Genomic DNA, 53,255 nt, shown 5'->3' with positions numbered 1-53,255 from the left:
GCTAATAGGAGTTCAGACTCATTAGAAATAATTCATACTGATATATGTTGTCCAGACATGGACATACATGGTCAGAAATACTTCATCTCCTTTATAGATGATTACTCACGATATATGTATATATATTTGCTTCATAATAAAAATGAAGCATTGGATGCCTTCAAAGTCTTTAAGATTAAAGTTGAGAACCAATGTGGTAAGCAAATTAAAATTGTGAGATCAAATAGGGGTGGAGAATATTATGGTAGATATACTGAAAATGGACAAGCACCTGGTCCTTTTGCTAAGTTTCTTCAAGAACATGGGATTATTGCCCAATACACTATGCCTGGTTCTCCAGACCAGAATGGTGTTGCAGAAAGAAGAAACCGAACATTATTGGACATGGTGCGGAGTATGCTTAGTAACTCCAATCTTCCTAAGTTCTTGTGGACTGAAGCATTAAAAACGGCTGTGTATATATTAAACCGAGTTCCAACCAAGGCTGTCCAAAAGACACCATTTGAACTATGGAAAGGTTGGAAACCGAGTTTGCGACATATGCGCGTTTGGGGATGTCCGTCTGAAGTTAGAATATATAATCCACAAGAGAAGAAACTGGACCCGAGGACTATTAGTGGGTATTTCATTGGATATGCCGAAAAGTCCGAAGGTTACAGGTTCTATTGTCCATCTCACACAACTAGGATTGTGGAATCAAGAAACGCTAAATTTCTTGAGGATGATGTGATTAGTGGGAGCGATCATTTCAGGAACATAGTTTCCGCACATGATCATATAGAATCTCAACCTTCCACATCAAATGATAGATTGATTATAGTTCATAGCACTCCTCAAGTACAAACTAGTGCTGAACAACCAATCATTGAAATTCCATAAGTTGTTGATAGTATTCTAATAGATCAAGCAGTTCAGGAATTACAACAAGCTCCTGAACAACTAGTTGAACCACAAGTTCCTCAAGGAACCATTGGTACAACATTAAGAAGATCTACTAGAAATAAAAGATCAGCAATTCCTAGTGATTATGTTGTATATCTACAAGAATTTGACTATAATATTGGAGCCAAAAATGATCCTGAAACATTTTCACAAGCCATGAGTTGCAAAAAGTCAAATTTGTGGCATGATGCTATGAAAGAAGAGATGAATTCCATGATGAGCAATGGAGTCTGGAATCTTGTAGAGTTGCCTAATGAAGCAAAGGCCATTGGTTGCAAATGGGTCTTTAAAACTAAGAAAGATTCGTTAGGCAACATTGAGAGATACAAGGCAAGACTTGTTGCAAAGGGATTTACTCAAAAAGAGGGAATCGATTATACGGAGATATTTTCTCCTGTATCTAAGAAAGATTCTCTACGTATTATTTTAGCATTAGTTGCTCATTTTGACTTTGAGTTGCAACAAATGGATATGAAAACAACATTTCTTAATGGAGATCTAGAGGAAGAGGTTTATATGAAACAACCTGAAGGTTTCTCCTCTAGTGTTGGTGAGCACTTGGTTTGCAAGCTTAGGAAGTCTATATACGGCTTAAAACAAGCCTCCCGCCAATGGTATTTTAAATTTCATGAAGTGATTTCTTCATTCGGATTTGTTGAAAATCTCATGGATCAATGCATATACCAGAAGGTTAGTGGGAGTAAAATATGTTTCCTTGTTTTATACGTAGATGATATTTTGCTTGCAACCAATGATAAGGATTTGCTGCATGAGGTGAAACAATTTCTTTCTAAAAATTTTGACATGAAGGATATGGGTGAAGCATCTTATGTCATTGGCATTAAGATCTATAGAGATAGACCTCGAGGCATTTTAGGTATATCACAAGAAACCTATATTGATAAACTTTTAGAAAGATTTCGGATGAAGGATTGTTCACCAAGTGTTGCTCCCATTGTGAAAGGTGATAGGTTCAATTTGAACCAATGCCCAAAGAACAATTTTGAAAGGGAATCAATGAAAAACATCCCATATGCTTCTATCGTAGGAAGCCTTATGTATGCTCAGGTCTGTACTAGACCTGATATTGCATTTATTGTGGGGATGCTAGGTCGATATCAGAGTAATCCAGGTATGGACCACTGGAGAGCTGCAAAGAAAGTGATGAGGTATCTACAAGGAACCAAAGATTACATGCTTATGTATAGACATACAGACAATCTGGATGTGATTGGTTACTCAGATTCAGACTTCGCCGGTTGTGTTAATTCTCGTAAATCAACATCAAGATATATTTTTATGATGGCCGGTGGAGCTATTTCTTGGAGAAGCGCTAAGCAGACCTTGACTGCTACTTCTACCATGGAAGCTGAGTTTGTCTCCTGCTTTGAGGCTACTTCACATGGTGTATGGCTTAAGAGTTTCATTTCTGGGCTTAGAATCATGGATTCTATTTCTAGGCCATTAAGAATTTTCTGTGACAATTCAGTTGCTGTCTTTATGGCTAAAAACAATAAAAGTGGAAGTCGAAGTAAACACATCGACATTAAGTATTTAGCCATAAGAGAACGTGTAAAAGAAAAGAAAGTGGTCATTGAGCACATTAGCACTGAATTGATGATTGTTGATCCTTTGACTAAAGGCATGCCACCTCTAAAATTCGAGGATCATGTAAAGAAAATGGGACTTAGTTCCACTTTGTAATGATATTGAAACTCTTATATATTGTGAAATTTTCTCATTTATGTGCACATTATTTTGAGAAAATAAATTGTTGTTGGACCAAGAATAAACATAAGGTTTATTCATAAAGTAATATTACCACATTAAGATTAAGAAACTAAATACATCGTGATACATGGATGATAATACTTGCTCTTAGAGGACTTATCGCTATGATTCATGTATTTATTTCTTAAGAAAGTTGTTCGAGAAAGATTAATTCAAATTATTAAGATAAACGTATGGACCAAGTTGGAGAATGTAACGGTTATTATTAAATATCTTATTTAATAATAACGTAACAGTTCTTATTAAGATTCATAATTCATTATCATGAATTTCTTCATTTATTATGGTTTAAATGATTTCAGTTTCTTATTCTTTATGCATGAAACCGTTATTATTAAATTAAATATTTAATATCATTAAGTTCTTCATTATGGTCCAAACGTTACAAATTTGAATTAATTCTTGAACGTTATGAGTTGGTGATGATAAATGTTTTTGATGGGAGAACATCTATATATACATGAGGATTTTGGTCCCTTGGCTCAATCATCTCTTTGAAGCGAAAGGCTTTCTTACACCATCTAAAGCAAGAGTTCTGAGCCGAGAAGAACCAAAGTTCAAGAAGAAACCTCTGCAGAAATTCTTGGCGACAATGGCTGGAGGTACGCTATTTCGTTTCCGCATTAGTTTTATTGTGTTTCTATTACAATGATTTAGAAACACAAGTTGGCTTTATTAAAATTTCTTACATGTCAACCATGAGCACGGTGATGCCTGTGGATGGGAGCACAAAAGAAGGTGAAGAGAAAGAAGAGTTGTGGAAGAGAGTAAGTGAGCGTCGGAAGAGAGGAAGAGGAAGGTGACGGGGTTTCCCCCCCACGCCCAAGAAGAATCTCTTTCCGTTTCTTTGTACCCCTTCTTTACTAGCACCTTTCATTGAGTGTCTTTTACTTTCGCTAAATTTAGACTAGCAATTGATAATAATCACTATAAATGATGGTTAATATTGATTATATATATATATATATATATATATATATATATAATGCAAATATTGATAAGAGATATATGCATTCTATCGAAAAAAAACCCATTATATTTACTTTTTAGCCCCCCATATTCGTTTTTAGCCTTGGGGGCACATTTTTCAACTTGGACGAAAATAATCTCAATGTTTTAGTAAAATAATATGATTATATATGATATTCAAAAAAATAATTAATCATTATAAAATTTAAAAATAATACTAATCATCTTAGAATAATTAGAATATAATTCTAATATGATTAGTACTTAAAAATATATATAATAATTAATTATCAAAATTAAAATTATTTTTGTCCAAATAAAAAGTTAACTTTTTCCCGATAAAATGTAGTTAAATATACTTAAATTAGGGTTAATTATAAATTATCACTATAAGTAACTATTTTCACTATCTCATTCTTTATATTTTAAATAGTTAAATCGAGATTTTTATATTTATGAAAGTTACAAATTTAACCTAGTTCTTCTCGTGTTGTCTACTCTATTTATAAAAATACCATACGTGCTCATTGATAAATTGAAATGAGATAAAATCAATATATGCTCAATAATAAATTTTATAATATTTTTTTAATAAAATCGATAATGTGATAAAAAAAATTAAATTAAATATTTTTTTTATAAATATAAAAATTTAAATATAAATTTTACAAATATAAAGATGAAGATAATAGAGATTACTAACTAATTAAATAATAACATGTAATCAGCCCTACAAAATAAGAAAAAAAAAAGGGTTATCCCTCCACAAGCCCACCATCTTCGAAGTTGGAAGGCGGGCTTCTTCGCTGCCTCACCGTCTTTTCTTCTTCCCTCCTCCCTCATCGTCGTTACCCTCCCAAGACCATAACTCTCGCTACTTCCCTCTCTTCTTTGACGCCCCTTCCTCGCTTCGACTTAACGCTCTCCTCACGCGCCGCCTCCCTGAAGTCGGCCAGCGGCGCCCACGCGGCGAAGCATCCGCCGCCTGCAACGAACAGGAAGAATTCCGGGAAGACGAGGGCTCCGGAGAAGCCGCCCGCGGAATGCGATGGATCGGCGTAGCCATCCTTCCCCGCTGCCGAAGCCGCCCGCTGGATTCTTGCTCGGCCAGCACGGGAGGGTCCTCCTGGCCGCCTCGAAGCGGATCGCCACCATCGTAAGCAAATTTTGAACGGTTTTCTTTCCTTCATGGCGTCTGTTTGTTTGTCCGATCGGCGCGGACTTTATCTGGACATTGTTGTGGACTCGAATCTTGATATGGCTATTAGGTTATAGATTTATGCTTCGGTGATGGCCAAAATTCGTTCTTGAATTAGATTAACAGTGAGCACAAGCAGAGGCGGGAAACCTAATTGGATAGATTTTGCAAATCTTCGTTTCAGCGAGCTCAAACTAGGGTTTGTATGTAGTAGGGTAACTGTTGATGCTTACACTGTGTCCTGTACCTTCCTTCTGCTCTACAGCGATTATTGCACTGAAAAGCATGACTTTGATTCCTTTTCATGACCAGATAAAGAGTTACTTATTTTCCTGTGACATATTTGCTGGTTGATGCTTCCAATAATCTGCCCTTAGAATGTGTAATTAGGAGAGTGTTCCAAAGTTCTAAAGGGGATGAATGCATGCTGCTCTGCCCAGTGGATACGTATGTGTTCAACATTTTGAGTACTGGGTTCCTTCTTGCTGCAACTATTATATTATAAGCCGTTATCTTCCTGGGCAGGCCCATACAAATATTGAAGAGCACAAACTTCAGTGGCTGGTCAGCAGTATGTGTCATATTCTTATATTTTCATTTACTTGTGTTTTCGGTATTACTAATCTTTCTACTGAAGTAAATTCATAGTTGAAGCTCTTAATGTTGATTGATTGGAATTGCATTTGGACTTTTCGATTGTGTTCCTATTTCTGATCCTCTTTTTAATTTAGTACATAGCTTTTCTTCTACACAGGTTGGATGGGGTTAGATCAGTAATGAAAATTTCTTTTCTAATATTACGGTAGTCAGTAGGCTCAGGTTAATTACTGGCACATCAGAAATTAAGGACCATAGAAGGCCACAGGAACATCATGGTCCTTGTGTTTGAAGTAGCTTTTCTATCTAAAGTGTCTTAGCTAAGCATGTGGTCTTTCACCACAAGATCCTCATAAAGCATGGGGTCTTTCAGTATCAAGATATCTTGGTCGTAACTTTTACCAAGTCAGTGCAGGCTAAAATATCTATTTTTACTCCTTTGCAACCACAAATGAAGTACTTTTAGGTAATAACTTTACGCAAAGCAAAACTTATGGTTTTCTACTTTCAAAACATGTAGAATTTTTAGATGTTGCTTATGGTTATAAGTTCATGCATCATCCTTTGTGCATAAGATTATCATGTATATTTGCTGCTAAGGCTTTTTAAAATAAAACTCAAGGATCATGAAGAAGAATTGCAATGTTTTGGTTTGTTAAACCAACCTCTCTCTCTCTCTCTCTCTCTCTCTCTTCCTCTCCTTCCCATCTACGTTTATTAATACACACAAATGGAGAAAAAGGAAAATCCAGAATTCCTAGATGCATTGCTCTACCTTTAACATGTTTGAAGTCTATATTAGTGTACTTTGTGAGTTTCTTTTTCAGGTTATCCCTGCTGCTGCACGTGCCCTTGCCAAAATCCATATGCATCTTGTATTCAGTGTGTTAGGACAACAGATTTTTGATTTTTCTTCCCTTTCAGGTTTTGTTACTCTGAAGAAGACATACTGGAGTTTGGCACTGATAGTTCTTCTGTTGGATATCTCTCTATGAAAATGATTTTTGATTTTTCTTATCTATTTGTTTATGTGAAAATGGGTTCCTTCAAATAATTTGTTCTAGATAAGATGATAAATGTGACTGAAAATTATCTATCCATAATTATTGATTGTTAAAAGAACTAAATCTTTACCTGTTTTTGTTTGGAAACAAGTCACTAAAAATCACTACTTATTGATATACCTGAAACTAGGCTATTACTAGGGGAGTATTTTGTGCGTTGAAGGTATTTGATTGAATATTTCTTTTACTTCTTGATTTTTTAGTTGTCAGTCACTATAATTTACTATGTGTTGCCTTTTATTTGAATCAGCCATGCAGGGCTAGGTCAAATCAGTTGTTAGGTCTTTTAGATTCACCTTATTGTGTAATTTTTTTTGCATCTCTTAATGAGAAACCAATGCCCTTAAAGATTTTGCATGTTTAAAGTTTGTTTTTTGTTGACTTAACAAATATGTATTGATATTTGGAGGAAATACTTTGTATCGTCTAAACAGTTGTATCATCTATGTTACATGGAGTCTTATTAAACCTTTAAACATGGACATCTGATTTATGTAAACTGCTTCCATAGCCTTAACCTCTGTCTCCAATTTACTTCTTGGGATACCGTTATACACTTGTGCTGAATATGATTAAAATGAGCATTATAGAACTGTGTTATCTCATTTCTGTAGTCAGTATATTCTGTAATGGTAAGTTCTGTCCTATGTTGCGTAGAAAAAAAAATAACGTGTTATAGTCTGGATGGTTTTAGGCATCTTCAATCAGTTAGATCCACTTCAACTTGACATTACCCAATTCCTCTTCAACATCCAGTTTTGATGAAGGTTGCACTGTCCTTTGGTGTATTTGTTTTAAGGATTTTACTTTGTTGTCATCATATATGATTTCTATAGCTGTATTTTATTGCATTGGAGGTTAAGATTTTCCAGTTCCATAAATTATGTCAGTAACATCAATTTATATATTGGGAAAATGTGGCACATAGCACTTTCTTAACTATAATCAGTTTGCATGTTTCAGTTATGTGATCTTTTTCTTTAGTTTTGATAGATGTTTATGCTTTATCATCTGTCATTTTAAGAGTAATGTCTATCCTTCAAATTTTTGTTTCAATGACAACAATGATTTTGATTCTTCAGATGATGGTGAAAATATTGAAGGATTGCCCAGTGAAGGTGTTGAGATAACTTGCTTCAATTTGGTGAGATAACTAGTAAGTTACATGATCTTCCTAGTATGATGTTCTACTACTGTAGCTAAAGTTTCAGCAGACAGCAAATGGGTAATTTGTTGTATCCAAAGGTCAGTCGGAATCTGATAGGGACCTGTATTCAGAACCTGGGTTTGTCCTCTTAGTTTTCCATTAATTTTATTTAAACTGATGGTTTGCGGTTTGCACAGCTGGGGTCTGTTAGACTTTAATAGGTTTGCGTAGTTTGGTCTTGGTGATGTTGACAGATTGGATTGAGATTGTTAGTTTCTTTTTGCTAAGAATAATACTTTAATAGTACAATTTGTGCATACACACCCCAAGCACCTCATTGACATGCACCCACCATTCTCCCATTAATGCTTACTATATAAAAGGGCGAGCCCAGCGGATGTGGCTCCCTCTAATGCTTGATTATATACATGTTCTTACATGTACAGATATATACAGTAAATTGGCTGAATTGGAATGTACATCAAATTCTTTTCAAATGACTTTAATCAGTTGGGATCAGGGGGGATCTGCTAGATTTGGAGTGATCAGCTGGCATTGACTTAAATTGTGAATAACTAATCAATCCACTAGGATTAGCCAAAAATCCATCAATCAGTTTGATCAGCCAAAATGGCTTATGCCATTAATCTCTTGAAGGTTATTGGTGTTGGACTCAACCAGATTTGCTGGATTGAATCGAGACATGCCAATCTTGAGAATTATGATTCTGCTGCTAGGAGTCCACTGGGTGGTTCTGATTGTAAGCTAAATCAACCTTTGTTGAAGACCTTTGAATAACCTCATCTATGTTAATTTCAGAGTAAGGAATATTTTAGGCTTTTTATCTTCATGGTTGATACCCCTCTTCTTCTGGCACCACAAAACAAGAAAAATCAAGAAAACACTGCTAAATAATAAATGAATTGTAGAATAAGAGAGGTTTGGATGAGTTGGGATATGATTTAGGGATGAGTATAGGTATGGATGATATGGTTCGAGTATGATTCTGTTAATGCTCTTCAAGCCATGTAAATGGGTTTTGTTTTTCTTTTTTTTTTGACTCTGTGCTGACTTATGGAATTTTTGTTTGTACTGTGAATATGACCAACAGGGTTGTTTAGATAATTTCTTGTTTCAAACATCACATTGTAATTTTATGTTCATGTGATTCGATCTGTAGGATGGTGCACATTACATGATCTACACACCATCTGATCCACTTCTCTTTGTTGCTGTCAAGGTACATTGCCTATTTTCTTTTTGTTTATCCTCCAGATGAAAACATTCTTGATGTTTTTAAGATCGATGTCTGTAATATATCTGTTATATTTTTCGTTTCTTGTACAATATTTACTAATAAATAAGAATAACAGTGATTTAATTCTGCAGGGTGAAAATGGTGTTCTCCAAATTGCTGACGATGCAAATGATTCATCTCTATGAAATGGGTTTTGAATTCAGTATTCATTTATTGCTTATGGTTATTCTGCATGCCTTTGATATATTAATCACTGTTTCTTGATTTAATTTTTCTGGATGTTGTGGCCCCTGGTTTATTTCAGGTTAGTTTGTTTGCTTCCTACTTTCAGATATTGCCTGTTAGATTGTATTGAGTTCTTGGATATTTTAGCCTTTTATGTTTGTAGATCAGATGCTGATTTTTTTTTGCCCCTCGTAGACCAAGTTTCTTCTCGGGATCCCAGTTTGAGCTACATGTAACCTTTTTCTCTTGCATTTTGGAAAAAAGTTACTTTTTCTTCAATAAGTTATGTAGTTAGAATCATTAATCAGTGTTCCGATTATGGATTATATTGAAACCATGTCTGTCCTTATTTCAATAAGGAAACAGTTGGTTTTTTTTATGCCCTATTCTTTTCCATGACCTGGAAATCAGGATCTGCCGGAGGACCCTGTTACCGTTGCTGCCATAGATGAGGAGACAGAATTTAATGCTCTTGTGGTATGTTTTACAGTCATTTTTTTTTTGTGATTATTTCTCTATTATTTAGAATTCACATTGTCATAAACTTAGTTGGAATTGCTTATGTCCTGAGGCACTTTTACGTTATCTGTTTGTAAAGGGTCAGCTTAGTTGCAATCTCGCTCAGGTCCCGAAGGACTTGTCAAAGAGCAAATTGATTAGTTCGGAAACAAGTGACGGACAAATCCCGATGTTTCGCGAAGAGACTAAATACTTAGTGTGTGAGAAAGAAAAGAGAGAAAGAAGAAAACAATAACTTTAGAAGACAAACAAACAGTTGCAAATCCACAAACGACTATTTACTAGGTATCGGGTGCGTTGGCAAGTTCCTATAGGCTTAATGTGTGAATTTGTGAATCAAATCAACGCTCAACACTACCTTAAACCCTCATGTGAAAACTAAGTCATTTTGAGATAATTTTGTCCATTATGATGAGCAATTGTTTTGTAGCTTTGTAAATTGTTCTTGCTCACAGTTTTAAGCAAAGAGATATTAAAACAAGGTAAAAGAGATATACAGCAAACAAAAGCGACGAAATGCTCATTGACGAAGGTGTTGCGTGGGTGTGATGATTGTCAATGACAACACATTGGCACTCGAGTTAATTGGCCTCTAGGTCTTAATAGAGAGATCAGGAGGCAACCTTCTCCGAAGAAAGCGCCTTTACCTTGTGCAATTTGACATGTTTAACTGAACCCCGTGAAAACTCTTTTGATGTGGTTGCTTACAAGCTTTTATGTTGTGTGTAGGAAGAGGAGGCTGCACTTCTTGAATCATTGTTGGGAGAAAGATGACAAACAGAGATCTTTTATGAGCTGATCGATTGGGAAAATGATGAGGAAGATTCTGTGTTATCATTTAGAAAAGAAGTTTCAAAAGATAAGTTGGCCTTTGTGTTACGAGGACTTGTTAAGAAAATGTTTAACAGTGTGTGATCTACATTTATGGAAAATTAGCCAACACAGACTTACTTTCTTTCCAATCTGCAATAGAGCGAGCGATATGGAATATCTTCATTTGTTGCCTTCGCAACCGAGTACCGTATCGTTAGATTTGTTCATGATAATGGATACATTGATCCCTGCACAACTGACATCAATTCTCTCTTTCTAAAGTCAGTGTGCCTTAAGTAGTTTTGGCTGCTTTGCCTCGACTAATCGTGCCTCAGCTAATCGTTCTCCGGAACCCAACCGGTTCACTACTATACTTGTTATTGGGAATATTTGAAGTGGGCAGGCATTTGAGTACTACTACATCAGCAAAGTGGACATCTGAGTACTGCATCAACACCAAGTCGGGCTCATAGTCAGCCTTGTGTGTCAGCTCCTGGTCATATTCAGTATGACACCAAACAATGAACGATAACAATCGATGGTTTGGGCGGTTCTTCACGCTCAAATACTGTCTAACAAACATCTTAAGGTTTCACAACCTATGGTAAAATATTCATAAATATTAGACGGTTATATATCTCATTTATGTAAGGTGGAAGATGCATTCTCTGTCAAAAAAGCTCTCGAGACAAGTCATTGTTCTTTAAGCTAGATGTCGGAGATGTCTTATCGAGAATATCTTAACCTAAGTTTTGCATGTTTAGATTAATAGAATTGAAATAGAAAGAAAAATATTATATTGAAGAAGCTTTATTGAAGTAACTTTAGTTTAAATGCATTAATATGTCCTCAGAATAGATCACTACTGCTGTAGCTGTTGCGGCAGAGAGGACTGCTGTGGCTGCAAGGGCTGCTGCGGCAAGGACGGCGACAACGGCACTTCTCGCTCAAGCGAGATGCGAGAACGAGGAGGAGAGGTCGCTGGTCGGGGAGCAGTTACAAGGCTGCGTCGGCTTTGCTTCCTGGCAAAGGAAGGGCAACAGTAAAGAATGCCGCCAGCGTAGCACAGGGAGGAGAAGAGAGCACGGCGTGGTGGCCCTTGTTCAACTTCGAAGGAGGCTAAATACATTAACATGTCCTCTTCTATTTATACAGATTAGGAGGGAGGATTTCCCTTAACAGAATAGAGAGATTTCCTCATATAGTTGGAAAATCTTATCTGCTATCATAGATGATCGACTCTCACTTGCTTGATTTATGATGAAAATAGTCTCGAACCAATTTGCATTTGCAACACCAGCTGATTTAGCATAGAACTAAATTAGATATTGACAATTTGTACCCATATTAGTGTAAGTCAACTCTCACTTGCTTTTGGGGTCGATTTGTAATGAAAGTAGTCTCAAACCAATTTGCATTTGCAACGTTTACTAATTTGGCATAGAACTAAATTAGATATTAACAATTTGCGCCCATATTATCATAAGAGAAACGAGTCAGTAGTCAGCAAGAGCGCCCACTGGACGAGTCTTATCTCCTAGCTTATAACCTAGTATCGAGATTGGGATTAGGATACCAAGGGTTTCTGAATCAACATCGGCTTTTAGATGTCTGTTTTAATGTCCAAGGGTTGGCCACTACTATGGTAAATCCATCATTAATAAATAATATTTCAAATGAAGCTTCCTTGTGTAACATAATAAGTACAAACCTGATGGGAACGATACAATCTAACATATTTATTATTATATGCATACATCATCTAGCATCATCAGTCAATATAGACATTTTAAAATTAATTTATTTTACAGTGTTAAATCCTTATAATATGACACTATTATTTAAAACTCAAACATCTTCAACTTCACAATTTCACTAAATTTTTATAGATGACTTTGTAATATTTTTATAGGTCAAAATCATATAATAACCTAGGCTTGTAATCATACGACTTACATAATATATAATGTTTAGTTATGTTAGTTCTTTTTTATTTTATTCATCATTAGCGAATATATAAAAGGCTTATAAGAGGCTCGATAAATCCATTTTGATTACCTGTGATAACTTTTAAGCATGTTGGGCTACGTCAAATCATTTGTTACATAATTATTCAAAGCTTGCAAAGTCACTCTTTATATTTTACATTGCCAACAAGTGCATTTGAAATGTTTGTTTGTGAGACCCCAAGTTAAATACTCATTTGTGAGGTTACGAGGAGATTGATCATTTGTGAACGAATAATCAAAGGTGCCATAGACAAAACTAAGTCCATAACATATGGTATTAAAGTGGGACAAGAAAACTTAGAAACGCTTAGTATGTAAACATAGAGGACTTAGTAAGACTATAGTGAGGGCAATCAATATGTGACTATTTAAGGGAAATGAGCATAGAGACATAGGAAAATAAGTTGCTTAATGGAGTAGACATCCGATGTTAATATTTAGAGGAATGACCAACTCTTTGCATGAGAGGCACCACAAGAGCATGTAATGTACAAAGATTATGATGGTCAAGTTTGAGCTATGGCTCGATGTTGGTAATCAAACTTGATAGTGCTAAATACAAGTGGGAGTGTTTCGAAAAGGACGAGATTGAACAAAGAGGGATAAGTTGCTCAATAACTGAAAGAGTTTGTTCAAAGTTCATAAAGGTGAGGAAAATTAACTCAAAAAATTCAATACTTACGCAAACTTATACATGAATGATAGGCTATCCGTGACCATCTCAAGGTAATTGAAACTTGATGTCATGGAGTATGAAAATTTTTTCTACAACATGTGATAGATACGTCCATAAGAGCTAAATTGTTCAGTAGGTTTTACACGTTTCCAAATATTGTGGGGTACAACGAGGGACTATATTAGTGAATAGTCATAATTTAACAAGTGCATTCGTAGTGATAGAATAATATAATTTTTCACAACAATGTAGAGTAGTCCAAGGAGATAGTAGTTTTTGAAAATTTTAGAGAAAATATAGAAAGAGGATAATTACTCCAACAAGACAAATATATAGGAGAGATAAATCTCAATTCTTCAGTGGTAGATTCATGTACAATGAAGCACATATATTGAGGGAGATATCTTAAGTTTGAAGTTTTGTAAAACTCAAAGGATCAAGTGAGTAATAAGGATTCATCACGTAATCTCACATAAGATAATGCATTGATTGACGCATTATAAGATTAAGTGAAAGAGCGACCGAAGGTAATACCAAACAAAGACACACTTTAAGCTTATGAGGAGATCGAGTTCAACGAAAGGTTGACACATGAAATGGTGGGCATAATGCATGAGAGACACCATCATCTTAATTCAAATCAAGGAGTGGAGGACTTCAGTGAAACTTAGTAAACTTGGTAAAGTACCTATGCCGTGTGAAGGGAGTCAACTTAAAAGATATAACATGAAGCAAAGGCGTGAAGACAAATGTCAAGGATATGAACTCTTGTAGAGATAAGAGTGAGATTATGTCGTTTCTTAGTTTTCTCATTTTGATGGGGTGGACTCATCTTATAAGGTGCAAAAGTCAAAGAGAACTTTGAGATACATGCACCTTAACTTAGTGAGGTAATTAACAAAGAGATTAGAATAAGAAGTTAACTCAATTTGTGAAGATAAATTTAGAGTCGAAATTCCTTAGCACAAGGCAAGATGACACAAAGACAGGTACTCCTAAAGAATATACAATAGTACTATCATTTAAGTTACTATAAAGGAAGCTATGTGCAACAAAGATTGTATTAGGGGTGGAGACTCAGGATCTAGATAATGACACATCAACTTTTAGTGAAGTCGGTGGACTTTAAGAGTTACTAAACGACAGACTATCTTAGAACTTTAATTCATCTACTAGTGACCTAAGTGTGGATCGACAAAGGTATAAAACTCTACTCCTAATTTTATTCATATCACATGCATGATTAAAATAGTATGCCATCATACAATTTACTTATGCCATCAATAATAATATAATGAGAAAGTGGGCCAATTTGAACCATATATATCATAAAAAATTATCAAGTAATGGTAATACATATATGTTATTTGTATTTTCATTAGTATGCTAGGTGGGTACTATGTAAAATACTTGGGCACCATAGAAGGTTAATTGCCAAAAAGACAAGCATAATCGAAGGAGGCATAGGCCCTACAATGTTTTGGCATAAACCACATGAAAATCACAATTTGAGTTCACCATATAAAGATCATAGTACAATTGACCTATAGGCAACGCAATGCAATGGATCATGATGGAATAGTTCAAAATAATCTAACACACAAATTAAGTCTCATGAGGAATTTAATCATCAGGAGGGAAATGATTGGAGCTATTGGAAGCTTTGCTTCAATAGATAACATAACGATAAGAAGGGTTATAGGTTTAAGGAGTAAATGTCATTATACCACAAAGGTGAGATCTTCCGTGCATGCATCGAAGTTTATATTAGATAGTAAGGTCATGAGCATGAAGAAGTGTTATAGTACCACAAAGGTAAGACTTTCGAGTGCAAGTATAAATTAATCCTGTGAGGGACTTGACCATATAAATGTATGATTAAAGCTATTAGAGAGTAGATTTCTCAAGAGCTTATATTCGCTTGAGGGAGCTCAACAAGTAAGAGGACAAGGTCAAGTGAGTAAATATTGCTATTAAGGATACAAACGAGAATAGAATTAGCGTGAGCCCTATAACATGATGGCAGAGGCCATGCAAGAGAGTTATGTTGAATCTCAGATTTTGATAATGAAATCAATTAATGAGTTTATGATCTAATCTATGTTTTGAGTGACACATGACTAGCTTCGATCAAGGAGAGGCAAATTGATTAAAGCAGTAAGAATCGGACATTGGGCCAAAGTGAATATGTCAAACAATTGGACGTCAGGCTGAAGGATCGGTCGACGTGTCGGTAGAAGGCTTCGTGCCATGAATTCGGGTATCAGGTCGAAGGATCGAACATTAAGCCAAGGAGATCAAAAGTTGTGAGAGTCAACATGCCGATTTTGTAATACGTCGAAGGAGAGAACGATGCACCGAAGGATCGGACGAGCGCCGGATAAACCAATGACATGCTAGACAAAGGATTTATGCTTTGTAATCATTTCTCTAAAATTGAAGTAGTTTATGGGGCTAATTGAGTTAGCTTTTGATGTAATCATGCTAACTCAATTAGGGGCCAATTGTGCCTTAATTGAGACTAATTTGGGCTCATTGGGAGGCCCGTTCAATGACCCAAAAGTTGGGTCAGGTGGTGGAACTATCTATGAGTTGGAAAACTCAAAAAACCCGATCTCCGAGGCTGTCAGGTGGTGGTATGACCAGACTGGGTGGTGATACCACCCAATATCAGGCTGTAGGCAGTGGTACCACCCGTACTCGGAAGACCTGAAAGTTTAAATTTTTGGGTCCAAATTTGAAACTATTTGGGGCCTATAAATACCCCACTTGGGCAACAAAAAAGAAGCAAGAATTTTTAAGGAAAAAACGAAGTAAACTCTGCCAAAAATTTGAGTTCCCTCCTCCTAGTGCTTAGAGTTAGTCCTAAGGGAGGTGTGTGAGGGAATACTTGTAAAAGAGTGACTTGTAAGGGTTATCTCCGAAACTCATGAAAAGGAGAGAGTGCTGTAAAAAGGTGGTTGGTCTTTGCTTATTGAAAGAAGACCTTTAGTATATGCTAGTGGCTTCAACGAAGGAGGAATCAGAAGTGGATGTAGGTCACTACGACCAAACCACTATAAATTCCGATGTGTTCTTTCCTTACTTCTTATTCTTTTTACTGCATTCTACTTTACTTCATCGCAAACTATCCAATCCCCTCTTCTCTATTCACTTGCAAACTTATATGAGTTAAACAGACGATTTCGTCGAAATCAGTTTTTATTGTTCGAAGATTTTCAAACCGACGTAATTTTTTCACTACACTAATTCACCCCTCCTCGTAGTGTTGACTCGATCCTAACAAGTTAGAATATCTTTCCATTAACTAAGGTAAATTACTTGGAGAATATAAAGGTATTGAAGTAGGTAATTGAAAGGGGCAAGAAAGTGATGATGAGTCCAAATGGACTTAGTTACCCAAAATCAAGTATCAGTTAAAATATATGTTAACTTAAGAGTACTACAATGCCAAAGAGACAAATTTATCGATTACGAGGAGAAGAAAAGGAATGGAGATATAAGGCAATAAATTATAGCATCGTGGTCATAGAAGCATCATGGTACCATAGAGGTGAGACTTTCATAAAATCATTGATCCCTTGCTCTCGTGGAGGGAGAGTGTATAGTTATGAAAGGGGTCGAGGAGTTAAAAAATATAATAACATACTCTAAGTATTATGATAAAATAAAATAATAAATGCCATAGAATGTTATAAAATCGGTGTTGACAAGCATCTCATCAAGATAGTCAAAAGTAGGGAACTTTGGTTCGATGCGAAAGTTCTTGACTAAGGAACGAAGTATGTAATATGTGATGTTGTACCCTTTTTGCTCAAAGGGGTAGGCAACAAAAATGATCAAGTATGTGGTACATTCATGAGAGATGACCAAAACTAATAAAAAGTTGCTCTAGTTAGGAAAAAATTTTGTTCCATCGGGCAATGCTTCTTGCATTCCGGAAGCTCGACGACAACGATAAGGCAACTTATAATAGCTAACTCAATACAAATAATATAATAATTTAAGTGATTCAAAAGTGTGAGCAAAGAGTAAGTGAAGGAAGTATAATCCTGAGGAGGTAAGTGAAGTCAAGTACCCTTAGCCTTCTCAACTCTTAAGAGAATAAGCGAAACTGAGTGTCCCAGTTATTTTAGTTATCCAATAGAAGAGCTCTATACATATTTAAAGGCCCTTCGAAGAGATATAGTGGTAAACAATCAATGGTGATTGGTTTTATAAAAAATAGCTTGTTTGCTTCATTTCTCAACAAAGTGATAATTGAAAGCAAAGATGATAACTAGGTAAAAGATAAGTCAATGGGTAACTTTTATGAAAAAATGACCTAAAAACTTTAAATTTTATAAGGCAATACTCATTAAAGTTATAATAGACATCTATCCAATTCAGTTGGCATAGACATTTGAGGGATTGATACATAATAGGGAATGTCTTTTCATTCATTTAAAGGGTTTGGAGGAACCAATGAAAGTCAATGCAACTTGACCGACTCTACACTAAAGTCAGATTCACTAGCAAGTCAAAATAACATTGGTAGATCAAAGTTTGACCACTTAATAGTAACGACAAAGAGCAACTAAAGGTGAGAAGTGCATTATGACTAATGCAGGAGATTAAAGATTTAGTGAAGTAATAAGGTGCAGTATTTGTAAAGGTTTCAATAAGGACATCCAATGAATAAATGGAGAATAATGTTATAAATAGCTTAAAGGGAACGTGTCTAACATAATATCTAGATGTGTCCATGCTTTTTGATTCCATTCATGCCTTAGGTAGTACATAAGGGGCTTGTAGTTGGTTTGACAACTCCATTTTGATATATGTGATTATCGTATAAATATAAAATTATCTAAAAATAAGACATGTAGTCATTTTGGATGTTTTTTAGGTGCACAAAGTAACATGAAATATCATTCACCTAAGCACCTTAGAGCTACTCAAGTGGCACAATGTTATATAGGCCTTTAGAATAGTGTTTTGGGTTAGTTTGCTGCTAAATTCCGTAGCGGTATCATATGGACACTTATGAGGACTCTTGAGTGTAGCCAACTACCTTAGATCCTTTGTTTGATGGTTAGCTTATAAATTTCATCTTTATATTTTAAAAAATTATCTATCAAGTGTTTGCTTAAATATTTTTTTGTGAGATCTTGAGTTAAACATTTCTACTAACCCATCTTCTATTTTACAAGTTTTTAGAAAACCCTATGAGATTATAAAGAGATCGACTATTTGCATATGGACTTGAAAGGATGTCGTATAACTTAAGCAATATCAATTAAATCTATAAGAATATGGTCTACAAACAAAAAGATATTATTCATAAAATTTTTAATAGTTGATTTAGATGAAGGAATAGTTATCATCTTTACATAGACGATTAATTTATTGAATAAAATCATTTGATAAACGTATCATCATGTTAATTAAAAACGAAAAGATCTCACTCCTCATTCATTTTAGGTTTCTCGATGCTACTTAATATTACTATATAATTAAAAAAAAAAAGAATCATCATAGAGGTATCGTATGCTTAATTCACAATCATTTCCATCCGATAATAAAGCTCTCATGTAAATAAATGATCACCCTCATTTGCTCTTCGTAAACTACTATATCCTTTCAACCATCAAATCATACTAACTATATATTTTTCATCTTAAAACCTCCTCCCTTCCATAACCATGAATTTTGAATAAAGACGATATCACTAACATTCCATATAAACTTTGAATCAATATCCATAAGAATCATGGATTACTTATATTAAAATTAAAATGGTCAACAAATTCCGTACATGATTTCTCCAATGACATCTACACATATGTAGTATTTGGTGATACCCTTAAATCTCCGTATCTTCCATCCATGGCGAAATCCTTGTAACCTCTCATCCCACATTCTCTCAACTTACATAATTCAATCATAGTTGCCTAATTATTCCTGTCTTAATATCGTTAAACACTTTCCTATCTCAATCTCAAACATCCATTTTCCCTGAATTGCTTGTCTCCAATGTCCTGTCCCCTAGTTTATTAACATTTACATTCTTTAATGCTAGCCGTTTGATTTCGATCCAAAGGCAGACTAAAACTGGTCATTTGTGTCCCGTCAACTGAAATGCCCATCAAATAATAGTAATAATAATAATCATTATTATTATTATTATTATAACGTACATCACGAAATCTAAAAAGAAGTCCACCGAAGTCTTTTGCATTGGAGTATCTCATTATCTCCGCACGTAAGCAACGATAGGCTTTCGTTCTCCTTTGATCTAATTACCCGCGTTCCACCTGCGCCCTCCTCCTCCCACGTGGAAGTCATGGTGTGGGCCCCACGATCCGGTCTCTTAGAAGGTGTTCGGTATATGTGTTGCGGTACGTGTGGTTTAGGATCTCGTAGGGAAATCAGACGCCGACAGATGGTCTGCTCGAGGATAGGATCAACTGGACCCAGTCGGCACAGGATTCAGGTACGGGAGGATGCATGGGACGTGGGTCCCGCTTGGACAATAATTGGTATGGCGATTATTGTTGGATCCCGGCTTGGATAGGACAGGCGACGCGGCACCCGGACCGACAACGCCTTCCCTGTTCCTTTGGGTTTCCCCAATCGCCTGCGCTGCTCAGTGTCATGCACGGAAAGTGATGGTTGTCGATGCAACTGCAATTACCGCGATTCCCTGCGGTGAAATCACAGGGTTAGCTGTTCGCAGCTGTCACGCTCTCTCCTCTCCTGCCTTCCTTCCGCCTCCCGGCGTCTCTATAAACTCAGCTGATGGCCTCCCGCAGCTCGAGTTACACTTGCTGCCATGGCCAAGAACGCTGGCCTCCTCATCCTCTCTCTTTCCTTTCTCTTCTTCCTCTTCATCTCTGTTGCAGTCTCGCGCAATGTCACCTTCGACCACCGCTCCCTCATCATCGACGGCCAGCGCAAGCTCCTCATCTCCGCCTCCATTCACTACCCTCGCAGCGTCCCAGCCGTACGCTCTCCACCCTCCTTTCTGTTGTTCATGTTGCTGCTCTTCTTCTGCTTCTTCTTTCTCTAAGCCACTCTCGGTCTTTGATCCTACTCCCAGATGTGGCCCGACCTCGTCGCGGCGGCAAAAAGGGGAGGCGTGGACGTCATCGAGACCTACGTCTTTTGGAATGGCCACGAGCCCTCTCCCGGCCAAGTCAGTTCCCTTCCAACTCCCTTCCCATGTTTCTTGATCGCGCTCCTGCTTGATATGTTCCTCAACATAACCCGCTTCCTCTGCCGTTTCTCTCTGTTTGCAGTTTTATTTCGAGGACCGCTTCGATCTGGTCAGGTTCGCGAAGATCGTCAGAGATGCGGGCATGTATATGATCCTTCGCATTGGGCCATTTGTGGCCGCAGAGTGGAATTACGGGTGTGTATGCCGAGTGACGTTCAGATTTTTGCACCTCTGTTGGTTTTGTTCTTGAGGGGATTCGATTGTTATTGGGCTTTGGATTTGCAATGCAGGGGAGTGCCGGTTTGGCTGCACTATGTTCCGGGGACTGTTTTCCGGACTGACAATGAACCTTTCAAGGTCTGTGGATGAATAAAGCTTCAATCTTTCTTTGGTGGGAACAGCATGTTCTTGGTTTTTTTTGTCTATGCGGAGTGTAATCTGACAGACAAGAGTTTGTCTTTGATTGTTGGCTTTCAGAGTCATATGGCGAGCTTCACCACATTCATAGTGCAGATGATGAAGCGAGAGAATTTGTTTGCATCACAAGGAGGCCATATCATTTTGGCTCAGGCAACTGCTCTTAACTATCATTTAATTTCTGCAACTGACCAAGTTCTTTGATTTCTTTGTAGAAAAATTTGATTCTCATACATCTTTACTTGAATCTACTGTTATCTCTACAATTCCTGCCTTCCCAAATATTGTAGTTAGCTCAATCCAGCCTCATGGTTCAACTACAAGTATTGACCAAATGATCGCAATCCTCTCTTGCAATCCGCATAGCGAGCACGTTTTACGCATTTAGATAACCTTCAAATGGGGCGCGCTTTAATATTGAGCTTATTTTGCAATAGCATCCAAGCATGGAACAGAACTTTCGTTGGAACTTAGTTTTACAGACCATATTGCTTCTGTTACCTCTTTTCAGTGCGACTGACCGAGCTGTTTTGGAGACTTTGCTTATTAGTAATAAGAGTGGAAGATAGAAACTGTAACTGAGAATTTTTATCTAACTTCGAAGTGTATATATATCATAGCCAGCTAAAGGTGTAGCCTCATAGCTCTATCAGTCTTTTCGAGTTTTTGCATGATATAAGAGTGTTCTTCCTCGTTCCAATAGAAAGTGCTCTGCCACTGTGAAAGATCATCGATGGCTGATAGGGCTGAGTTTTATCTGTTTCATATATCATCATTTGTTCAAAAATCCTATCAAAGATCATTCTTTTATTGTCGTCGAAGCTCAAGAACTGAAATCAGTTTCTTATTTTCGTTCCTTTTTTTGGCTTGACTGCAGATTGAAAATGAATATGGAGATATTGAAGCAGTGTATGGTGATGGGGGGAGGTCATATTCAAGGTGGGCTGCCAATATGGCACTCTCTCAAAACATTGGTGTACCTTGGATCATGTGCCAACAGTATGATGCCCCTGATAATGTGGTAATGGTTCATATCCATGTTGATGTACAATTTCTGGATTCCATCTCAAATTTTTTGAGGATTCAGATTAATGGTAGTAGGCCAATATAATATACAGCATGGAACTTGCTAACCACTGTTTATTTTGAATGACAAAGCTATTTACAAGAAGTTGTCAGTAGCTTTTTCAAACTTTGTGTTAAGTAGTTAGAGCAGCAATGCATAAGAGAAAATTCACTACTCTGTTCAATTGGAACTCCAAGACAGTGCAGCTGCTTCCTATCATATAAAGTGCATCAAGCAAAATCAAACAGAATTTGCTATTCTTTCTTGTTTTGCGTGTCTCTTATCTTGTGACTCAACTTGTGAGAATGCAAAATTATGGCTCTTTACATTTATATGTATCATCATTGTTATATTAGTGTCAATCCCTGTTTCACAGCTTCAAAAATTAGAAACATATTATCGTGTAGCGACTAAAGTTTGATTTTTTTTCTTCTTCTTCAAACTTGCAGATAAATACTTGCAACTCATTTTATTGCGATCAATTCAAACCAAGTTCTGCGAACAAACCAAAATTTTGGACAGAAAATTGGCCTGGATGGTAATTTCTATGTTGAATCAGCATTATCTTCTTTGCTTTTAAAGTGTTACTCTCAAGTTTAACTTTCTGACATGGAGAATCTAATTTATAGAATTGACTTTGCCAAATAAACTACATGTGAGTAAATGAGAAGTTGAGAATAAATACGTAAACTTTGGGTGGATATAGTTGGTTTCCTTTTCATTATATTTTAGATGATATTTAAGGATGCAAGTATGTTGGTCCAAATCTGTGGACAACACTCTGGTCTGTCAAATAAGTGAAGCTTCTATGTATTATGATTTTGACACCTTAACTTTATAGAGACTAGCATGCTAGAATCATATTCACACATGGGGACAACTTGTTTCTGATCTGAAAAGGAAGTCACAGGTTCACAATAGTTAAGATATGTGGAAATGGTGGTCGGAAGGGGAGAGATAGGTGAGAGAAATAAGGTTCATCTAGAGTGGACATGGATCAACTACACTTACCAACATATCATACGTAATAGATGGGTATTCCACCTTTTCTTTGGGAAAGGAAAACATTGATATATGTTCATGCATAAATATTTTCAATGTTCCCAGCACACAGAGGGGAAATTGGGTTTTTTTTCCCTCCAAGTAATCTATCTTATTCTTGATAAATGGTGGGTTTGGGTTGATAATGGGTGCAAGGGGCATAGGAACTTATCTGAACCTGATGAGACTTGCTATCAGGACAAGATTTCTTGACTCAAACTTGATCATTGTAGCTGGTGAATAGGCCAGGCTGGGACAAGATGGTTTGGACTGGATCAATCTGGTGGACTAAGGCAAATTTTATTTTGGCTTTCAGAAATGAGAAAGAAAGAGAATTTGAATCAAGTGGGGTCAGTAGGTTTATGCTTGAGACTAACTCAGACCCATACCCAAGAAGACTTGCAAAGAGGCTATGATTTCTTGATTGTTCCACTCCGCACCTGATTAGTTCTCAGTGATAACTAGAAGATGCTTCTGTAAATATGTTTCTAATGCTTTACTTTATTAACTATAAACTGGAGGAATTACCTAATGCCCCAAATCCAGAGCACTATAATCTTTCTAGGTCTTGCTGGCTGTAAATTTCTATGATTTTATGCTCTGCATCTGGTCAACCATAGTATCTCTTTGATGCATCTTATGTCAACAAAATCTCATGGCACAATTTTTTTACTTCCATTGTTGTAAGCTCAATTACAGATCTTTTAGGCTTTTACTAATACTAAAATGTAACCTTTTTCCAGGTTTCAGAATTTTGGGACGGCAAAGCCTCATAGACCACCTCAGGATATTGCATTTGCTGTTGCTCGCTTTTTTCAGAAGGGTGGTAGTCTGCAAAACTATTACATGGTATGTCTTTTAAAAATCATTATATTTTTTGGTAGGAGACTGCAAATTATTTCATGCTACTGAAAACAATGAATGCACACTTCACATCTTTTTCTTAGTATCATGGTGGAACAAATTTTGGTCGCACTTCAGGGGGACCATTCATCACTACAAGCTATGATTATGATGCTCCAATAGATGAATATGGTATGTTACTTTCTAGATTTTCATTGACTGAGTTACAAATAACTAATATTTTTTAAATTTTAATTGAAAGGTTTATTTCTTTGATATTTGATTTCACTAATGAAGATGGATTGCATTTTAGGGTTGGTTAGGCTCCCAAAATGGTCACATCTGAAGGAGCTCCATGAAGCCATAAAATTATGTGAACAAACTTTGCTCTATGGCACGTCAAAGTTTCTGTCTCTTGGCTCTCATCAAGAGGTGACACAGTTTCTTTTTTTTTTCTTATGATATAGTTTCCTCACTAAGTTCAAAACCAAGTATTTCTTTATGTGTTTGTATAGGCATAGTGACACCCAAATATATCCACTTTATGCATAATTAAAAAATTAAGCACTATAAAGTAATAACTACAAAAATGCAAGTATATTTTATAATTTGTTATCATTTTTAAGGGTTAATTATAAATTATCTCCTATAATTAACTACCTTTAATATTTTGATCCTTACACTTTCAAAGTTACATTGGATTTTTTATACTTACGAAAGTGAAATATTGAGATCTTTATTTATGATTAAAAAAATAATTTTACAAAGTTAAAAATCAAGAGAGATGGATTTTATTGGAGTAACGGAGTTAAATATTTTATTTTCGTTAGTGTAGGGATCTTAATGTAACTTTTGAAAGTATAGGGACTGGGATGCTAAGAGTAACTAATTACAGGGGATAATCTATAATTAGCCTCATTTCTAATTATTATAATAATTTTAAGCAAGGAAAGAGAGCCAAAAAGTACACCTATACGGTTAATATCATTCTAATTATGTTTTCCCACCCCTATTTCATGAATCTTATTTGGAAAATATTATCATGTTTTTGGACTTTTAACCTATTATCAAATAAGTGCACTTTAAATAAAAGTGCCAATCAAGTCTTGGAATACTCATGAAATAGCATGCTGTTTATGCCTTCCTCTTTAAGTTTAATGTTTTCACTAGTCATTACATTAAGAGGATAGGCTTCATTCTTTTAAATTATCTTTTTGGTGGGTTTCAGCTATTCTGTTTTATTTATATTATCAACATAAGTTCCTTGCTTATGCAGGCTGATATTTTTGAACACTCAGGGAAGTGTGTTGCATTCCTTGCTAACGTGGATGAACGAAATGATAAGTTGGTCATATTTCGGAATGTACGATACAATCTTCCAGCCTGGTCTGTCAGCATCCTTCCAGATTGCAAGAATGTTGTGTTCAACACTGCAAAGGTATGTTCAATCTTCCATTTACTTATTATTTACATACTATGGGCAACATTAATGTATATCCTATAGTTCTTAAGAACCAAATTCAAATTGTTACCTGATATGATATCTATTATGAGGGGCTAAATGATAGACAGAGATGCAAAACCTGCTTATATAAGCTGTAATATTAGCTATACTCTATTTCAATTCAAATATTTAAGCATACAGTGAATTTTCAAGATCACTTTTGAAGCGCTTAAAGAGCATTTTGTTAAACTTCTTTTTATCAAAATTCAGACATCATCAGATGCATGTTAGTGCTCATGTTCTGGTGCTTTCTTTACAATGACAAGGCATTTGCTTCGTTTAATACTAGGTGGTAACTTTCTATCACATACCATGACAGGAAACTCTGTGACAGTAATATTTGTTTGATCAAAAGAGAAATGCTAATATCTGTTATGGTTATAAGAAAGAAAATTCCAAAGAATCATATGAACAGCTTCACATACACTTGCACATGTATTGTGCTAGTAAGCATTATACCATGTATTGTACCAGATTAGCTATCTCAAGTTCCATTTATTAAATAACTACTAAATAAAGATGTCTGCCTTTTCCATCATTGGTATGCCGACTAAATATTGCAACATTATGTTATACTAATTAATACCTTTATGATAACTTGCAATGAAGGCCTTTTTGGGCATTAAGTGCACTGTTACATACCAATGAAAATGCTGCTACACTGTGATAACTAAATATAGATCAGGACTTGAAATATAAAGGTGAAATTGGTTGTGTTTCTTTCATTTATGTCTTTGAAGAATTTTGTAACTATAGCAAATTAAAATTCTTATTCCTGTATTTTGATGTTGCTAACAGTCTCGATTGGTATTTATTATTCAGGTCCGATCACAAAATTCCAGAGTAGAAATGGTACCAGAGAACTTGAAAGCATCTGCAGGTTCAGGAAAGCTACCTTGGCAAGTTTACACAGAGAAAGCCGGTGTTTGGGGAGCACCTGATTTTATTAAAAATGAGCTTGTAGATCATATTAATACGACAAAGGATACAACTGATTATCTTTGGTATACAACAAGGTAAGCTTAACTCTGCAATTTTTGTTATCTTCTTTGCTAGTTTATTGCAGTACTTCCATATTGACAGATAGTTTTCGTTTTCCTTCTTCTTTGCACATTTATTACGTCAACCACAATTCACTATATGCTCAATGGGACTTGAAGCACTGACCACTTGACCATGCATAAAATGTGCTAACAACCTGGATGTCTCCGTGGAGACTCATCTTGTTACATAGTTACTAGAGAATAATTTTGATCTGGAAGAATTCTTTTTTTGGCAAGTGCAACTAATTCAGCATTAAGGAAACCTTGTATTTGCAGAGGCCGATATCATCATTAGTTACGTTTTCTTTCTTCGAAATTCAGAGATCATCTGATAACATATGGCATTAGGAACCTGCATGATGCGTTAGATATACATAAACAATGTAATTAGCTGTTCTGTTTTTCATGAAAGTTGGTCCATGATTGCAATGTAGATACTAATTTTTCTTTAATTTTTTTTATAAATGCAGTTTTTATATAGATGGAAATGAATTTCTTAGTAATGGGAGTCTTCCAATTCTGATGGTTGAATCTAAAGGCCATGCTGTTCAGGCTTTTGTAAATGGTCAACTTCAAGGTTCTTTCCCGACTTTCTCATCATATATAGATCATTTCACCATGGATCATTGCTGTAAAAATATGATACACTCTGGTGCCTGACTTGGTTATCTGCACATTCCAAGAATCTGTTTCTTAGCCAAATCTTTGTGATTTACTCATAATAATGCTTTTATGGATATAATACATATAGCAAATGCAGAGAGGAAGATTAAACTGCTCTATTGTAGAAGCTTTAGAAGTTTTATTGGGAACCATCGATAAGCCTATTCCATGGAGTCACCTTTTCCCATAGAGCAATTTCATCTTTCCTACCATAGACAGCCTTGTTTTGAACTGATAGATTGCAAATGGTGACCACAGATAGAACATATTTAGTATGATGCTAGTGTTCTGGGGAGGTGGAACTCCACAAATACATAATTAACATGTACTCGCTTCCACCTATACATACATAGTAATGCATATGTACATGTAGATATTCAATTAGTTGTACTAGTCATTTATCATTAATCTTGCATGAGCAGACCAATAACTATAATAAGGACAATCTTGGGCCTTAAAAAGTTAAGGCTAAGGAAATGTCCTGTGAAGCTAATCATTGACAACCACAGATGGTCCTCTTGCCACTTCAAATTGATTACAACATTTTGTTATCTGCTTCATTCAATGCTGGTTCTAGTTGCCTTCTTTCCTGTGAAACTTAACATGGCATATAGACCGTGACTTCACATGAATGATTTTTCAGTTGTCATCAAATGCAGTCATAAGGCAGACAATACAGAACTCTGGTGCTCTTGCTTTTCATGCTACTTCATCGCCTTTGTCCTATTAAATCATGTGCATCTAGTGGTTGATGCTATTCAAGTCTCTTTGGATATGTCCATATCTATTAACTCATAAAAGTTGACTGATGATTCCTATGGCTTCTATCTTACAGCCAATTCTTCTGGTTATACTATCAAGCTTGAGGCTCCCATAACCCTAAGGGCAGGGGTAAATGAAATTGCTTTATTGAGCATGACTGTTGGGCTGCAAGTAAGTAATTGTGCCTTGTCTTATCTGATAGTGTTGCTTATAACATGTCTTACTCCGAAAACCAGAATGACAATATGTGGAGAGTAAAAGGATTTTCTAATGTACTACAGCTCTTCAAGTCATTATTTCTATCATCTGCCTCATAGATCTTCGAGGAGTTTCTGAGTAACAAATATCTGTATTAATGCATCATATATTATTGGTCTCCCCAATGTTCATTTTAAAAACAAGAAAAATTAATTCTTCTAACAATCTAAGAATTTTGCCAATGCTCTATATTCTTTGTCATGCACACGGTATGTGCGTTGATGCGTAAGACTCTCCAAACCATGATAGAGACTGAAAATTGTATAGACAGCAATTATTTGATCTCTGAAAAAGCAACACAGCAACTTTGAACTGGGTGTCTAAGAAATTTTCACTGAAAATGTAAATACTTGTTCTTGGTCTAAAAATAGCCGTGGTATGTTTTTTTAGTGGCATGACCGGTCTATAAGCTCCTTTTGGATTCTGATATTTTGTCTTCCAACCAAAGAATGCAGGACCTTTTTATGAATGGCTAGGTGCAGGGTTAACCAGCGTGAAGATATCTGGACTTAGAAATGGAGGTTTAGACTTGTCAGGAGCTGCATGGGCATATAAGGTAATCAGATTGGCTACTGTATCCATCTTGAGCTTTTAATTCTCAAAACTGTTTGCTAGCATTTATATGTGATGTATTCAAGTTTCCACTATCATGGAGCTAAATTTATGTTGAATGCTGTTAGTTTTCTCTTGCCTCCACTGCAGGATGACTCTTAGTTTTGCTCGTTTCCAGGGGGTTCTGTGTTGTATATGAACAAAATGCAACAAGTTATGGCATTGTAACTCTCAATATAGTCTGTCATTTGCTACCATAGAAATTGGTTTTGTAGTTAACCATACAAGTATTATTTAATCTAGGACAGTAACATAGTGGTTGAACAGAAATTCTTTGTCATGTTTGTGGTCATGTGAATAATAGAGCCAAATTTATTTTGTATGTTTGCTTGGACTCCAAGAACAGAAAAAGGCAAGCCAAGTATAAGGCTCCCGACATTATTAGGTCTAGGGAGGCTCAATGTGTGCAGCCTTAACTCTTAGCAAAGAAAGAGGTCGTTTTGCTTCCGCGACAAGGGGTAATCTAATCCATGACATCAAGGCTTACCCTTTTTCTGACTCAAGAATCCATTACATTAAACTATTTATCTACTGGGAGATGGCTTATTGCATTGTGTTCATCATAGTGATTAGTTAGGCAGGTGTTACTCATAGTAAGTCAACAACCTGTTATTATGTCATAGGTCAGTACCTCACAAGGGTGGCATCAGGACTTTTGACTTGCATTCGGAACAACGTAAATTAAGATCTTCTCTTCCTCATTTCTAGTAGTTTGAGAGACTGAATTTTAAGATTACATGTTTATTTTTTTGCATAGGTATGTCATTGGCTGTATGGTATTTTAATGCTTAGAAACGCAACAACCTTTTGACAGTGCTAATTCTTGGAAATATATCACCTAAGAAGCTCTATAATATGATGTGCTTCTCTTTGCAGATTGGGTTGGAAGGAGAGCATCAAAATATATTCAAGGCAGATGGTAACCATGATGTTAGGTGGACACCAGCATCTGATCCTCCAAAAAATCAACCTCTGACATGGTACAAGGTATTAATTGTTCGTTTCTTGATCTTTCTTAATATTTATTATCCTAAAATGGGTTTTATCAACATCAAGTCAGAGATGCTAAGTTTCATGAAAACTGTGCTGCAATTGTCATTGGTATATATCATTGTTATTAGCTTGTTCTGCTCTTCCTCAACCTTCAATCTAATAAATTGCGTGAAAATTCTCTGACTCTTATTTCACTGCAGGTAGAAATTGCTCCTCCCCAAGGAAATGAACCAGTTGCACTCGACATGCAGTCCATGTGGAAAGGTCAGGCCTGGCTGAATGGCAAAGCCATTGGAAGATACTGGTCTCTAACAAGTTCTGTATACAACAAGTGCAACCAGAATTGTGACTACAGAGGCCCATTTTCCCCAGACAAATGTAGGACAGGATGTGGAGAGATCTCCCAGAGATGGTACTTTCTCTTCCTAAATCTCAATTGGTTGTTCTACTCTTCTGTCTAATGATTCCACTCCTCTATAGAACCTACACATGAATTCTCTGAATCTAGCATCCTCCTTCAGCTGAGAAGATCTCTTCATCTTCTCTTTATTTGGCCAATTATATGAATGACTTAATATGTGGTCTGTGTTTCAGTAACAAATTTCCGAAAAATACTAACACTCTCTTCGAAATCTTCATTACATCGTACTCTCTTACACCTACTAATTAATCCACTTCAAGAAACAAAATCTTGTAGTCTTTGCTGTAACAAAAATCTGCACCAAAGATTTCTTCTCCTTCGGGTATTGACTTCCTTGTGTGCTTTAAACTTTGACCACAGGTACCATGTTCCAAGATCATGGTTTCAGCCATCAAGAAACACACTCGTCTTTTTCGAAGAGAAAGGGGGAGATCCTACCCGGATCACCTTTGCAAGAAGACGTGTGACGGCTGGTGCACCGGCATAACCAAGACTCCGGCTGTTGAAGCTTGCAGAGAAATTAAGATGTCATGAGTAGATGCGGCTGTGTAGTAGGTTAATGAATAATTTGCTTTCCATGCATGTGAAAGAAGACTTGCGTATGTTGTGCTTATTGTATACATCTCAACCCTATTTATCTGACATTCACACAAACAAAGGAATATCAAATATCTTGCGTGATGATAAATTATGGGAATAGTATTAGAATCCTGATGATAATGCTTATCGATTATGATTGTTGATTCATCGTCAGTATCAATTAAATAGAATGACAGTCATTTTTAATATATTTTATACGTTCCGAAGAAGAGATATCAGTTTGAATAATCAAAAGTTGAGTGGATGATTTAAATGGTAATCCTAAATATTTAAGTAATCTATGGTATCACAATCACAATCACAATCACAGGTGTTTATTTTGCTCCTTAAGAAAATCAAATAATTGTTTAAAAAATAATATATATATATATAATCATAATATTTTTATTATTGAGATCACTTGCCGAATAGCTAATTAAGCTAACATAATGAATAGACTAAGGAATAAATGTAAATTGGCAGACTAAATAATAAACCACATATGATAAATCTAAATGCACAACAATGGATAAACAAGACTATCAATAAGTTTTGTATGTTTACTATGCTAATATAAATGGTATTAGTTCAAGTGTGAAGATCAAAGGTGCATTTGGATTGTTTGGTATGATGCAAACAAAAAATATATATAACAAATAAATAAAAACTTCAAAGATCATTTATAATGTCAAAATGATCAAGATATATTAACTGAAGTATTAATAATCCGTGTCGCGATCCTACGATTATTATCATCCTACAAATGCTTTTAGAATTCTGAATCATATTTAATTGATAATTTAATATCACTAGTGAGATAGTACTGCAGTTGTATATTTAATTGTAGTACTTATATAATTCTAATTGACAATCAAAGCATAGAACACATGGAAATTAGGTCAAAGTTGACATCTTGTTGTGCAAGTAGCTGTGCATTAACTCCCCTAACAAATCAAATTGTGGTCTTGATTACTGCACTGCAACACACATAAAAATGAGGTCCACTCTAGCTGTGATCACCCAGATATTTAGCACAACTCCATGCATGTTCTGAGGACATCAGTGATGCCACAGGAGGGCTGAAACCTTGTTGAAGAAGAGAGCCACAGAAGTGATGGTGGGTAAAGCCTGTTGTTGCTAAGGACCCAACTCCAATTGTCGGAATCAGATCTCAATCTACATCCCTAATGCATGCAACAAAGTCCCAATCCAAGACAGCAAAGATATGCTTTGGTTTGCTACATAAACCATGTGCTCTGAACTTGTTCTCTTCTGTTCTTTCTTGTTTTCTGGATATGGATAAAGACATCAAGAACATGAAACTAATAGGGGGGGCAATACCTAATCAAAGATAAGGTGAAGGTGCCTAAATCCATGTGCAGTGTTGGAACAGCTGCTGTCTAAATATCCATGCAGCAGAACAGTGTTCTTAGTCGATGAGATATTATTACTACTTAAGAGATTGCTGACTGATGACCAGGATGGATACCAAATGCTGGAACCCAACATTGCATGTGCTTCTCACAGTTGTTGCTTTGTATCATCCAACCTACAGGATTGTTTGCATGGCATATTTAATTATGGATTGATAGGTCTGCAGTCATATTTAATATAAAGATATTATGCACACAAGCTGAGTTTCAATTATGCTGGGACTTGGCAATTTATTTTCTCATGTTTGATACAGGTTGAGATTTTGTTGGTAGAGACTTGAGGAACTTGGAATCATGTTCAATATTGTGTACTTGTCTCATTCAAGTTCTCAATTATTGGCTTTGAATGCAAAGCATAAAGGACAAATACTTGTGAGTTTATCCTATCCCAAGTCCTATATATTACTACTATTGTGATATCATTGAAATAGTGGTTATAAATTGACCATCTCAAATCAAATCCATCAAAAGTGGTCTCATCATCATAAAAAAAATAGAATTTAAATAAAGAAATTATTATTATCTTGAATCTAAGTATTTCATAAGAAATTGATGATCTTATCGGATCAGATGGTGATGATAACTCTTATACAACTTACAAACAGAAAGTATTCTTCCGAGAGTCCAACAATACAAGGTTTCTTCTCTTGTCCCAAGTCAAAGATTTGGCAGGTGATACGGTATCTTGCGCACCTCTTCCAAAGATTCACACAACCAGATTCCGGATTCCAGTTGCTGACACGAATACACACAGTCATTGGAGTTCGTCTATATTTTCTAGCTTATCTTATTGTATGTGATGATTTGGAATCCACGCGTAAAGATTATCCATACGTATCCTCCAGTTTAGTGGGCCCCCACTCGAATTAAATAGGTATACTATATATAGGATGATGAGATCGTTCTCGTACGGTACCCGTTGACCGTATACGTATATGTTGCAGGTAAAATTCCTTCTCTAATTTACATTTTTATTCACGTCATCATCCAATCTGAGCACATGGTTTTGGAATAACGGCCGCAAGTTTCTTTACTGCACGAATCACGAACAGATCGTGACGACACTTGGGACCGGTCAAAGGTGTGCGCCAAAAAAGTCAGCAACTGAAGTGAATTCCTCCAATCTCACGTGCCCAACACGCTTCATACCTTTTGTCTCTTTCCCTCCTCTATTATTATTATTATTATATATTATTGTTATAGTGCTCGGAATGAATCGTGTGCTCGCGTACCTAATCTCTTTCACCCGCGTCCAGCATCCTTATCCACCCACGTCAAAAAAGAGCGCGAAACCGTACCAGCTACGTGTCGCGCTAGCGATGGCCAAACCCCCAGTCAGCCCTAGCGGGACCCGCGGGCCGGGAAGCGACGAAACAGGTGACGTAAGCCATGACAGAATCCCGCCGCAACCCTCGCTAGGTAAGCCCCCCACCGCCGCTGGATGCGTGACACGGAGGCTGGTGGTCCTTCTCGAAGCTGCCCACCGCCTGGGCCCCGCAGTCGACCGGTTTGCCACCGCGTTGTCGTTTTCTTCGACCCACCCGCCTGCCATTCGCGTCTATTTATGTGGCTCTCCTCGTGGCTTTCCAAGTTTTAAAGCTTCTCTCCCCTTCCGTGCCTTAATATATCACGCAGGAGATCCGACGGGCGTGGATCGAAGGGATCGAACGATGAACGGCGGAGATCTGCAGCTGCCACCCGGGTTCCGGTTCCACCCCACGGACGAGGAGCTCGTGATGCACTACCTCTGCCGTAGGTGCGCCGGCCTCCCCGTCGCCGTCCCCATCATCGCCGAGCTCGACCTCTACAAGTTCGACCCCTGGCAACTCCCAGGTAGGTTTCGATTTGGCTTACGGCCTCGTGCGCGCGTGTGATGGCCGCGTGATCTGGATCTGCTGCCTGTGACAGGGATGGCGCTGTACGGGGAGAAGGAGTGGTATTTCTTCTCGCCGAGGGACCGGAAGTACCCCAACGGGTCGAGGCCGAACCGGGCGGCCGGGTCGGGGTACTGGAAGGCGACCGGTGCGGATAAGCCGGTCGGATCGCCTAAGCCGGTGGCCATCAAGAAGGCCCTCGTGTTCTACACCGGGAAGGCCCCTAAGGGCGACAAGACCAACTGGATCATGCACGAGTACCGCCTCGCCGACGTCGACCGCTCCGCCCGCAAGAAGAACTCGCTCCGGGTATGTTCTGCACTCACCATATTATATTAATCGAACACATGCAAAGGGCCGAGGTCTTTGACGGGTATCGTAATTTTATTGGTTTTGGTGGGGGAGACGCACTGGATCCTCTTCCGTTATTGGTGTGGGTGACCATCCCGATGCAACTTGCCAGGTTGCTATCAGGGTGAGCCGGTGAGGAACCCTCATCGTTTGAACAGTGCACGAGAGGAGTCATCGTGTCCTCTTGGGTGATAGATAATCTAAACAAGAAAGCAGCATGATGTACTAACATGTGGGACGTGTCGGACTGCAGCTGGATGACTGGGTTCTATGCCGTATCTACAACAAGAAAGGAAGCAGCGGTTCGGAGAAGCTTGGGAACACGGATGGGAAGCCGGTGGTGTCAAGGAGCGTCTGGCCGGGCCCGGCCACGAGCCCCGAGGAGCGGAAGCCGGTGCTCGGCCCTTACGCACCATCGCCGCTCGCCCACGTGCCGGCGGAGATGGTGTACAGCTTTGCCCCGTCGGACTCGATGCCGAAGCTGCACGCCGACTCGAGCTGCTCGGAGCGGCCGGAGTTCACGTGCGAGAGGGAGGTCCAGAGCCAGCCGCGGTGGCGGCCCACCACCGAGTGGGACCGGGCCCTCGGCCTCGAGTCCGCCGCTACCGCCGGCGGCGGCTCGGTCTTCTCCCAGATCGAACCGGGTCTGTTCTCCTCCGAGTCGAGGGACCCGTTCCAGGACATCCTCACGTACCTGGGGAAGCCCTTTTGAGCTACAAACGAGCCGCACGCAGGACATGTAACTGAGTTGACACGGTGGCGACTCCGCGAGCTGCGGTGGAAATGGAATCGTCTGGAGGATGATCTCCGGCCGTCAGTCACGGGACCAACCGAATCGGACGGCTGGAGTCGCCACGGCAGCGATGAAACCTAGTCGATTCCGGGCTGAGTCAACGCGTCATAGATGTCATAGGGATGTGAGTGTGGATATGGGCATACTACATAGCCACCATTCTTTGATTTGAAGTGTTAGTATTTGGAGTATTGGTAGATACTTATACCTTGTCAGATATGGTACTTTCATCATTTAAAAGTCTTGTATATTATGAAGAAAAAACTCCGATTTTAATCTCAATCTCATGAACTAAATAAATGAAAAGTAGATCATGAAAAATGAGCATAAAGATTACACAATTGACCACTAATTTTATTCATGAATTCTCACTCAGAATAAATATGCTCTTGGGATAATTCTACAATGTTCTTCCATATTGTAGAACGGAAGATAAGTTCATTCGGTACTTATCAAAAGCTTCATTGACTGAAAACACTTTGCCCGGATCAATATGCCTCGTACATTCTATCAGATGTAGTGAAGAGAGGACAAACTAAGTAGCCATCTAACAGGTTTCACACTTGAGAAATCTCATGCAGACAAAGGATGGCCTTTGACACCGTAGATTGATTGCTTAATCTGTGGAAAAGCTTCTGAGACATTCTCTTTGGTTGTGCCAACCGGAAGAAGCTTTGGTCTGCAGTCTGTCATGTTTCAAGAGTTGATGCTTTGCCTTCGATGGACCAACACAATTAAATCGAGTAACCAGCTTGAACAAAGGCAAATTCCGATCTGCAACATTGAACAATTAGCATCGACCTCAGAGACCCACTAGTACGTCTGCTCCGTTTCTCGATCAGGAGCAAGAGCAACGACGGTTTTAGAGTTATGCCCACTGATCGTATGAGCTTCACAAAACTCCTATAGTTGATGCTCACTTGGCAGCTTCCAACCACTTGATTCTTGAGGATTTATCAGATATGTGGAATGAAACCTGTACAAAAAAGCAGAATTAGGATTTGCATTATCAAACATTGATTGGTTGACCATTTTGATGTCTTGCTTGACATGAAGAGCCAAAAAAGTAAAGTGGATCAATTAACCATTTTCCTGTATGTGATCTACTGGTTAACATAGCTTTCATGGTTGCAAAGCTAAACTGCTACCAGAAAATAAGATGGAGGTTTCCAAGAGTATACTTCAGAGATTAAATGAGCACCTGATGCCACATCTAAAGAAGCCTATTCGTATTCCTTATCCAAGCAGGAAACTGGATAAAACTATATAACTATTAATGCTAGATAGTAGATACTTGGCCTCTTGTTCGTGCAGGAAACGAGATAAATTTGTATGCTGGAGGCATTGCCTCTCAAAAAATATGTAAATTGTATGATACCTGCAGCAACAAAAAGATAATGAAGACAGTGATCAGACTTTTCATTTATCTTCCAGGGAGTATAGAATTGTATGCAGAATGTGTTTGTTCCTTCTATTCCTTGCTTCTCGTGTGCATGAAATATATGCCAGAAGCATTAGATGCCAAGTTCACCACTTGTTATACATGAAATATATGTCAGAAGCATTAGATGCCAAGTTCACCACTTGTTATATACCATAAGCGTCCCCCACCAGCTACCAAATCCTTGCATTTGGCCGCGTTAAGGATATTAAAATTGATGAATATAACTTTTACTTTCATTATCATTTCTATTTATGTTAACAGCTCCTCCTAGCAGCTCGTTACAAAGTAGAGACATTTCAAGCGTGGAATTTGCAACTCTTTCTATAGCACATCTATTTTGACTTTTTTGTTAAACAAAACCTTTTTTCAGTTCTACAGGCTGTTATATTTCAAAAACAGTAAACTTGTCACGTTAAACGACATTAGATGTATCACACAATGACTTCTGATGATGGCAATTAGATAACATCTACTTATCTATAACAACTTGTACGGTAAAATAACTAAGCTCTAAAAGAATGCTCAACCATAAACTAATCATCATCATTGTTTGCATGGTTCGCAACACATTGACCCTCCCCACTGTATATGGAGTATTTTTTGCACTGGGCTGTTCTTTTTCATATGGATGTTTCAATCATTTCATCCTCTATACCTGTAAATGAAATCTTGCTTTGAGATTGCACTCTAACTGCTTTCTATAGTCTCCTTTAGTAGACTTGTTTTTCGGTGGCAATATACAGATTTCATGTAAGGCCTCTTCTTATGTTTCATTCAGTATTTTTAGTCCTTTTTTTTTCCCCAAACTCATACTACATGTTTAAAAGTGCATGACTTGCTATCCTTTGGTAAGAACAAGCTGATCTTGCGATACGCCAATTCGACTCTTGAAGGCATCATCATAATTGTAAAACAGCTACCAGTACTATCATCTAAATACTGAAAACAACATCCTCTGCTGAAAACCTTGACTAATTTCTATAGTCTTCTCTTCTAGTTGACTTGTTTTCTCAAGTCCATTTAAGATTTATGTTAGGCCTCTTTTTATGCCTCGATCATGTTTCATTTTCCTTGTCACTGTTCCCAACTTCTACTTGTTTAATTACTACATCCTTGGAAGTACATGACTTATTATCCTTTCACAAATAACATCAAGCTATTCTTACCGCATGGCAGCAGATCACTCTTCCATTCACCTCATAATTCTGAAAGTGAGTCCTATCATCTGCCACGAACCCCTTCATCTAAACTCCTAAGAAGCCTTTCTCCGCAGAGAACTTCACAAATAAGCATCCGAATCTTAGTTGGTCCATCACTCGATGATTTCATGAAAGTTCATTGATAAGTGGTCTCCCCGCGTTTTTTTTTTTTTTCAAGTCATACAGTTTCAGAGAAGGCAAGTGCTTCAGTAAGTAGCATGCCATTTTCTGTGGTCAGATAGATAAACAGGTCAGTTGCAAATGAATCAGAAACTACATATATTAGACAGCAAATGAAGTCATATGGAAACTTGGTTGAAGTTTCCACAATTTATAATCATGAAGAAGCTTACAGAAAGAATGAAAACATAGTAAAAAAGGATAATAACCTACACTAACATACTCTTAACAGATGCATACAACTGAAATTAGCTTAACAGGAAACTCGAGATTATCGAAATGCTAATCTGTCAATTCAAGATAATCATTCTGTAATTCCAATCAAATAGACTGAAATGGCAACGTAAGCAGGGCTAATCATAGTTTGGAGAAGATAAATGACCTGAATTAGTAGGGAAGCCTGCGAAGACGTTGGAGTAAGACTTTGTAAGATAGGCAAAGTTTGCAATTGGCGGCAACACGGGCACTCTTTCTCCTTTCTTTAGAAGCTCTTGCAAATCTACTCTCTGCAAGGTCAGGACAGACTTCGACTCCTTCCACACAAATGCAAGTAGTCCATTCTGGAGCACGAACAAGGAGCCAGGCTTCGATCCTGGGTACTGGAACCCATAACCACTCACAATCCCCTCCCCGGAGTAACTATTTTTTACTTCCACCTGAAGAGACTCAGCACTAGTCTCCCATGGGAATGGTTCTGATCCTATCTCATCCATCTTCGCGATGAACGTTGCCGAGCCATTGGGGTGGAGGACATAATGGGTTCCTTCCAGTATCTTGGTGCCAATTAGCAGAAGATGACCTTCGACCTCCTCGTAAGAAAGCAACAAGAAGAACAAGGCCTTCTCTGATTTGCCCTCGGAAGGCTGTCCCGGAGGCCAGCCAAAGGTGCCACCCCACAGGCCTGCATACTCTCGGCCAGCCATTGGACCCTGTAATGGGAGTTTATACAGCGCGATCCTGCTGTCGTGCATGTTCGGCCATGCCCTGTACGTAGTTAGCCTCATGTGTGTTGCTCGTAAGCTCAGTCCGATGAGATCGCCTGACCTCAAGAACTCGTGGAGCTGCGCATGCTTGTTCTTGCTGCTGCCCGAAGAACTCCCATTTCTCGAAATCGAACAGGATGCACTGGGAAAGCTGGACCTGCCCATGAATTGTTTAAAGTACCCAGTTATGGAGGAAAAGGCTCTCCCTTGGTGAGCAGCAGGACATGGCCGGTCGTCGATGGCGTTGATGTTTTCAGCACTTTGGTGCTCCATCAAACCTAATGCCAACTCAGCCACATCCCGATTGATCCATCCTCCATTAAGCTTAAGCATTTCGATGAGCTCCAACCTTCGATCTGCCAAGAGACTGGCATCATCGCAAAAAGAGGAACGTTCGAATAGAGGAGCAGAGGCCAGGTCCCGGGGGACCTTGAGGCGGACTCTGGCCGCCACCAATTCTAGAAGCCGGCGGCCATCTCTAAATGGCAATCGGTTGAAGGGAAGGGAAGAAGCCCGCGGAGCAGCCAAGGAACGGTAGATTACGGTGGCATACGACCGGCAATATTGTCTTCCTAAACTTGGACCTTTGGATTCAGAAATGGCAGGGAAGCTCCGGGCGGGGAACAAATGCTGTTTCGAGGGAAAGGTGGAGACTATGTGACGGGCATCGGCCTCTAGAAAGAGCACGTTGCAAGAGGACTCGATGGATCGGACGAAGCCAGGGTAGAGGCAGTCGAAGCCGCAGTCTCGGCCGTGGAGGAAGAAGCGAGAGGGCGCGCCGTTGGCATCGGCGAGGATCTCGAAAACCGGCGCCCAGAGAAGCGGTCCGGCGTCGAGGCCCAGGGGCCCGAGTTCCTGGGGAATGACGCGGACGCCGACGATGGAGAGGAAACCCCAGATGACGCAGACGACGTTGCCCAGCTCCGGGTTCTGATGCACCCATATGCCAAGAAGCGGTGCGACGGCAGCGAGGAAGCGGCAGAGGGCGCGGTAGGAGCGAACGCCCATTCGCCACCTGGAAAGGAGGTGGGGCGGCGGGCCGAGGCGACGGCACTGCGAGAGCCAGACCCTCTCGGAGGCCGCTATGGCCGCGTGGAGGCCGCGGCAGCAGAGGGCAAGAGCGCAGAGGTCACCGTGGCGGAGCCCGGCAGAGATGAGCGCCAGCACGTCGTCCGGCAGCCCTAAGAAAAAACCGGAGCCGCAATCCTCCGCCTCCACCGCCACCCCACCGGACATGGTTCCCAAACCGCAAAGGAGTCTCCTTTCTTCTCTCTTCTTGATCAAATACTAGAGTAAAGGCCAAAGTCGAGCAGAAGGTAGCTCCTTGCTACTCTTATCTCAGCACAGAGCCATAAAGGTAGAACCTTTCTTGGCTCTTCTCAATGGTGAACCAGAGAAGAAGCTCACCAGAGGAGCAGGTTTTATATGTAAAAATTACAATGCAACCGTGAGCTGTGGGAGAGTCTACTACTCAGGTTGTGCAGCAGCAAAGATGACTGACTGAACAGGAACAGATGCTCCTCAACTGTGGAATGGTAGTAAATTGCACAATCTAATTGATTCGTATGCTGTTTGTTTCTTTAGTGCTCAGCAAGTTTGAAATCAGAACCTCATTAGATCCTGAGGTGGATGTATGTGGTTTGTCATACCACAAGCAACTTATTTACGCTTTCACATTCTGTGGAGATGTGCAGTCACAATACTGCCATGTGAATCGTCTCTTGGCACACCAAGTCTTTATCCAGAGGAGTTCTACCAATCAATGTTCCCACGCCTCTGTTCACCGCTACTGATCTGAAAGATGATTGCCGCCTGGGATGATCACTTGTGTTCCGATTCCCTACTCAGTTCAGACTCCGAAAAGTCAAACATTGACTAGGGTTTCAGCTTCAACTGGTAGAGCAGTTCAATCATGTTCACAGAGGTGAAAGCAACAAGGAAGAAGCCTCCAGAAAACTATGGGTTGTCAATCACTTCCTTTTCCTTCTGTCATCTCCGAAGCAGGTGACGACTTGTGTCCTGGACCTATTTGGAAGGACATGATCTGAAACTTCATTCGTGGATTAAGATGAGGAGGTTTGACAGTAGTAATCTGAGCTGCTCGGAAACAAGAGAGCAGAGACACGAGAGGGACAAGTAACAGGGCATGTCGAGACGGCAAGATTGACTGGTCCGAAACCTGCGGTCGCATGCGAGAATGATGCATGGGATGCACACAAAGACACGTGGAAAGCAGTACGGGCTTTCAAGTGATGCCCATATAACGGCCCAATAAAAGCCGCGGGTAAAACCCATCTTGTCGAACAATTCGACCTAAAGGGGACACGAAAGGGGTTCGCACACCTATGGAAGGAATTCGCAGGCGATACGTTGCACCGCACTCGCTTAACCGACCTGATCATAATTCGCGATTCCAGTGGGTCCCGGTGGGAGCCATCTCAGATCCATTCATGAGAAAGGTAGCGTACTTTGGACAGCGTGAACGGGTATCAAAAGCACAACCGGAAAAGGTATTCCATATCAGGCTCTCTCAACCAAGGCTTCGAACAGGGAAATAATAGCCTTCTCACCGATCGGAGAAATCGGGACCCACAGGAGACTACCGCCACTAATCTATGCGACAAGAAGAACAGGGGCCCAACCGGAAGGAAACGCATTCCCCGCCAAGCCAAGAAAAGAGTTCAAACCCCTTTCTTGCTCTTCGCTCTGTGACATCGACGCGAACGGTGAGCCGATGAAAAGGGATAGGAGACCAGATGACAACGGTAGCGACAACGAAGGGGGAGCGTCGCCGGAGAAGAAGGCGAATCTGGAGGAGACACCAACGAGATCATTATCCGCAAGGTGAGCCGTATCGAGCACACACCGCCGAACCCCAAGCCCGTGTTCTCGTTTCCTCCCCGTTCTCGAGCGCATTGTGTCGTTCCGATAAGGGTTTTGATTCTCTTGTTTTACGAGGTGAAGCTGTCGAATAAACGGAGGGTTTCCGTGAGGAAATGGAAGGCGGTGGCCGTGGTGTACTTCCGAGAATTGTACTTCAAGAAGGGCAAACCGCATCCGGGGATGAAAGGTTTCTACTAGTTCTTTAGTACTTCAAAGATTTTGCTTTGTTATTGTTGCTTTAGGGATTAAACATTCCTGGGTTTTTGCCTTTTCTGCATTCATGGGAGTTATGGCTAAAAGTTCGTTTTAATTTCCTTGATTCTTTAGTCTCGTGTCATTTTCTGCTCTAATCATGAATTGGGCCTCGTACAATTCTTGCAAGTTTTGGCTATGTAATTTTAGTCTCGATTTTAGTCGTTAATTCAACGTGATGGATTGACCCGAACTGGCCCCTGTTTCTTTTAATCTTATCACATTTGAAATTTGATGATGGTCCACTTCAGGATGAGATCCGACCTGGAAATCCAAAAAGGATTTCCCTGCTAGGATATCTGACCGGGATGCCCAACCAGGATGCTCGACTTGAGCCTACCGAGTCATTTAGCTTGTGGTGAATTCTTTTGAGTTCAACGAGTGTTCAATTGTCTGATCTTGATCTAGGTGTTTCCTACGAGGTCGGTGTAATGGGAATATCTGATGAGACTCCTACAAAGCTCAAGTTAGTACTCGACTGTAGGGGAGAAAAGACCGAAGGGATCGAGGTTGGTTTAGAGTGTTGGAGCTCATTGCTGACCTAGAGAGGCCCGTATTTATAGTATTTGATCAGTGATTTTTGTTTGTTGCAGAAGATTAAACACGTAAATGAAGATTAACCACATTCCCTGATAAGCTAACCATCTGTATGTAGTTATATGGGTTGATAAATCATTCGGGAAACCAAAATGTTAACAGAACTTCAGTAAACATTCATTATCTTGTTCAGTTTTGTGGTCGGAGAATAATATACAGAAAATGATAATTTAACAATCTACACTCATTCATTTGTGCTGAATTTTTATGAGTAGATAGATTTGTACACCTTTTAGTCGTCTGTCAGGAGTGGCATCAAAGAATGCCACCTTTTAGTCATCTCTTCTCCGGTTTCACTTCTTTTCCCGAATTTCGCCAATTTACTGTTAGGACCGGAGCGACACTAAGAGGGGGGGGTGAATTAGTGCAACAGTAAAGTATGATAAACTTTCGACGATTTAAACACTTTCGGAAACTTCGTACGATAAAATCAATGTTTCGTTTGAAACCGTTTCGATTACGTTTTAACTTGAAGGCAGTAAGTTATTGAAGGGGTTTGCAGTAAGGTAATAGCAGGAAGTAAATGCAAACCAGAGAAGACGGTAGTTTATAGTGGTTCGGTCAATCGTGACCTACATCCACTCCTCTGATTCCTCTTCCGTCGAGGCCACGGGCATCCACTAATGATCTTCCTTTACTAGGCGAAGATCAACCTCCTTCTTACACCCCTCTTACAACCTCTTACAAGTGGTTCACCCTTTTACAAAGATTTCAATGAAAAGAAAGGAGGTGAACACTTAAGCTATTGAAAACAAGACTTTTCCTAAAGCTTTTCTCAACTTCTAGCTTCTCAAAAGGTTGTATTCTCTGCTGAGAAATGAGGGGTATTTATAGGCCTCAAGAGGATTCAAATTTGGGCTCCAAAATTTGAATTCTCTTTGGTTTCCGAGGCCGGCGGTGCCACCGCCCAGCCAAGCGGTGCCACCGCCTAGTCTAGGCGGTGCCACCGCTTAGGCCAATTCAGCTCACTGGTTGGGCTCCAAACTTGGCCCAAACCAGTCCGAACTCGGGCCCAATTGGCCCCTACTTGGGTTATAGGATTAACACCTAATCCTAACCCTAATTAACGTGCTAACTACGAATTTAAAGACATTTTCTAAGCTATTACAAAGTCCGTAAGTCAAGACTTCTTCCGGCGAGCTTCCGGCGAACTTCCGGCGGTCTTCCGATAAACTCTCGGAAACCATTCTGCGGACTCCCAGCAAGCTCCTAGACTTCACGATTTGATCTTGGCGAGTTCCAATGAGCTTCTTCGGCAAGCTCCGATCTTTCTCGGCGAGCTCCACGAACTTCCAACGAACCTTCCGGTGAGCTTCCGAAAAACCCTTCGGCAAGCTCCCTACTCATTCTCGGCTAGTTCCGGCAACATTCCCGACGAACCTTCGGACTTCCGTCGAACTCTCGAACTCGCAACAAATCCTTCGCACTTGACTCCGACACTTTGTTTCGCTTTATGTCTTCATCGTTATCGTAGTTAATCCTGCACACATAAGTAAAAACTCTACTCCGATCTAGACAATTATTACAACGCGAATTGACATTCTATTGCCCGGCACGTCATTGGTTGGCGCTTCGTCCGATTCTTCAGCGCATCGTCCTCTCTTGCGGCTTGTTGCCCAATCGACGGTTGACCTCCGCAACCCCGATATCCTTGGCGTAATTCCGCTCTCCTTGGCCCGATGCCCGACGTCCGAAGCCTTCTGCCGTCCAATATCCTGACGTGATATCCTCCGGTGCAACGTTAATTCCTCCTGCGTTAATTGTCTAATCCTGATCGAGTAGACCTGCATCACTCAAAATGTAATTTAAATTATAAACACATATCAAGTGGTTTCATCATCAAAATACGAGATTCAACAATCTCCCCCTTTTTGATGATGACAACCACTTAATGACGGAGTTAACCTTAACTCCCGGAGTTTGAACAAACTCCCCCTATCAATATGCCATATTGATAGAACCTTGAATTCAAACAGAATTTAAGTCATTGCAATATCTATCATGAATACTTGCAACACATCATCATGAACATGTGCATAAACTTATGCATCACATGTCATGTCATCAACATACTTCTCCCCCTTTGTCATCAACAGAAAGGAGAAGTACCACAATCAAGTGTTTGTTATATGGGTTCAACTCATTGTATGAAAAAAATAATATTAAATTTTTATTATCATGCAATCTAGCAATTTTACAATGTTATAGAACTTGCAAGCTAGCAATTTAGAGATGTTCAAGAAAGCAACTCTTGCTTCTTGAAATATGCAAGTTTTATAAGCTAGCAAATTCAAATATATGCAAGTTGGCATATTTGCTTTTCTTGAAATAGGCACGATAGCACATTTTTGCATTTTCTTGATGTTTCAAGCTAGCAATTCTCGGTGATGTTCAAGATAGCAATTTCTTCTCTTTTGAGAAGTGCAATTTTTGTTTTTTTCTTGAATTGTGCTAGCAATCTATCTCCCCCTTTGTCATTGTCAAAAAGAAGGGAAAAACCCTTTACATCAATTTCTAAATCATGACAAAGGTAAGTAATCATTCTTCTTTGTGCATCATTATAGTTTCAATGCACAAATTCATTAACATTACATTTCATTTTTTTTTTTATGCACGATACCGAATCATCATTATGAGCATATTAAACATGATATTCAAGCATTCATGATATATCATTTTGGCAACATGATCATAGCTATTCAAATGATGGTATCTAAATGTCAAAATTCATTACATCCTATCATGCATGATTATTGACTTCTCATTTGTATTTCATGCATTATTTCATTTCATCTCATAAGAAATATCAAGAAGAGTTATTGGGTGATGAGATAAATATTTTATGAATACACGGAATTGTATAAAAATCATATCATAAGTGTTTCATGTATTCATATTATCACATGAAGCATACAAGACAATAATGCAAAGAAATCATGTCATAAAGGATATCAATGTGAAAATTCAGCAAAGATCACATGATACAATCACAAAGCATGATATAATTATGCGATATATCATGAGATGATAATTTATCATATCAATGAAAGATATCAATTGTTAAACATGATATGATAATAGTCTCAAAATTTTCAATTTGTGATACATGTGATACATTGCGATACACTAAAAACTTTAATGCGATGCTTTTAAGGATATCAACCTATTTTTGATACAAAGCATGGCAAGAGCAATTATATTACAAGTTTTCTAAGTTTTGTATTTTTTGCTTCTTTCGAAATAGCAATTCTTTGTTTTTCTTTATATTGCAAGATTTGTAATTCATTGGTAGTGTTCATGATAGCAAGCTCTTTCAATGAAATGATCGAGCTAGCAAATTTTTCTTTCTTTGAAATATGCAGGCTAGTAAACTAACTCCCCCTTTATCATTATCGAAAAGAAGGGAGAACTCAATGGCTAAAAATTTCAACCATTCAACAAGCCAAATATGCAAAGAATTCATGAAAGATATCAATAAGGATCAATTCGTGAATACCAAAGATATGATTCATGGTTCATTAAAATTCTTCTTAACAAGTTCACGATCAAGATTCATATAATTCATAATAAAGCAAATTGATATACAATCATCACACAAGACATACAAGGCAAAGAAATCTTGTTATTTCTATATTATGAAATATATGATATCAAGGCTCATGATTCATTTGAAAAGATATAGCACAAAGAGCAACTTGAAACATTCTTATCAAGATCACATTTTAAAACATTCCAAGTATCAAGATATCAATATGACACTTCATTGAATTCTGAGAAATCAAAAGACAAGTTACAAAAAAAAAAAAATCATAATCAAATTATCATTTTTGAGATTCATACCATGTTATTACTATTTCATCAAAATCAATTTCAAGATTCACACAATATCATGAAATCATTAATCTCGATAAGATGGGAAAAGCATTTTCTTTTTAAGTGATTCTTTTAACACATCATAAAAAAAAAAAAAACTCATTCATAATTCAAGTGATTTACAAGATATCATAAATGAATTTATCACTTGTATTTCATCAAAATCGAGAACTCTAGAGATAGAAAATGATTGAAGCATTTAACATGATTGAAGCATGATTCATATTTAAAATGTATCTTATGTCGTAAATACGAATCAAGCATTTGTCAAATCTGAAATCATCCTCAAAATTACATTCAATAAATTCATATATGACAAGCATAGATTTATTGAAAAATCAATAAGATAAAGGATTATATTTCATTTTTATAAATTTCTATTCATGTGATTTGCTTATTATAAGCATGTCTTTGCTTTAAAAATAATGCAACATTCAAGATAGAAAGGTAAATTTTGTAAAATAAATTATCAAGCATGATTCCATGATAACATCCTTTTAATATCTTGATATTCATTATCAAGTATGATTTCAAAAAGTATGTTCAAGAGAAATTATTAAGACCAAATGCATGATACACTCATTTGTTTTCAAAATATTCATCATATTTATTTTCATGAGATTCACAAGATTGGTAAACTAAATTCATTAATCTCAATAGGATATAATATTCATTTCCATTTCATACAATTGATTTCAAGAGAGGGTGTTCAAGTCTTTTTGTGAAAACATGTATCATCATTTAAAATCGGAAAGATCAAAAATCATAAAAAAAAGTGCAACACATAATTCAAAAAAAAATTATTTCAACTCATTACTTCAAGTCAAACATGATTTCATTTAATCAAAATTGAATAACTTCAAGATCAATAAATCATTATGTATAACAATCATCAAGTATGATACAAACTTTTCAAAACATTTATCATGATAAGGCATATAAGCCAAATAAACTATTAAATATAAAGCATATTCATCAATGATGGTTTCATTGGGCATAAGGCATTTTCGAACAAAATTATTTTGTTATTTGTTGTAGTCATACATTTTTCTTTTTAGGTGAATCTATCTTTTCATGCTTAAATTTTTTAATTTTTCAAAGATGCTAAAAAGAAAAACATGATATAATTTTTGAAAAATAATTTTTTATTTCCTATTCCTACTATCTAAATTAAGCACTCATGAAAAACTTCAAGTAATTTCAAAATAATTCAAGAGAGTTGAGTTACTTACCTTATAGTCGAAGCTCGTCAAAGCCCAATTCGTCGTTTCACCTTTGGAAGTTCTTGATTCATCCTTGGATGCCTTCCTTTTCTTTGGCCTCTTCCTCCGTTCAAGTTCATTGTTTATTTTAGATTTTTGTTTAATGAACTTATTAAGAGTTAGTGTTCGAAGTTCAAGTTCATCATTGTCCTCATCACTTGAGTCATCGCTCAAGTGGCATTCATTTGTTCGGAGTTCCAAATCCTTCCTATTCTTTGGAAGGTGGTTCAAGTGTTCATTGTATTCATCATGTGCATTGCGCACCATTTCATATGTCATCAATGAGCCGATAAGTTCTTCAAGTGGAAAAATATTTAAATCTTTTGTTTCTTGTATTGCCGTTGCTTTTGATTCCCAAGCTTTAGAAAGTGATCGTAAAACTTTACTAACAAGTTCAAAATTTGAGAAACATTTGCCAAGAGCTTGTAAACCATTGACGACATCCGTAAAACGGGTGTACATGTCAACAATGGTTTCGCTCGGCTTCATTCGAAAAAGCTCGAAATCATGCATTAAAATGTTGATTTTCGAATCTTTAACTCTAGAAGTGCCTTCGTGTGTGATTTCAAGAGTCTATCATATGTCGAAAGCTGTTTCGCACAAAGAAAACCGATTGAACTCATTTTTGTCCAAAGCGCAAAATAAGACATTCATAGTCTTTGCGTTTAAAGAAAAATACTTCTTCTCCAAATCCGACCATTCGATCATCGGTTTAGAGGGAAGTTGAAAACTGTTTTCAACAATATTCCATAAATCCAAATTTATAGAAATCAAGAAAACTCTCATTCGAGTTTTCCAATAAGTGTAGTCCAATCCGTTAAACAACGGTGGACGAACAACCGAAAAGCCTTCTTGAAAGCCATGAAGAGCCATTTCTCTCGGGTGTAAATCCGAAATGAGAAATACCGGGCTCTGATACCAATTGTTAGGACCGGAGCGGCACTAAGAGGGGGGGGGGGGGTGAATTAGTGCAACGGTAAAGTATGATAAACTTTCGACGATTTAAACACTTTCGGAAACTTCGTACGATAAAATCAACGTTTCGTTTGAAACTGTTTCGATTGCGTTTTAACTTAAAGGCAGTAAGCTATTGAAGGGGTTTGCAGTAAGGTAATAGCAGGAAGTAAATGCAAACCAGAGAAGACGATAGTTTATAGTGGTTCGGTCAATCGTGACCTACATCCACTCCTCTGATTCCTCTTCCGTCGAGGCCATGGGCATCCACTAATGATCTTCCTTTACTAGGCGAAGATCAACCTCCTTCTTACACCCCTCTTACAACCTCTTACAAGTGGTTCACCCTTTTACAAAGATTTCAATGAAAAGAAAGGAGGTGAACACTCAAGCTATTGAAAACAAGACTTTTCCTAAAGCTTTTCTCAACTTCTAGCTTTTCAAAAGGTTGTATTCTCTGTTGAGAAATGAGGGGTATTTATAGGCCTCAAGAGGATTCAAATTTGGGCTCCAAAATTTGAATTCTCTTTGGTTTCCGAGGCCGGCGGTGCCACCGCCTGTCAGTGGCGGTGCCACCGCCCAGTCTAGGCGGTGCCACCGCCTAGGCCAATTCAGCTCACTGGTTGGGCTCCAAACTTGGCCCAAACCAGTCCGAACTCGGGCCCAATTGGCCCCTACTTGGGTTATAGGATTAACACCTAATCCTAACCCTAATTAACATGCTAACTACGAATTTAAAGACATTTTCTAAGCTATTACAAAGTCCGTAAGTCAAGACTTCTTCCGATGAACTTCCGGCGGTCTTCCGATAAACTCTTGGAAACCATTCTGCGGACTCCCGGCAAGCTCCTAGACTTCACGATTTGATCTTGGTGAGTTCCAATGAGCTTCTTCGGCAAGCTCCGATCTTTCTCGGCGAGCTCCGCGAACTTCCAACAAACCTTCCGGTGAGCTTCTGAAAAACCCTTCGGCAAGCTCCCTACTCATTCTCGGCTAGTTCCGGCAACATTCCTGACGAACCTTCGGACTTCCGTCGAACTCACGAACTCGCAACAAATCCTTCGCGCTTGATTCCGACACTTTGTTTCGCTTTATGTCTTCATCGTTATCGTAGTTAATCCTGCACACACAAGTAAAAACTCTACTCCGATCTAGACAATTATTACAACGCGAATTGACATTCTGTTGCCCAGCACGTCATTGGTTGGCGCTTCGTCCGATTCTTCAGCGCTTCGTCCTCTCTTGCGGCTTGTTGCCCAATCGACGGTTGACCTCTGCAACCCCGATATCCTTGGCGTAATTCCGCTCTCCTTGGCCCGATGCCCGACGTCCGAAGCCTTCTACCGTCCAATATCCTGACGTGATCTCCTCCGGTGCAATGTCAATTCCTCCTGCGTTAACTGTCTAATCCTGATCGAGTAGACCTGCATCACTCAAAATGCAGTTTAAATTATAAACATATATCAAGTGATTTCATCATCAAAATACGAGATTCAACATTTACATCTACTATTACATTTACATCAAGAAATAGCTCTTTTGCTAGCAGCACTGTACTGCATTAGTGATAGTTGTAAAATAAATGAAGAATGTGAACAAGACTATGATGCATATCTTTCATAGAAAGTTCATGTCTTGGGCACTGGCTCCCTTTCTCAACCTTCACCTCATGAGTACTTATACTGATGTGCTTGCTCTATCATGGGATTTCAGTATTCATACGACATAGGTATCAGCTTGTTATAATTTGGCTAAATTGTCCTCTCAGTCCAGACTGGCATTTGATGCCTCTTTCAATTTAATTCTCTTTCTGTTCAACTTTCATCGTCAGTATCTTTCCCTGGAGCTCTTTTCTTCATATATTGGGTAGTTATTTCTCCAAAGCTTCCTTGGTTCTGTATTATATTAGGTTTTGAACGGCAACAATCTAGCTTTACCTTTTGCATAGCATTGATTTAGGAGTGTTGTGTTTGTTCCTAGTTTGGTACTTTTCTTTATAATCTAGCAATTACCTAGTCATATTTATGAAAATCTACACTACCTTCTTTAATATTGTTGCCGTCCACTAGCTAATCATAATTCCAGCATGTAAGACTAATGCATGGGTACTTGAAATATGCACTCTTATTCATTCTCCTTTGTCTGGATCGCTTGAGTCTTAACTTTCTCCAGTCGGCTTCATATTCTTTATTGCAACAGCAAGATCTTAGTTAATGCAAAGATAACTTGACATGAAGAGATAAGTACAGTTGTGTATCGTGAAGATCATGATTGGCTTCTATAGGTGACAATGATGCAAACAAGGAGCCTTTTATTCTTCTCTATATTCAGATATGTCAAATTGGAAACAAGTTAAGATTACTAAATGATCTTAGAGACCACACTGTCGCCCATTATGAGCTTCTGCTGAATTGAATATTGTACTTGAATTATTGACATCTCAAAGTGATTTCTATATCTACTAAACCCTCTCTAGATTTTGTCCAAACATGGTGCAACTTTCTTCCTGTGTTGTTTAGTAGGAATATAGTTCTTTTATGCTATGATTCCAAATTTGCTAACAAAGGCTCATTGCTTTCCTTGTAGGCATATCACTGTCTGCAGACCAGGTACTCGTCACTACATTATTGTGGTGGTGCTTTTCATCATATCATGGTTTTACGTTCTGGATAATTCTCCAATGGTTTGTGAAGTTAAGCCATCTCAGGAGCTCAATGATCACATTCTCTCTTTTCATTTTTATGCTGTTCTAAAATTTTCTTGTAACTACACTGCAGAACTTTGATTGTGTGGTCTAATTTCCATTTTCATATTTTGCCAATCTCATTTTGATCTTTTCTTGTTCTTGTCAGATGAAGGGGAATACACTGTGAACATATTGAAGATATCATAGGCTTCTTATTGGTGAGAGAAGTATAACTTGGGAATGTTTCCTGTTGCGAATTTTGATTTGTGGTGTAAATGCGAATATGGAACAACATTTGAAGTAAACACTGCTGAGACGAGCTATCATAATAGACTAACCCCATTTTGTGCAAAACTTGTCCATGAGGAGTCGTCCAAATCTTCATTTCGATGATTGACATGTTAAACCATGAAATGATTGAGGGGAATCCGTGGACAAATAAAGGTACCTATTCACATGTGATTGTGGAAGAAAAATCTTGTATGGTTGACAATTTCGATGGAAAATGATTTATCTGTTCTGTCTGTTGCAATTATTAGAGGCATCTGAAATTTCATATTTAGTCCAAAGAATTTACAAGGATGTTGATGTCTCATCACCATATCTGTGAGTCTAATTTGTGGAATCGAGTGTGCTCTTGCTTATCATTAACGAGTACAGGTTTTGTATCTTCCATCATCGTTGAGCAGTTTGAGAGGCTGACAGTTGCTGAGCATCGAACCTCTCGTCCGCTATCTGCTTGATACAGGTAATCATCCTCGATACTTGGCCTTACCCATCGTTCTATTAGTCCTGCATATATGACATCCGTGATGATTCAATTTGATGTTTGCTTCAGACGATCGATCGAGTCTTGTTGATGGTGTTAGAGCTAGCCCCGGTATATTTACCAAAGGGTAATTTTGGCAACACAACAAAGACAATAAAGCGGAAATAATAAAAGCGACAAGAACAAACAAAACACCAGAACACCAGATATACGTGGTTCGGTCAAATGACTTTGACCTACATCCACGGAAGAAAGAGGAGCAAATTACTATTATAAAAGAGGGACACTTACAAATGCCTTAGGAAATGTTCCTAGGCCATAAAACACCTTCAGCTTCCTAAACAAAAAGACTTCAAACCATAAGCAGGTTTTCTTGTGATGCCTGCTGTACTTCTTGTGGTGTCTGTGGTACTTCTCGTGGTGTGTCTAACATCAAAGCTCAGGCCCTTATTTATAGTTCCAAGACGAGACAACAAGTCTGATTTTCCCGACGTGGGACTATGGGACTTGCCAAACTAACAAATCTCCACCTTGGCATGTCCCAACAAAACTTGCTCCACCTTCTTCACAAAAGCCCCAACGGGCAATCACCAACAATGAACACCAACCAAGTCCAAGCACTGCTTGAACTTGTAAACCGGAACATGCTTCGTAAGCATATCAACTGGATTGTCCTTCGTATGAATTTTCTGAACAAGGACTTTTCCTTCGGCAATCAACCACTTAGCGGAATTATCAAAAGAAACTGCATCTGAATAGGAAGTAGGCTCACCAACTTCACTTGTTTCTTCTACAACAGACAAAGCATATGCAACCAAATTTGCATACCTTTGTGGTGGTCGAATATTTCTCATATGACGCATATGCCATAATTTGGTGATGTCAGAATCAGACAATGATGATGACGAAACTGCAACTGAACCTGTCAACTGAACCTGTGACAGTAGTTCCCTGCAAAATATACAAGCTACCAGACCTATAAGCTTTCATAACAATAAGAGCACTTCTAGAAACTTTCATAACTCCACCTTCAGCTGTGTATTTACACCTAAGGGCCTCTAGGGTGCCTAAAGAGATGAGATTCTTTTTCAAATCAGGAACATGTCTAACATTA

General features: G+C 38.3%; 3 protein-coding genes and 1 long non-coding RNA gene across 6 annotated transcripts; 3 read left to right on the top strand and 1 right to left on the bottom strand.

The window, feature by feature from the left end:
- Window positions 1–19,860: 19,860 nt before the first annotated feature.
- Window positions 19,861–30,762, top strand: LOC135676489 (beta-galactosidase 3-like). Its single transcript, XM_065187732.1, has 18 exons — window positions 19,861–20,193; window positions 20,290–20,385; window positions 20,489–20,601; window positions 20,697–20,763; window positions 20,884–20,971; window positions 21,696–21,844; window positions 22,339–22,427; window positions 23,674–23,779; window positions 23,878–23,965; window positions 24,087–24,205; window positions 25,050–25,211; window positions 26,100–26,293; window positions 26,791–26,897; window positions 27,819–27,916; window positions 28,452–28,559; window positions 29,492–29,602; window positions 29,809–30,020; window positions 30,390–30,762. Exons 1-18 carry the CDS (start codon window positions 20,023–20,025, stop codon window positions 30,514–30,516), a joined length of 2,205 nt encoding a protein of 734 aa, XP_065043804.1. The 5' UTR covers window positions 19,861–20,022; the 3' UTR covers window positions 30,517–30,762.
- Window positions 30,763–33,595: 2,833 nt separating this feature from the next.
- On the top strand, window positions 33,596–35,341 carry LOC135676486 (NAC domain-containing protein 48-like). The gene is made up of 3 exons (XM_065187729.1): window positions 33,596–33,874; window positions 33,950–34,224; window positions 34,520–35,341. Exons 1-3 carry the CDS (start codon window positions 33,712–33,714, stop codon window positions 34,976–34,978), a joined length of 897 nt encoding a protein of 298 aa, XP_065043801.1. The 5' UTR covers window positions 33,596–33,711; the 3' UTR covers window positions 34,979–35,341.
- A 51-nt stretch (window positions 35,342–35,392) lies between these two features.
- Window positions 35,393–40,410, bottom strand: LOC135587039 (F-box protein At5g39450-like). Of its 2 annotated transcripts, XM_065187725.1 has the most exons (3): window positions 38,265–40,410; window positions 37,670–37,930; window positions 35,393–36,035 (listed from the first exon to the last, which is right to left on the bottom strand). In XM_065187725.1, exons 1-2 carry the CDS (start codon window positions 40,099–40,101, stop codon window positions 37,881–37,883), a joined length of 1,887 nt encoding a protein of 628 aa, XP_065043797.1. In that variant the 5' UTR covers window positions 40,102–40,410; the 3' UTR covers window positions 35,393–36,035; window positions 37,670–37,880. The 2 variants fall into 2 exon arrangements, with proteins under 2 accessions (XP_065043797.1, XP_065043798.1); XM_065187726.1 differs by lacking the exon at window positions 37,670–37,930.
- Window positions 40,411–40,786: 376 nt separating this feature from the next.
- On the top strand, window positions 40,787–51,871 carry LOC135676488 (uncharacterized). Of its 2 annotated transcripts, none has more exons than XR_010514312.1 (3): window positions 40,787–41,709; window positions 41,830–41,935; window positions 51,273–51,871. It is a non-coding gene; the product is annotated as an uncharacterized LOC135676488 (long non-coding RNA). The 2 variants fall into 2 exon arrangements; XR_010514313.1 differs by having other exon boundaries at window positions 40,787–41,935; window positions 51,273–51,295; window positions 51,539–51,871.
- Window positions 51,872–53,255: the final 1,384 nt, after the last annotated feature.

Source organism: Musa acuminata, chromosome BXJ1-6, assembly GCF_036884655.1.
Source record: "Musa acuminata AAA Group cultivar baxijiao chromosome BXJ1-6, Cavendish_Baxijiao_AAA, whole genome shotgun sequence".
Lineage (NCBI taxonomy): Eukaryota > Viridiplantae > Streptophyta > Magnoliopsida > Zingiberales > Musaceae > Musa > Musa acuminata.
The sequence above is the reverse complement of the archived record's forward strand: the minus strand, read 5'-3'. Positions and strand labels throughout refer to the sequence as shown.

Coding starts and splice junctions, on each gene's coding strand:
- LOC135676489 (XM_065187732.1), top strand. CDS start 20,023: ATGGCCAAGAACGCTGGCCTCCTCATCCTCTCTCTTTCCTTTCTCTTC. Junction 20,194..20,289: donor ACCCTCGCAGCGTCCCAGCC/GTACGCTCTCCA, acceptor TCCTACTCCCAG/ATGTGGCCCGACCTCGTCGC. Junction 26,294..26,790: donor TATCTTTGGTATACAACAAG/GTAAGCTTAACT, acceptor TTATAAATGCAG/TTTTTATATAGATGGAAATG.
- LOC135676486 (XM_065187729.1), top strand. CDS start 33,712: ATGAACGGCGGAGATCTGCAGCTGCCACCCGGGTTCCGGTTCCACCCC. Junction 33,875..33,949: donor CGACCCCTGGCAACTCCCAG/GTAGGTTTCGAT, acceptor TGCCTGTGACAG/GGATGGCGCTGTACGGGGAG. Junction 34,225..34,519: donor GCAAGAAGAACTCGCTCCGG/GTATGTTCTGCA, acceptor GTCGGACTGCAG/CTGGATGACTGGGTTCTATG.
- LOC135587039 (XM_065187725.1), bottom strand. CDS start 40,101: ATGTCCGGTGGGGTGGCGGTGGAGGCGGAGGATTGCGGCTCCGGTTTT. Junction 37,931..38,264: donor AGGCTTCCCTACTAATTCAG/GTCATTTATCTT, acceptor ATCTGACCACAG/AAAATGGCATGCTACTTACT.